The 72,089-nt window shown below is 46.0% G+C and overlaps 1 protein-coding gene, 1 long non-coding RNA gene and 2 other non-coding genes across 6 annotated transcripts; all 4 read left to right on the top strand.

Moving 5' to 3' along the window:
• The first annotated feature begins 32,564 nt into the window (after positions 1-32,564).
• LOC123165795 (E3 ubiquitin-protein ligase Iruka) lies at positions 32,565-34,804 on the top strand. Of its 2 annotated transcripts, none has more exons than XM_044583528.1 (3): positions 32,565-32,986; positions 33,084-33,196; positions 33,326-34,804. In XM_044583528.1, exons 1-3 carry the CDS (start codon positions 32,816-32,818, stop codon positions 33,687-33,689), a joined length of 648 nt encoding a protein of 215 aa, XP_044439463.1. In that variant the 5' UTR covers positions 32,565-32,815; the 3' UTR covers positions 33,690-34,804. The 2 variants fall into 2 exon arrangements, with proteins under 2 accessions (XP_044439463.1, XP_044439462.1); XM_044583527.1 differs by having other exon boundaries at positions 32,566-32,986; positions 33,081-33,196.
• A 6,172-nt stretch (positions 34,805-40,976) lies between these two features.
• Positions 40,977-41,137, top strand: LOC123171607 (U1 spliceosomal RNA). The gene has a single exon (XR_006485317.1). It is a non-coding gene; the product is annotated as a U1 spliceosomal RNA (small nuclear RNA).
• Positions 41,138-43,943: 2,806 nt separating this feature from the next.
• On the top strand, positions 43,944-44,112 carry LOC123171617 (U1 spliceosomal RNA). Its single transcript, XR_006485321.1, has one exon. It is a non-coding gene; the product is annotated as a U1 spliceosomal RNA (small nuclear RNA).
• Positions 44,113-44,528: 416 nt separating this feature from the next.
• On the top strand, positions 44,529-52,825 carry LOC123168050 (uncharacterized). 2 transcript variants are annotated; one of them, XR_006484194.1, is made up of 5 exons: positions 44,529-45,028; positions 45,135-45,246; positions 45,502-45,561; positions 45,718-45,768; positions 52,734-52,825. It is a non-coding gene; the product is annotated as an uncharacterized lncRNA (long non-coding RNA). The 2 variants fall into 2 exon arrangements; XR_006484193.1 differs by having other exon boundaries at positions 45,715-45,768; positions 52,734-52,820.
• The last annotated feature ends 19,264 nt before the right edge of the window (positions 52,826-72,089 follow it).

The raw sequence follows: 72,089 nt of genomic DNA, 5'->3' as shown, positions 1-72,089 counted from the left end.
TATGCTTCCCAAGAATTCTATATCATTTCCCATCAACAGTATGTCATCCACATATAATATGAGAAATGCTACAGAGCTCCCACTCACTTTCTTGTAAACACAGGCTTCTCCATAAGTCTGTGTAAACCCAAACGCTTTGATCATCTCATCAAATCGAATGTTCCAACTCCGAGATGCTTGCACCAGCCCATAGAAGGAGCGCTGGAGCTTGCATACCTTGTTAGTATTCTTAGGATCGACAAAACCTTCCGGCTGCATCATATACAATTCTTCCTTAAGAAAGCCGTTAAGGAATGCCGTTTTGACGTCCATTTGCCATATCTCATAATCATAGTATGCGGAAATTGCTAACATGATTCGGACGGACTTCAGCTTTGCTACGGGTGAGAAAGTCTCATCGTAGTCAACCCCTTGAACTTGTCGATAACCCTTAGCGACAAGTCGAGCTTTATAGATGGTAACATTACCATCCGCGTCCGTCTTCTTCTTAAAGATCCATTTGTTTTCTATCTCTCGCCGATTATCGGGCAAGTCTGTCAAAGTCCACACTTTGGTTTCATACATGCATCCTATCTCGGATTGCATGGCTTCAAGCCATTTGTTGAAATCTGGGCCCGCCATTGCTTCTTCATAGTTCGAAGGTTCACCGTTATCTAACAACATGATTTCCAGGACAGGGTTGCCATACCACTCTGGTGTGGAACATGTCCTCGTGGACCTACGAAGTTCAGTAGTAACTTGATCCGAAGTACCTTGATCATCATCATTAGCTTCCTCTCTAGTCAGTGCAGGCACCACAAGAACATCTTCCTGAGCTGCGCTACTTTCCAGTTCAAGAGGTAGTACTTCATCAAGTTCCACTTTCCTCCCACTTACTTCTTTCGAGAGCTCCAGAAAGGACCCGTTCTTGGCAACAAAGATCTTGCCTTCGGATCTGAGGTAGAAGGTATACCCAATGGTTTCCTTAGGGTATCCTATGAAGACGCATTTTTCCGACTTGGGTTCGAGCTTTTCAGGTTGAAGTTTCTTGACATAAGCATCGCATCCCCAAACTTTTAGAAACGACGGCTTAGGTTTCTTCCCAAACCATAATTCATACGGTGTCGTCTCAACGGATTTCGACGGAGCCCTATTTAAAATGAATGCGGCAGTCTCTAAAGCATAGCCCCAAAATGAGAGCGGTAGATCGGTAAGAGACATCATAGATCGCACCATATCCAATAGAGTGCGATTACGACGTTCGGACACACCATTCGCTGAGGTGTTCCAGGCGGCGTGAGTTGTGAAACTATTCCACATTTCCTTAAGTGTGTGCCAAATTCGTGACTCAAATATTCCCCTCCATGATCTGATCGTAAGAACTTTATTTTCCTGTCACGTTGATTCTCAACCTCACTCTGAAATTCCTTGAACTTTTCAAAGGTCTCAGACTTGTGTTTCATTAGGTAGACATACCCATATCTACTCAAGTCATCAGTGAGAGTGAGAACATAACGATAGCCACCGCGAGCCTCAACACTCATTGGACCGCACACATCAGTATGTATGATTTCCAATAAGTTGGTTGCTCGCTCCATTGTTCCGGAGAACGGAGTCTTGGTCATCTTACCCATGAGGCATGGTTCGCACGTGTCAAATGATTCGTAATCAAGAGACTCCAAAAGTCCATCTGCATGGAGCTTCTTCATGCGTTTGACACCAATGTGACCAAGATGGCAGTGCCACAAGTATGTGGGACTATCATTATCAACCTTACATCTTTTGGTATTCACACTATGAATATGTGTAACACTACGTTCGAGATTCATTAAGAATAAACCATTAACCAGCGGGGCATGACCATGAAACATATCTCTCATATAAATAGAACAACCATTATTCTCGGATTTAAATGAGTAGCCATCTCGAATTAAACGAGATCCTGATACAATGTTCATGCTCAAAGTTGGCACTAAATAACAATTATTGAGGTTTAAAACTAATCCCGTAGGTAAATGTAGAGGTAGCGTGCCGACGGCGATCACATCGACCTTGGAACCATTCCCAACGTGCATCGTCACCTCGTCCTTTGCCAGTCTCCGTTTATTCCGCAGCTCCTGCTTTGAGTTACAAATATGAGCAACCGCACCGGTATCAAATACCCAGGAGCTACTACGAGTGCTGGTAAGGTACACATCAATAACATGTATATCACATATACCTTTGGTGTTGCCGGCCTTCTTGTCCGCTAAGTACTTGGGGCAGTTCCGCTTCCAGTGACCACTTCCCTTGCAATAAAAGCACTCAGTCTCAGGCTTGGGTCCATTCTTTGGCTTCTTCCCGGCAACTGGCTTACCGGGCGCGGCAACTCCCTTGCCGTCCTTCTTGAAGTTCTTCTTACCCTTGCCTTTCTTGAACTTAGTGGTTTTATTCACCATCAACACTTGATGTTCCTTTTTGATCTCCACCTCCACTGATTTCAGCATTGAATATACCTCAGGAATGGTATTTTCCATCCCCTGCATATTGAAGTTCATCACAAAGCTCTTGTAGCTCGGTAGAAGCAACTGAAGGATTCTTTCAATGACCGCGTCATCCGGGAGATTAACTCCCAGCTGAGTCAAGCGGTTGTGTAACCCAGACATTTTGAGTATGTGCTCACTGACAGAACTATTTTCCTCCATCTTACAACTGAAGAACTTGTCAGAGACTTCATATCTCTCGACCCGGGCATGAGCTTGGAAAACCATTTTCAGCTCTTCGAACATCTCATATGCTCCGTGTTGCTCAAAACGCTTTTGGAGCCCCGGTTCTAAGTTGTAAAGCATGCCGCACTGAACGAGGGAGTAATCATCAGCACGCTGCTGCCAAGCGTTCATAACGTCTTGGTTCTCTGGGATGGGTGCGTCACCTAGCGGTGCTTCTAGGACATAATCTTTCTTGGCAGCTATGAGGATGATCCTCAGGTTCCGGACCCAGTCCGTATAGTTGCTGCCATCATCTTTCAGCTTGGTTTTCTCTAGGAACGCGTTGAAGTTGAGGGCAACATTAGCGTGGGCCATTTGATCTACAAGACATATTGTAAAGATTTTAGACTAAGTTCATGATAATTAAGTTCATCTAATCAAATTATTCAATGAACTCCCACTCAGATAGACATCCCTCTAGTCATCTAAGTGAAACATGATCCGAGTCAACTAGGCCATGTCCGATCATCACGTGAGACGGGCTAGTCAACATCGGTGAACATCTTCATGTTGATCGTATCTTCTATACGACTCATGCTCGACCTTTCGGTCTTCCGTGTTCCGAGGCCATGTCTGTACATGCTAGGCTCGTCAAGTCAACCTAAGTGTATTGCGTGTGTAAATCTGGCTTACACCCGTTGTATGCGAACGTTAGAACCTATCACACCCGATCATCACGTGGTGCTTCGGAACAACGAACCTTCGCAACGGTGCACAGTTAGGGGGAACACTTTCTTGAAATTTTAGCGAGGGATCATCTTATTTATGCTACCGTCGTTCTAAGAAAATAAGATGTAAAACATGATAAACATCACATGCAATCAAATAGTGACATGATATGGCCAATATCATTTTTCTCCTTTTGATATCCATCTTCGGGGCGCCATGATCATCTTCGTCACCGGCATGACACCATGATCTCCATCATCGTGTCTTCATGAAGTTGTCATGCCAATGATTACTTCTACTTCTATGGCTAACGTGTTTAGCAATAAAGTAAAGTAATTTACATGGCGTTATTCAATGACACGCAGGTCATACAAAAATAAAGACAACTCCTATGGCTCCTGCCGGTTGTCATACTCATCGACATGCAAGTCGTGATTCCTATTACAAGAACATGATCAATCTCATACATCACATATATTTCATTCATCACATCCTTTTGGCCATATCACATCACAAGGCATATGCTGCAAAAACAAGTTAGACGTCCTCTAATTGTTGTTGCATGTTTTTACGTGGCTTCTATAGGTTTCTAGCAAGAACGTTTCTTACCTACGTAAAACCACAATGTGATATGCCAACTTCTATTTACCCTTCATAAGGACCCTTTTCATCGAATCCGGTTCGACTAAAGTGGGAGAGACAGACACCAGCTAGCCACCTTATGCAACTAGTGCATGTCAGTCGGTGGAACCTGTCTCACGTAAGCGTACGTGTAAGGTCGGTCCGGGCCGCTTCATCCCACGATGCCGCCGAAACAAGATAAGACTAGTAGTGGCAAGAAAAATTGACAACATCTACGCCCAAACAAGTTTGTGTTCTACTCGTGCATAGAAACTACGCATAGACCTAGCTCATGATGCCACTGTTGGGGATCGTAGCAGAAATTTAAAATTTTCTACGTATCACCAAGATCAATCTATGGAGTCATCTAGCAACGAGAGAGAGGGGAGTGCATCTACATACCCTTGTAGATCGCGCGCGGAAGCGTTCAAGAGAACGGGGTTGATGGAGTCGTACTCGTCGTGATCCAAATCACCGATGATCCTAGCGCCGAACAAACGGCACCTCCGCGTTCAACACACGTACAGAGCGGGGACGTCTCCTCCTTCTTGATCCAGCAAGGGGGGAGGAGAAGTTGATGGAGATCCAGCAGCACGACGGCGTGGTGGTGGAAGTAGCGGGATCCCGGCAGAGCTTCGCCAAGCGCAAGCGGGGAGGAAGAGGTGTCACGAGAGGGAGGGAGGCGCCAGGGCTTGGGTGCTGCTCCCATGCGCCTCCCCACTATATATAGGGGTGGAGGGGGCTGGTTTCTTGCCCTCCAAGTCCATTGGGGCGTTGGCAAAGGTGGGGAAGAAATCCCATCATTTCCCTTCCCCACCGATTGTTATCCCCCTTTTTTAGGGATCTTGATCTTATCCCTTAGGGAATTCCTTCTAAGGTGGGATCTTGGTGCGCCTTGACCAGGGGTGTGGGGCCTTGCCCACACTACCCACGTTCATGTGGGTCCCCCCATGCAAGTGGGCCCCACTTCGGAACCTTCTAGAACCTTCCCGGTACAATATTGAAAAATCCCGAACATTTTCCGGTGGCCAAAATAGGACTTCCCATATATAAATCTTTACCTCCGGACCATTCCGGAACTCTTCGTGACGCCCGGGATCTCATCCGGGACTCCGAACAATTTTCGGTTAACCGCATACTAATATCTCTACAACTCTAGCGTCACCGAACCTTAAGTGTGTAGACCCTACGGGTTCGGGAGACATGCAGACATGACCGAGACGACTCTCCGGTCAATAACCAACAGTGGGATCTGGATACCCATGTTGGCTCCCACATGTTCCACGATGATCTCATCGGATGAGCCACGATGTCGAGGATTCAATCAATCCCGTATACAATTCCCTTTGTCAATCGGTACGTTACTTGCCCGAGATTCGATCGTCGGTATCCCAATACCTTGTTCAATCTCGTTACCGGCAAGTCACTTTACTCGTACCGTAATGCATGATCCCGTGACCAAACACTTGGTCACATTGAGCTCATTATGATGATCTATTACCGAGTGGTCCCAGAGATACCTCTCCGTCATACGGAGTGACAAATCCCAGTCTCGATTCGTGCCAACCCAACAGACACTTTCGGAGATACCCGTAGTGCACCTTTATAGCCACTCAGTTACGTTGTGACGTTTGGCACACCCAAAGCACTTCTATGGTATCCGGGAGTTGCACAATCTCATGGTCTAAGGAAATGATACTTGACATTTGGAAAAGCTCTAGCAAACGAACTACACGATCTTGTGCTATGCTTAGGATTGGGTCTTGTCCATCACATCATTCTCCTAATGATGTGATCCCGTTATCAATGACATCCAATGTCCATAGTCAGGAAACCATGACTATCTGTTGATCAACGAGCTAGTCAACTAGAGGCTCACTAGGGACATGTTGTGGTCTATGTATTCACACATGTATTACGATTTCCGGATAACACAATTATACCATGAACAATAGACAATTATCATGAACAAGGAAATATAATAATAACCATTTTATTATTGGCTCTAGGGCATATTTCCAACAGGACCATGTAGTGCCTGTTTAAACTGTCAATTCAAAGTACAGTTTGCATTATACTAATCACTTTTTTTGTATTTGTGCAAATAGGGGTGCTCAGCTTGATTTCAATGGAAACTGCACAAAATGTTCATGAATACATCAAACCATTCATTTCCACCACAAGAAAGGAGGTGCCGATATGTTCAAGGCGTCGCAACATATAAGGGCGAAATCATACAAGCTACGCGCGAATTTGGTTGATTTTGGTGGAACTGCACAAAAAGAACAGCTAGTTTATTTAGCACGAGGTGCCATGTCAATGTCCGAACTGATGGAAAACCCTGCCCATTCCACAATTGTAGGCATTTGATATTTTGGAATGGGAAAACCTTGTCAAAGTTTGCTCATTGATGTACGCAAAACAACAAGCATTTGACATTTTGGAATGGGACAACCTTGTCAAATTTTGCTCATTGATGTTAGCAAGAAGACATGCGTTTGATATTTTTGAATGGGACGCCCTTTGCTGTCAGCAGCATCGATCTATTTTTCTTTATTCTTTAGTTGTGAAGTAAATATTGGCTCTGACATGTGAATCGCTGGGATGCATAATCATCGATTGTTTTGAATGTTCTCTATGAATTGTCAGGCCTATGTGTTTGATTGCAATGTACAGGGAACGCTAAAAAGCTGCTCAAACTCTTTGTACTCCCTCTGTTCCTTTTTACTTCGCACATTGTGAATGTTCATACTTTTTTCTGTAAGATTTCTCAAAGTAGAGATATTTTGACTGCAGACAAAACTTGTATGCAGACTAAAAATGATCGGAGGGAGTACATGTGAAACTGCTGCAAACAAGGTGATCACCCTGGGAATAATGCTAGTACGTATTGTTTTGCATGTTCATCCAATGCCAGTGATACAAGAATTCGAACTAATTGAACTAAATTCATTCATACACGGCCGGATTTCATATAAACATGCCGGATTTCATTACATTTCATACATTCTTCAACTAAAAAGGGGTGCGCTGGACGTATAATTAATTAACCGAAGCTACCCACCTATATCCGGCTGAGCCGAATAGAAGCTTCTTCTCCAGCGGACTGAGCTTCAGTGACTTAACTGCAGGTGCAGTTGCGTAACTGACATGTGGCCCAGATGCCTGTTGGGCCCACGTGTTAGTGAGCCAACTGCACCAGCAGTTAAGTAGAAGCAGCGTCCTTCTCCAACATAGCTCTCCGACTCCACGTCACTACCAAGAAGCTAATCGGCCGTCAATGGTCAACCCGCCTAGCTTGGTTTCAACCGGAGGGTAGCAGCGGTGGCCTTACTTGGACCCGAGCGGCGGCGACCTACCGTGTTCTGCTCTTCCTCGTTTTCTGTGTGGCGCGGCCTCGTTGGCAGCGGGGCGGGGCCTCGACGGAGCCGGCGATGTCCCCTGTCTCGTTGCCGGCGAGGCGGCGCCTCGGCGGGGCGGGGGAAATCCTCCCCCTCATTGCCGACAGGGTGGGGCCTCGGCTGAGTCGGCGATGTCCTCTGCCTCATTGTTGGCGGGGCGGGGCCTCGGCCGAGTAGGGCCTCCGCCTCGGTGCCGGCAGGGCGGGGCCTCGGCGGAGCCGGCGGTGTCCTCTGCCTCGTTGTTGGCGCCGCGGGGCCTTGGCGGAGCAGGGCCTCGTCGACGCCAGCGGAGCGGGGACTCGTCAGAGCCAGCATTATACTCCGCCTCATCCTCGGTCTCGCCAAACAGCGCCTCGCCCGCTTCATCACCCTCTTTGTAGGCGTCCGCAGGCTCCGCCACCCGCATGCGGTACCGCCAGCGCTCGAGGCGGCCCTCGCGGGCGGAGCGGTACGAGTCGAGCAGCGTCTCCTGCTCCGCCCGCTCCGCGGCGATCCGCTCCTCCGCCTGCAGGTTGATAACCCACAAGTATAGGGGATCAATTGTAGCCTCTTTTGATAAGTAAGAGTGTCGAACCCAACGAGGAGCTAAAGGTAGAACAAATATTCCCTCAAGTTCTATCGACCACCGATACAACTCTACACACGCTTAACGTTCGCTTTACCTAAAACAAGTATGAAACTAGAAGTACTTTGTAGGTGTTGTTGGATAGGTTTGCAAGAATATAAAGTGCGTGTAAATAAAAACTAGGGGCTGTTTAGGTAAATAAGCAATAAAGTTAGTATAGCGAGTGTGGAAAAGTGGTGGTAGGAGTTGCGAAATTGTCCCTAAGCAATTGACTACTTTACTAGACCGATAGCAAGTTTTATGTGGGAGAGGCCACTCCTAGCATGTCATTCCTGACTTGGAATTCTATGCACTTATGATTGGAACTATTAGCAAGCGTCTGCAACTACTAACGTTCATTAAGGTAAAACCCAACCATAGCATTAAGTTATATTGGTCCCCCTTCAATCCCGTATGCATCAATTTCTATGCTAGGTTGAAGCTTCTGTCACTCTTGCCCTCCAATACATAGTCCTATCAACATACAACTAACCCTATGGTGTGATCCACGCGCGCGCTCATATGATGGGCACCAAAGGACAGCAACATAACCACAAGCAAATTAAATCAATCATAGCAATTCATCAACCACTGATAGGACAACGAAAATCTACTCAGACATCATAGGATGGCAACACATCATTGGATAATAATATGAAGCATAAAGCACCATGTTCAAGTAGAGGGTACAGCGGGTTGCGGGGAAGTGGACCGTTGTAGATAGAGGGGGGAAGGTGATGGATATGTTGGTGAAGATGGCGGAGGTGTTGGTGAAGATCGCGGTGATGATGATGGTGGCCACGGCAGCGTTCCGGCGCCACCGGAAGAGAGTGGGAGAGGGGCCCCCTTCTTCTTCCTCTTCCTTGACCTCCTCCCTAGATGGGAGAAGGGTTTCCCCTCTGGTCCTTGGCCTCCATGGCATGGGAGGGGCGAAAGCCCCTCCGAGATTGGATCTATCTTTCTGTCTCTCTCTGTTTCTGCGCTCTCGTATTCTGCCCTTTCACCGTTTCGTATATATATGGAGATCCGTAACAAAACATACCGATATTTGTTGAAGAAAGAGGGGATGCCTTCCGGGGCATCCCCAAGCTTAGACGCTTGAGTCTCCTTGAATATTTACTTGGGGTGCCTTGGGCATCCCCAAGCTTGAGCTCTTGCCTCTCCTCCTTTTCCTCATATCGAGACCTTCTCGATCATCGAACACTTCATCCACACAAAACTTCAACAGAAAACTCGGTAAGATCCGTTAGTATAATAAAGCAAATTACTACTCTAAGTACTGTTGTAAAACAATTCATATTTTGGTTTTGCATTGTAGCTACTGTAGTATAACTTTTTCATGGCTTAATCCACTGATATAAATTGATAGTTTCATCAAAACAGGCAAACTATGCATCAAAAACAGAATCTGTCTAAAACAGAACAGTCTGTAATAATCTGAACATTCACCATACTTCTGATACATGAAAAATTCTGCCAAAATTAGGCAAAATAAACAATTTGTATAGAAAGACAGTGCAAAAAGAATCAGAACCATTTGACGTTCCAGTAAAAAAATGTCAAATCGCGCACTACAGCCAAAGTTTCTGTCCTGCACCGTACAAACCAACAAGCATTGTAAACATCCTAAAGGCAAACCTTGGCACATTATTTTTATAATACAATGGAATTGTACAAGGGGATAATTATTTTTGTTGAAAAGTTTCTGTAATTAAGATTCACAAAGCTTCCATGGGCATGAACAAAGTTCAAGGACGTCCCCCACTTTCACAATGCTCGTCTATCTCACTTTCACTTTTCTTTTTGAAAAAGTTTTTGGGTTCCCCTCTTTACTTTTTTGTTTTTAAACTATATAAAAGCACACAACAGAAATAAATGACTCTCTAAAACTTCTGGGTTGTCTCCCTGGCAGCGCTTTCTTTAAAGCCATTAAGCTAGGCATATAGTGCTCAAGTAATGAATCCACCCGGATCCCAAGGTATATCAAAGCCAATTTTAATTAACAATGATTTGGCATTTAGTAGTGAGCACAACGCAACATATATCAAGCAAAGACGAAGCCTAACTCTCTTCCTATGCATCTGCATGTCATAAAAGAACAATTCATGCACACATAGTAAAGGCCAATGCATAGTATAAACAGTTTCTTGCAATTTTATCATGTGGGAAACATAGAGAGGTGGAGATATAGTTCCTCTCTCATAGTAATTGCAAGTAGGAGCAGCAAGCACATGCATATTAATGTTATATCTATCAAAATCATCATGTGTAATAGTAAAAGGCAACCCATCAATATAATCCTTAATAAGAGCAAACTTCTCCGATATAGTGTAGTTTGGAGAATTCAAAAAGATAATAGGACTATTATGCGTGGGTGCAATAACAACAATTTCATGTTTAACATAAGGAACTATAGCAAGTTCATCTCCATAAGCATAATTCATATTGGCATCTTGGCCACAAGCATAGCTAGCATCATCAAAAAGGGATATTTCAAAAGATTCAACGGGATCATAACAATCATCATAGCAATCATCCTTCGGTAAGCACGAATGGAAATTAAACAATGTATGAGTTGAAGAGTTACTCTCATTAGAAGGTGGGCACGGGTAGCTAATCCGCTCTTCCTCCTTTTGTTCTTCTCTCTTCTCCTCATCTTTTTCATCCAATGAGCTCACAATTTCGTCAATTTCTTCTTCCATAGGCTCCTGCAAAATATTAGTCTCTTCTTGGACAGCGGAGACTTTCTCAATAAATGCATCAATATCGGCATTGTATTCATAATTCTCATAGCAATATTTAAGGATAGCTAAAATTTCAGGTCTATAAACAGTATCATAAAGATTTTCAAACTCTTTGAACACAGATTCAATTTCATAAGCACCCATAAAAGCAACAAATTATTCTATTTTTTCCACATCATAGTAATCATATGTACCTCTAGCATAAGAAGCCAAGGTTTCATTATCATTAAATTTTCATGAAAAGGGAAGGTGTGGAGCCTTCATCCTAGAGCAACAAGTATAATCATATCTCAAGCATACTTGCCGAGCATACCACTTCAACATATAAATTTGATCTCATAATAGTTTCCCTTTTGAGTCAAGCGATAATCCCTAAAGTATTCACGTTGGTCCAACGTGTCTCCCATTACATAATTAAATGAGGTTTTCTCAGGATTATCAAAGTGGTACATAATATTTCCCACATAATGATCATCGAGGGTTTTAGGATGTTCCCCATCTCCATGAGTAGCAAGTACACCTATTTTTTTTGGTATTTCGTGTTCCATATCCATAACTAAAGATAAAGAACAACTAAGAACAGAAAATAAAAATTACTTAGTGATAAGCAAACAAGCACACACGAGAATATTCACCCCATGCTATGGCTCCCCGGCAACGGCGCCAGAAAAAGGTCTTGATAACCCACAAGTATAGGGGATCAATTGTAGCATCTTTCGATAAGTAAGAGTGTCAAACCCAACGAGGAGCTAAAGGTAGAACAAATATTCCCTCAAGTTCTATCGACCACCGATACGACTCTACGCACGCTTAACGTTCGCTTTACCTAAAACAAGTATGAAACTAGAAGTTTGTAGGTGTTGTTGGATAGGTTTGCAAGAATATAAAGAGCGCGTAAATAAAAACTAGGGGCTGTTTAGGTAAAGAAGCAATAAAGTTAGTATAGCGAGTGTGGAAAAGTGGTGGTAGGAGTTGCAAAATTGTCCCTAAGCAATTGACTACTTTACTAGACCGATAGCAAGTTTTATGTGGGAGAGGCCACTCCTAGCATGTCATTCCTGACTTGGAATTCTATGCACTTATGATTGGAACTATTAGCAAGCGTCCGCAACTACTAACGTTCATTAAGGTAAAACCCAACCATAGCATTAAGTTATATTGGTCCCCCTTCAATCCCGTATGCATTAATTTCTATGCTAGGTTGAAGCTTCTGTCACTCTTGCCCTCCAATACATAGTCCTATCAACATACAACTAACCCTATGGTGTGATCCACGCGCGCGCTCATATGATGGGCACCAAAGGACAGCAACATAACCACAAGCAAATTAAATCAATCATAGCAATTCATCAACCACCGATAGGACAACGAAAATCTACTCAGACATCATAGGATGGCAACACATCATTGGATAATAATATGAAGCATAAAGCACCATTTTCAAGTAGAGGGTACAGTGGGTTGCGGGAGAGTGGACCGTTGTAGATAAAGGGGGGAAGGTGATGGAGATGTTGGTGAAGATGGCGGAGGTGTTGGTGAAGATCGCGGTGATGATGATGGTGGCCACGGCAGCGTTCCGGCACCACCGGAAGAGAGGGGGAGAGGGGCATGAATATTAAGACACGAGTGATTCAATGCAATAGTCTATCATTTGACATAAAAGCAATAATACTTCAAGCCTACTAATAAAGCAATCATGTATTTTCAAAATAACATGGCCAAAGAAAGTTATCCCTATAAAATCATATAGTCTGGCTATGCTCCATCTTCACCACACAAAATATAGGCGGAGACGGATGACTGCGGCTATGACGGCGCAACAGTTTATATAGCAATTGTGGGCGGCGGAGGGCGGACGTGTGGCACCGGAGTAGCTGCCTCGGCAACCGCGTATCATTAATGTGGGCGGCAGACGGACGGTCGGACGGCACTTGTGTCGTTTGAAGGCGGAGCAACCGCCTGCACCGGGAAGCGGGGCGGGCGGCGCTGATCGTTTCGGGCGGAAAGCGCGCGCGGGCGAGGGAGGCGATCTGGGTGGGCCAGGGCAGTCAGACTCGTGCTTGGCAGCGGGTCAGTCCAGCAGCCGGACATGCTGGCTCGCCAGCGAGCTCGCCGAGCTGAGCGACGACAATCAGACGATGGACGTAGCTTTCGACCAGGAGCCGGCGCCACTGTCCAAGCCAGTTCATGCCGTGTTCACCATAGAGCAGGTGCGGCCGCACTTCGACTCCCTAATGGCGGAAGAGCTACCAGCGCAGGAGGACCTGTGCTGCAACCTTCGTCTCCTCAACGAGCACCGGTGAACAAGCGAACGACAATGCCGTCGCAGACATGTGGCCCTATGATCCTGGCTTCCCGAATGAGCAGCGGGCGCTGTATCAGACCATCCGTAGGGCCCGCGAGGCCCTCTCCATCGTCCTTCGAGTTGTTGCGGTCGCTGTGGCCCGCCGTCTCGCATTGTCAACATGGTCAACGGACATGAGGAATGAGGAGATGACTTTAGTTGGAGAGGATGACAGTGGGGACCCACCAGGGTCATAGCCGCACGTACGCAAGTGCCTCCTTATTATATACAACTGTAATTTTTTTTGCTTCCTCCTGGTTTCCTGACATCACGGTCCTACACCATTGTCAACCTATGTAGTCAATAAACGAGAGAATTGCACAAGGAGCGGCTGACAGCTGGGACCAAGCAGCTCGAGCAGTATTTATGTTTTTGAGGTGTGAGCACTGCAGAGTTTTTCTTGAGCGATGTTATTGTTTTTTTTAGACAAGAGCGATGTTTTTATTGTTGTTCAGAGGAGAGCAGGGTATTAACTGGGCGGGCTGTGGCCGTCTAGCCCAGGCCAGATATCCAACCCAGATATTAATTTTTTTAAGCTGAAAATGGCTAGCCCGGCTATACTTTTTTTTAGAAATACCTAGGCAAGGTCAAATTCTTATTCTCCGCCCCGTTGGGCTGCAAATCTTTACTAGGAGGGATGCATTAGGCTTAAAAAGAAAATGAGCTTTAAAAAATAAAAAATGGGATGTAATTATAAAAACTGGCTGTAACTACAAAAAAATGCACCAAACACGTAATTAGTTTATAAAATATTATTTTGGATTTTGAAAATTTTAATTTCATTAATTGTTGCGTGCGCAATGTTTTGTTGGATTTTTACGTAATACAAATTTATATTGAAATTATATTTAATCTGACTAGAAATTTCGGGATAAAAATATTTCGGATCCCATCAGAATGTGGGAAATTTTATTGAATTCTGTTTTGAGCGGTTGGTCGAAATTATTAATCATTGTCCTAGCTAGAAAATGGGTTGTACTTTTAACAAACTGTAAATGGGCTGTAGTAAATTCCATTAGAATTCAAAAATGGGCTGTACATTCTTACAAATCTCAAATGGGCTATAAGTTCTCTGCCACACACTTGTGGGCCTACAAAGTTGACGCGTTCCCTAAAAAAATAAGTTGACACGTATGCAAGGCTTTATCAACTTATAGTCAACATACGGTTCTAGCAACAGTGGTCGTTGGATGTCCATCGAACGGATGTTATGCTTCTTCTTCAATCTCGGATATTGTATGTTCACCCGCCCAAAAAATGATTCCTCTCACTGACATCTGGGGCGCACCGTTTCGGAGGCTGACCTGTGGGCCTACTAAGTTGACGCATACCAAGGGCTTTTGTCAACTTAGTCAATATAAACGATTCTAACTGCAGTGACCATACGATGTCCATCCAACGGCTGTCGTGCTTCTTCAACCTCTGGTCTTCTTACTCTAGCCGCCCAAAGCAGCGCCGGTCGTGTTGCCTGCTCCTGCGTCCCGTGGCCGGCTGTGCTGCCGCGGAGGCCTCACCGCCCCCTACTACTCCCACCGCTGGCCAGGCCCTGCGGCGACGGCAGCCTCACACCGCAGCCGAACCACTGAACCCTCGTACTCCTCTCTGCGTGGGCATCCACTGCCGCGTCTTCCTCGGCTCCGTGTCGTTCCCTTCCTAGGCCTCGCCCTCGTCCACCGCCTTGGTGCTCTCGGCGCGGCGTGGTCAATGTGGTCAACGAACGACTTCCATCGGAAGAGTACTGTACGTTGAGAGGCTGACAGCTGGGTCCACGGCCGCAGCAAGAAAGTGCCTCCTTATTACGCGGAAAATAATGATTCCTCCACCTGACAGCAGGGACCCACCGGACGGGCCACCGTATTTCACGAAAAAAACATTTCCCCCTGACTGCTGGGACCCACCAGCTACATCTTCGCACGCAAGGAAGTGCCTGACAGTCGGGACCCACCTGGTCGAAGCGTATGTAGCGTTGTCATTCTGGTCGCGAACGTGTATGTACATACGATCGGTCTGTCTGCAGGCTGCAGCGAAGAACCATGGCCGTGTAAGGGCACGTGTCGTAGTAGAGGCGCGCACGTAGCATGTACACGTACGTACAGCGGCCAGGATGCAAGAAAGTAAATACGACTATGTACGTACATACGGGCGGGGTCTCGAACGCCTACTCGCGCATATGTACGGCCAGAGCTCGTGTACATGGCTGGGACAGAATAGAGAAAGTGCGTCGTTGTCGTGTTCATGGGGAGGCAACGGAATGCGTCGTGTTCATCGGGAGGCAACGGAACGCGTGTTGTTCATCGGGAGCCAACCGGTTTGGACGGAACAACCGATGGAAATGAGGCCTGGCGTACCGCAGAACGGAGGAAACGACCTTGTGTCCGATCGGCCACGATCGAAACGGGATCCTATTCATCGGAAGGGGTCTGGCGTACCGCAAAACGGAGGAAACAGACCTCCTACGGTCGAAACAGGGTCCTGTTGATCGGGAGGGGTGTGGCGTACCGCAAAACGGAGGAAACGAGCTTGTGTTGGAGCGCTACGGTCGAAACGGGGGTCCTGTTCATCGGGAAGGGTGTGGCGTACCGCAAAACGGGACTCCACGAGATACTGTTCATCTCCACCGTTGACCTCCTCCAGGCTCCACGGGCTACTGTTCATCCACCGTCGACCTCCTCCAGCCTCCACCTGTGACTATTCATTCACGGGCTCCTGTTTATCCAGCCTCCACCGCGCGCTCCTCCATCGGCTACTGTTCAACCAGCCCTCTCCACGGGGTCCTGTTCAACCACCCCTCCACGGGCTACTGTTCATCAAGCCCTCCACCGGCTACTGTTCAACCAGCCCTCCACGGGGTCCTGTTCATCCAGCCCTCCACGGGGTCCTGTTCATCCACCGGCTCGATTGATCGGGGTACTGTTCATACAGCGGCAACGACCTCTACTACCATGGGGTCCTGTTCATCCAACCCTCACCAGGAACTGTTCATCCAACCCTCACCAGGAACTGTTCATCCAAACCCCCCCAACAACGCTCACTGTTCATCAAGGGAAGGAGGCAGCAGTGTTCGACCGGCTTCAGTTAGCAGCAGTAGCGAAGGAATCACTCGGGTTCATTTAACAGCAAGGGATCGATCGGGGTTTAGTAACGTAGCTAGTGCAATCGCTCGGGTTCAGTTAGAGCCCAACGCCTCGCTCGGGTTCAGTGAGCGCAACACCTCGCACACACGCGCGTACGTGTACGAGAGAAACGCGCATCGCTCGACCCCCAACCATCCATCGTAACCGGGAGCTCCCCGATATTTTCCTCGCCCTCGCTTCTACCACGGTTTTCTCTGTCATGGATGGCCCAAAGAATGTCATGCAGCTGCGTCTCCGGCCCGCCCAGGACGAAAAGCCAAATTTCTGTCATGATTTTTTGTCATAGAAGTAGGAGACCACCACATCTATGATGATACCGGATTTTATCACAATTATCGTCATAGAAGTGTCATAAGCATGACAGAATTTTTTTTCATTCGGCCCAAAATGTCACAAATGTGTCTTTTTTTGTAGTGTAATAAACTCAACTGGCCATCAGATCGGGTGAATTTGACGTCATCTGTCATCTTTATTCACCATCATGGGGTGTAAGGAGCGAGGGGAGAGGTTTCATGCTCACGCCATTCTGGTCTGGTGCTCAACAGGATGTGGAAGGTGGCTTGGCGGTTCTTTTGATCTTTCTGCATCCACTGGAAGTGAAGACCAACCAATCATAAGTTTCTGGCAAGCCTTCTTCAACCTCCATGGTGAAGCCCTCCACTCTTTGCCTGTTGCTAGCAAAACTTTAGTCAACGATGACGGTTAGAGCCTCCGACAAGGTCGACCAGTACCAAATTTCAACATAGATGGTATATTTTGGGCCCTATCTGCACAGAGGAAACGATCTGGTTGTCATTTTTATTTTTATGGGGGATTCTTTTGGCATTGTTATAATAATTTTGCTACAATATGCTAGCTTATGGAACCTTCATGTCCCTTCATTAGTTACGCCATGCCTCTATCCATCACGTGCTAAAATAATTTTGCTACAATATGCTAGCTTATGGTCGGAGGGCTGGCCCCCCTTCATCACTTTTTCCATGCCTCTCTCCATCTTCAAAGTCGTGTTGGCTTGTAATTTGTTCTTAAACTCTATATGCTCCATCACCATGTTTGAGTAATATAATTAGTTCTTGGAGGAATAGGATGAACTCTAGTTTGCACTAGTACCGATTGTCTTGTACGATATGATATCCTTCTCTTACATGTTTATGCTAGTAGTCTTCTTAATGTTGGGTAAATTCGACCATCCGACATATGCCAAATTTGGACGAAAGGTTACTACTATTGGCGAACTGGCTGGTTGCGGAGGTAGGCGGGTGAAAGGGCCTATCTCCCTTTGTCCCGGATCGCTGCAAGAGGGGATAAACAGAGCCACTTTTAGGCTACGTCCACGGAACCGTTTCCGCTTAATCACCATTTGATATCTGGAGTGGAGAAAAATAGTGGTGGTGTATGTGATACGGGGCTGCCGCGTGTATGCACATATCTGTACCTAGCTCCATCCATAAAGAGAAACATGTGAAGTGGCTTAGTATGCGTAGAATGTACGAGTAGTGATGATTTCGAACACCTTTACTACTCAAGCGCCCCCCCCTTTATTTTATCAACTGTTTTTACCTTCGTTTAGTTGTTCAGTCAAAATCACCCTTATTATGGTTTCCGCTAGCAATCGACGAATAAACTATTTCCAGATAACGTTCTAGGTATGAACATAGCCACGTAAGTGACAACGTAGTTGCAGGGTTTGTAGTTACCTGTGCAATCGCTCCCTATGGGATCGACATACTCTACTTACCGTGAATTGCAATAGCTCTGTGCCCTTGTAGTTCATCACCAAGTATCACATGTGCTGGCCGAACTTTGGCTTGTTGACGAGAGCGCACAGATTTGTCTGTCATCAACAAAGTGGCGGGTTGCTGAAACTCCAACATAACTCATATCGCCTCTCATGGACGATTGTGTATTTTCAAAGTTCAGTGCATTTTTTCAAAGTTCCTTTAAGAGCCAAATTTTGTTTTTTCTTGCCACGACCTCCTTGAATGTCCAAACACAATGAATTTTTGCACGCACCTGAGCATCTTGGATGTAAAAAAAGTAATTTTTTGGCTATTTTTAATTATTTTACTATTTATGGCGAGGAGCATCTGAGCCCGGGCTCCGAATCGCCCTGTTCAAAGAGGAAGAACCACATATGACGTGTCTAAACCTCTCTGCCAGAAAGAAAGAACGCAAGGGAGGTTGAGGAAAAATATAATGCCTTGTGAGATTTAATGATGTTGAAACCGATGAATTCTCCCTCACTAGAGAATTGAGACAGGGATACCCACTCACCCCAATCTATTATTGATCTGCGCACTGGGTTTATCAAGCTTACTGGCTCATGAAGAAGAGACTCGAGGAATTGATGGAGTCTGGGTATGTAGGAATGCACCCTCAATATCCCACTTGTTATTTGCTGATGATTCATATATTCTTATGAAGGCAATTTCTATGAATGCAAATACTCCCACAAAAGTGCTAGATGCTTACCGTCAAGTTCTGGACAACTTGTTGGTGTCGCAAAGTCTAGTATTTACTTTAGACCAAACACAAGAGTTGATGTAAGAGCTGAAGTATGTTAGATCCTAGATATAATGGATAATCATTAACTAATAGATATCTAGGACTACAAACTATGGTTGTAGCGAATTGATCTGATTGTTTCCAGCATCTTGTTGATCACGCGTGCCAGTGGTTAAAGGGATGGAAGGAGAAAGTGTTCACTTTGCGTGGAAAGGAGATATTACTTAAGGTAGTAGCTGCGAGTGTGACTGGTGAGATTGTTGGGTTTTGGTGGGGAGATGCTGATAAGGGGGAGAAAATGCACCGGTTTGCGTAGTGAAAATGTGTACTCCAAAGGCGAAGGGTGGTATGGGTTTCATACCTTCACAACTTTAATCTTGCCATGTTAGCAAAACAATGTGCGCAACTAGTCTAGAATCCTGGGTCATTGTGCCAAAATATTGTCCAGATGGAAATGTCCCAAAGGCAAGAAATAAGTGTCTCATCCTATACTTGACAAAGTATTGTTCTTGGTATTATGACATTCCAGAGAGGTTGTATTTGGCATGTAGGGATGGGATCACAAATTGATATCTGGAGAGATCCTTGGATTCCTAAGAGTGCGACCAAAAAAGTTATCACGCCGAGAGGTGTAATTATGTTGTCTAAAGTCAATCCCCATAGCGGAGAGTGGGACAAGATTCTAATCCGAGGTGTATTCTCTTCGGTTGACGCTCACCTGATATTACAGATTCCCCTCAATGCTAATTTTCTTGATGATTTTGTTGCTTGGCACTATACCAAGTTCATGAAATGATTTTCTAGCGTAATCGGTTTCTACCGGATAGGTTGCTGCCGTCCATCATTGTTGTGGGATGTATGCACATATTACTCTATCAATTGTTATACCATGCATTGTCTCACACATATACATCATACTACTTTCTCTCTCCTTCAATCCATCTAACTTTCTTACCCAACTCTAGGACGTACGGGACAACTAGTTAGGAGACCCCATAGTAGAGTGACTAGTGGGTATGTTTCGAGTAAAAAGGTATCATTACATCCCATCCACCCATGCTTTTCCATTTGATTATATAGTTAGTATCAATTATATCTTTTGAACAAAATATCGTATTGACAAACCATTTGGATTAGTATTCATGATATTTAAATATTTAAAACAAGATCAATTTTGAACACGTTTGAAAAAAAATCAAATTCAAATTACGAAACTATATTGAAATTTATATGAACCGTTTCACGTGATTTCATCGTATTTTATATGTTCATTTTGGATTTCAGTACTATTTCATTCAGGTTTCATTTCTATTTTCAGAGTTGTCAAATAAGTTTTCATATCATTTTGTTACATTGTCTTGCATGGTTGGGATGGGCTCTAAAACTGTTCTTTCACATTTTTTTATATGATTTCATTTCTGTGTCAATGCACTTTGATAAGTTTTCATTATTTTTTCATACATTCCCTTTTGCATGTTTTCGTTGTTGTTTCATTCCACAAATCTTTAATGTTCCATCCCAGATTTTATACAAGTTTCACTACGATTTATTACAATCCCTTTTTGCATGTTTTCATTATTGGTTCATTTCGGTTTCATTATCGTATCATCTCATATTTCATACAACTATCACTATGATTTATTACAATCCATTTTGCATGTTTTCATTATTGGTTCATTTCGGTTTCATTATTGTATCATCTAATATTTCATAGTTCCAGTGGCGGATCTACAGGGTGGCCAGGGTTGGCCGCGGCCCACCCTGGAATTGTGAAACTGCTTATATAAATATATATCTAATTGGGCCAGAGAGGAAAAAAGGCCCACTGTCTTGTCCAGGGACGACGCAGCCACGATCCACATCGAGCAAAACCCTCGCCCCCCTTGCGCAGCAACTCAACCCCGACAACCATCACCCAGCCAACCAGCCGCCTCGCCATCACGGCGTCGCCGGTCGCCCGCCGGAGCCCAGCACACCCAGTCCGGCAACGCCCCTGTCCGGCCGCCCGCCGAGTCACAGTCAGCCGCGCCCCTGCGCTGCGCGCGGCTGCGCACCTGCGCGCCTGCGGTCCCGGCATCCCGCCTCCACTTCCCGTCTTCTCGCCGGCTCGGCCGCCCGCAACAAAGCCCCACCACGGTGACAAACAAGTTACATGTACTTTTTGCCCCAATTTTAGACTTAGGATTTGCCTTTTTGCCCCAATTTCAGACTTAGAGTTTGCCTATTTACCTCAATTTCCTTCACATGAACACATACATAAAATCGGTCTGTATGCTTGAATTGGAATATATGCAGAATTGATGTAAAATTTTAGTTGGCTTGAAAGAAGCCACAAAGGCTTGAATTCTGCCTCAATTAGTTTCATTATAGTTAGCTTGAACGAAGCCAACTATCATTTCTGCCTCAATTACTTTCATTTTGCACATAATGAATCAACTTACTTGTGTATTGATAGGAAGTAAATTTTTATTACAAAATCGTTGAAGCATAAGCTTATTTGTGCAAAACTTAGTCTCAATTGAGAATTCTAGTGTGTATGTAAGACCATATTGATCTATTTCTATGTGATACTGAGAACTAGTTAGAACATTCACATGTCATATTTATTGTCAAAATTTTTTTGAGGCGGACCATCCTGATGGCAAATGCTACCTCCACCACTGCATACTTCCTCTATTCCCAAATATTTGTCTTTCTAGAGATTTCAACAAGTGACTACATACGAAGCAAAATGAATGAATCTACACTCTAAAATATGTCTACATACGGATGTATGTTGTAGTCCATTTGAAATGTATAAAAAGACCTACATTTAGGAACGGAGGGAGTACAAGTTTATGATATCAAGATTTGAATTTAAACTTGTTTAACGCATGTCCAAATTTGATGTTGCTTTAAAGATTTAAATGTCATGAATAAAAATCTGCAAACGGATTGTATTTACAGATGAGGAAGCGGACTATATGCCAGTTGCTTTAAAGATAGTTACTCGAATTGTCCACAGCTACTCATATTTACAGGACTCTCGATAAAAAAGAATGCACAGTTCGTAGTGCCATGTGAACGAGAAATAAGCTAGGCCATGCACAGTTCTAAAAAAAGCATTCATGCTCATACCAGTGGTAAATCTCGGTGACAACGAAAGCTGCACGGAAAGAAGAGCGGGAGCTGCTGCACCATCTGGAAGAGGAGATGGTATCTTGGGGTGCGTGATGTGTGCTGAGCACCGGGAGACACGGCCGGCCGGATGCGCCAAAGCGGGGCCGACACGACCATGCCCACCGCCAAATCGCCCCAAGCGGCACCCTGCCCTCCCCGAGTCTCCACAATCAAAGATTACGTCCATATCATTTTCAGAAAAAAGAAGAAGATTACGCCCATCCGAGTCGCTCCCGTCCCCTCCTGTTTCTTCTCTGAAGATTTAACGGAACTCCGCGTTGCACCACAGATCGCTAGAAGTTACGTAGATCCAAAACCCCGAGCCAAAGGGATAGCGCTTCTGGACTTGGACTCCGGCCAGAAGAAAAGGCAGCGTGGGAACGGCGTTTTCAGATAAGCGACGACCGTGACGAGGGCACTGGCCCGGCTTGGTCGTGGTCGTCCACGTTAAGCTACCCCGTGGCCGGACCTGCTGCCGCGTGGCAGCGCGGAAACCCCGAGGTTTGGACGGTGGGCGGCGGAGCGGGAGCCTTGGCCGCGGCGTGGGGGCGGTGGTGCGCCGTGGGCGGCTGACGGGGACGGAGGCGGGCGGTGGATCGTGGGGAGGTGGTCGCGGTCGCGCAGAGTTTTTCTGGTGCGCGCGTGCGAACGCGGCTGCGGCAGCGGCAGCAGGCAAGGGCGGACGGTAGAGAGTTTGTGGCCGCTGGCCCATGCTGGCTCGTTCTTGCTGTACTGGGCTAAAGCCCGCACTAAATTTACTGTGGGCTAAGCCCGGAGGCAAACTGAAAGCAAGTTTGGGATTTCGTCGGATCTTTCGTAACATCACCTTGTCAATGGCAGCCCAGAGCTTTCGGACAGAGACTCTTTTAACGATGTTTTCTGTCAGAGTTCGGCTTGCCAGTATCTGAATTGGTTGTGTACGTATTCGCAAAAAAGAGAGTGAAACATGTGTTTTTTTACGGAACACTCGTTGTAGCTCGTTGGATTACCTCGCACAACTACAACTTTGGATGTCACCTGCTCTGAATTCAGGACGAACCAGTGAAGCGCTTTCCAAAGTGTGTGTGTACAGATCAAATGTCCAGGGGGAGTGATGGCAACCTTCGGCGTTCAAGAATCAACGCACGCGATCCTTCCCCGAAAATAAAATAGAATAAAAGACTGACCGTAAGACACATAATCCTGAGCAGCTCGCGCCATCTCGTGATGTTGTTCACATTTGTTTATCCAGTACTTCATCCGTCCTATAATATAAGATGTTTTTACAAGCTAGCATATAGCTTGTAAAAATGTCTTATATTGTGGGACGGAGGGAGCACTTAGTAAGCCATTGAGATTGAGAGGACACTTCATTTTCCAAACCTTCGGCCACACAGGAGCTATATAAAGAGAGAGCCAGATGGGCCAGCCCATTGGGGGTGGGGGGGATTTCATGGGAAGCTTCTAGGACCTATTTTAGTGTTCCCACAAAAAAAGCTTTTTCGTGTGTGTTTTCTATGTTGGGTTTCATTGGTTTGCGATATTCAGTTTTCTATGATTCTGGATTTTATTTTCATTTTTCTATGTTTTTTGTCGGTTTCCTTCAGTTTTCACGTTTTTACTTTTTTTTTCTTTTCCGAATACATGTCGATTTTATTAATACATGTCATACATTTTGCATCTACACGCAACACCTTTTTGGTACACATCGGCCATTTTTCAAATACACGATTAGCATTTCTTTAAATAAATATTTGAAACAGTTACTTTGAATAAATGATAATTCATTTTAAATGCACATTTAACATTTTTTGTGCTATATTAGGCAACTTTTTTACTATGTGATGAAATTTTCTAAAATGTGATTAACATTTTTTTCAAATGTAGTCTTGGAACGCCATGAACATATTTATTATAATGTGCGGACATTTTCTAAATGTCATGTACATTTTTTGGGATGGTACAGTTTTTTGTAAACTTCTGCGAACATTTCTAAAATTATATTAAGTTTTCTAAAAAATGTAAAGAACATTTCTTTAAATTCATGAAAAAAAATTTAATCGTACAAAATAATTTTGGAAATTACACAAATAATTTTTTACATTGTGGAAGTACCTTTTTTTAAATGTCACATATTTTTATTAAACACGTGCACATTTTATAAATGTCATATCTTTTTTAATGCTATCAACATTTTCAAAAAAATTATGCTAACATTATTTCTACATTATATGACCATTTTTAAATGTGCGATGACCACTTTTAAAAACTACTCCCTCCGTCCCATAATATAAGAGCATTTTTTACACCGGTGTATTGTCAAAAGTGCTCTTATATTATGGGACAGATGGAGCATAATTTTACAATATCCATATTTCTCGAAAATACAAACAAAATAAAAAAATGAATGAACCGACTAACTTTCGTAGGACCAAAAGGCCGGCCCATTAGCACGTCACACAGAGACGAGGGGACGCTTGCCCACGCTGCAAGCGCTATGGACGCGGCCCGTCTGCCAAGTTGAAAATGCACGACCCTGTTTGAGATTCTTTGGCCGGGCTAATTTTTTGGTGTAATTACCGTTCAACCAAAATTAAGTTTAATTGCCGATGCTTCCGGGAGCGCTTACAGTATGCTCGTTGCGTCAAAAAACTATATTTATGCACAGGGCATCGTCGAGTGGGCTGGTCCATCAGCGAGCCACTATCGCACACCCCTCTACTATAGTGAGCAGTGTTGTTCATGCCGTAACCTTTCTTTCTTTATCTTTCATTTTTCCAGTTGATTTCTATATTAAAAAGCAAACATTTTTTGAGAAAACATCAACACTATTTCAACTAAGAACATCTTGAAATTATGAAAAATTTAAATCCAAACATTTTCGTATAACACAAATGACTTTAACAACAGTGATCATTTTTTGGAGAACAAAAATAAAATAAAAACACATTTTGTAAAGAAAATGTGTCTTTTGACCATTTTTTTGGAAATTTAAATTTCGTATTTTAAATTGTTAAAGTGAGCCATTTTAAAAAATGTGATTATTTTCGATTTTTTATTCTTCCTAATTATGATCATTTTCTAAATAACTTGCAAATTTTGAAAATATCTCCCTTTTATGAATTGTCATATTTTTTCAGTTTTTTCCCAAATTTTGAAAAAAATTAAATGATATATTATCCTTGAGCCCATCGCGCCATGTCCTGGAAATTTATACAATAATTTATCCAGTACTTCGGCCTTAATTACGCTTCATTTTCCTGCCCTTCAACGCGGGCGCTATATAATACAGTAAAATGGGATGGTTTTGCGTGTAGCTTCTGTTACCGGGTATTGTGTGTTTTTTTTTCATTTTATCTATATTCTTTGGTGGTTTTCATCTGTTGTCATTTTTAGTTTTCCATATTTTTTTATTGATCTTATCATTTTTTTGGCTTCCCTTTTTGACAGTTTTCTCCAATTTTGGGGTTTATCTATTTCCTATTCTTTTCCACTTCTTCACTTATCGACTTTTTAATAAACGCTGTACATTTTTCATCAACACTTGTACAAGTTTTAATACACGTTGAACATGTTTTAAATAAATGATTAACTTTTTTCGAAAACATTTTTGGGGAACTTTTTTTGAACAATTTTAAACATTTTCAAATACACTTTGAAATTTTTTTGAAATGTATAAAACATTTTCTTAATATTAACGAACATTTTTATGGCATATAGTAATTGTTTTGGAAAAATTTAATGAACATATTTATTATAATGCATGAACAATTTGATTAAATGTCACGAACATTTTTACGAATTGTATGATTTTTTATACATTACATGATATTATTTTACACTGTATAGACATTTTTTACGAATGTCACAATTTTTTTGCTTAGAACATGTCAACATTTTGTAAATGTCACACCCATTTTTTAAATTGATAGTTTTTTGAAAATTTAAGCCAACATTTCATTAAGTTGTATAAATATTTTTGAAAAATGTGAAAAAAATTCCTTGAAATGTTTGAAAATTTTCGAATGGTTTGATTTTTTTAAAAATAAGCAAACATTTTTACATTGTCTCCAATTTTGTTAGAGATATCACAGAATTTATTTGAAAAACGTCACAAACATATTCTAAAAGCTATAGGAACATTATTTTTGCACTACATTTGAAAATTAAAGTAAATAAAATTATAAATGCGTATAATTTTTTTTACACAAACAAAATTTAAAAGGAAGAAATGAAAATAAAAGAATAACAAAACTGAAAGAATATACTAACGTTCGTAGCAAGTAATGGGTCGGCTCAGTTGTGCGTTGTGTAGAGGCGAGGGGACGGTTGCTCTTGCTATGGGCGAGCTATAAGGCCTGTTCTGAATCTCTCCAGCTTCTGACTCCACAAAATTGGAATGTGAAGCTGGCCCGAACGCCTGAGCTCCGAGAAGCTACACGAAGCTTAGCCCAAACACATTGTAAAAACGCGAGCTCCCAAAGCCCAGCACCGCGAAAACCAGAATCAAGAGTTGTGCGATATTACAACTACACTGCCACCGCTAAGGAAACCGTTTGAAGCCACACGTGAAGAAACCCCGAACCGGTACGCTACCCCTCCCCCATCGACATCTCTCCATCTCGCTCGAGTGCTCGACCTAACCCTCCTGCTGCCCCCGATGCCACGACTGGTTCCACCCAGCCAGCGGCTGACGCCCCCCTACATCTCCAAATCCATCCATTCGAAGACCATTCTCGGTGACTCCCGTCCAGAATGACACCTCAATGCAGCATCCCCATCGGCGCCCGAGCATCATCCCCACCGGCACCCAACGCAACTGCAATAGACATCTCCCCGATGGCATTGACACCAGCGCTCATCTCGACACCGTTGGTAGCCATGGTGCTGCTTCTGTAGATGCCCATGGCAGACTGAACTGGGTTGCCTCCAGCCGGCCCAGAGTGGCGCCCAACAGGCTACCGGCCTCCTAGCTGGGCTGCAGCATTGCAAGAAGCTAAGACTGCTTCCGATCATTTTGCAATCGCCAGGTGAAGCCAGAAGCTGGCTAGAAAAGTTGAATCTATGCAATTGATGGAGTTGGGAGAGGTTCAGAACAGTCCCATAGATACGCCGCTTCGTCCATGTTCCGGATGCACGACCCATTTTGAGATCCTTGATCGGCCAATTGTTTGGGGTAGTTTCAATTCAACGCAAATTACGCTAAATTGCGGCTACTTCGGGGGATGCACCCTGCGTCAAAACACGGGAGTTTTGAACAGGATCATCGTCGAATGTTTCCGTCCATCAGCGAGCTAGTGTACAGAGCGGTGTTGTACACACTTTAGCCTTTTTTACTTAGTTTGTACTCAGCCAATTTTATATTAAAAACACAATCATTTTTTGAAGGCATGCTAATCTTTGAAATTGGGAACATTTTTAAAATTCCGAGCACATGTTAAAATCCAGTATTTTTTAGAAACAATACTAACACCATCATTTTTTGAAAAAATGTACATTTTTTTGAAAATGTGTTTTTATGGATTTTTGAACTTTCTTGAATTTTTGAACAATTTTTTAAATGTGAATACCTTTTGAAATTGTGACATTTTATTAAAAGCATTGACATTTTTTGAATTTTCTGGGATTTTTAAAATTTCAAAGTTTTGAAAATAAAATAAAATGAAATAGAAAAACCATGAAGAAGAGAACAAAAGATAACTTTTTTTGAGAAACAGAGCAGAAAAGAACTGAAAAGAACAGAGCGGGACCTTCCGAAATGGGTCGGCCCAGGTTCATTAGCTCGCCCAGATCCAAGTTTTAAAATGTTCAAAAAATTCTAGAATTTCTAACATATGTTCATGTTTGTAGAAAATGTTAACGAGAGTTTTAAAAAAATGTTCGTGTATTTTCAAAAATATTGAGAAACTTAAAAAACATTCATGTTTTTGAAAAAAAATCAAAAAATATTCCTTAAAAAAATCCCAAATACGCTGAAAACACTCAATACATTGTTCCTCAAAACGCCTTGTGTGAAACTTGGGCACCTTGAGGATTTTTGGGCTTGGAACATGGAGAACTATGCCGGTTTCTCGGCAATTCAGCTTGTCGGATGTTGATTCATACCAAGAAACATAGAGAAGCACGTCTTGAGGGACAATATGGAAACTCTGATCCAAAGATTGGAGAAAGGGCATGGAGTATAATGTGGCGCCATAAAATAGAATCTAATGTGAAGATTTTTGCGTTGAGATTAGCAAGGCAAAGCCACCCACTGAGGATGTTAGACATCATAGAAACATGGCAGTCACGAGTGTGTGCTCCATATGCTAATGCATGGAGGATTCTTGGAGAGATTCCTTGCTAGAGCGCGGATGGTATGATGCATATGGGTATTAGTGGATGAAGAGCTTCATCAACAAGTGTTCATTTGCTTGAACCAAGAGCTAAGAACCGGCTTGTTGAGATGGAGGAAGCTCTAATCAAACATTAGTATATCAAGTTGATAGTTAACGTTGTGGGCGATTTGGAAGCGTAAGTGCGAGTTTATCCACGAATCAATTTTCCAGAGCCCATTTTGCCACATGCGACATCACTACAAAGTGCAAGAAGTTAAAGAACTTGAAGAAAATAGAGAAGAAGGGCAGCGGAAACAACCGAAGGGGGCTCATGCCAAATGGATTGTGCCACCCCTGGTGATGTCAAATGCAACATTGAAGGTGCTCTGTCTACATAGACTAAATGAAGTGCATCATTTCGACAGCTAATCAGTTCACAACTTGCTCCTTCATCTTCGAGGAACGTGATTCTAATATCGAGGCACATAGGACTTTCTTTAGGACTTTATTTTGGACTTTCTTTTGGATGCCATGTGTGGCTCCTTGACACTGCAGTCCTAAATTATACCATTGTATTTGGACTATGACCAAGAAATAAAGTGTGTTTAGGCTAAAAAAAGTGCTACAAGAAATCTCAGTTTGGGAAGGTTCCTGTCTAATTTTTCTTTCCTTTTTTTTTTTTCAAAAAGTGTTTAGAACTTAAAAAATTCATGTTTAAAAGAATAAGAAAAAATTAAATGATTGGACTTTAAAAAATAATATCCATCTTAAGAAATTTCCATTTTTTTGGAATTACTAAAGTATGTTCATGTTTTTAGAAAATGTCAATGAGATTTCAAATGTCTTTTTGTATATTTTCAAAATCTATTGATTTTTTTAAAATGCTCATGTTTTAAAAAAAACCCAAAAAAGATTCGTTAATAATAAATCCAAAAAACGCTCAAAACCACTCAATACATTGTTCCTCAAAACACCTTGTGTGAAACTTGGGAACCTTGAGGATTTTTGGGCTCGGAATATGGAGAAGTCTGCTGTTTTCCCAGCAATTCGGCTTGTTGGATGTTGATTCGTACCAAGAAATGCAGAGAAGCATGGCTTGAGGGACAATATGGAAACTCGGATCCGAAGATTGAGGAAAAGGCATGGACTATAATGTAGCACCATAAAATACAATCCAAGGTCAAGGTTTTTGCATTGAGATTAGCAAGGCAAAGTCTGTCCACTGAGGATGTTGGACATCATAGAAACATGGCAGTCACGAGTGTGTGCTCCATATGCTAATGCATGGAGGATTCTTGGAGAGATTCCTTGCTTGAGTGCAGATGGTATGATGCATATGGGTATTAGTGGATGAAGAGCTTCACCAACAAGTGTTCATTTTTGCTTGAACCAAGAGCTAAGAACTGGCTTGTTGAGATGGAGGAAGCTCTAATCGAACACTAGTATATCAAGTTGATTGTAACGTTGTGGGCGATCTGGAAGCCTAAGCGTGATTTTATCCACGAATCAATTTTCCACAACTCATTTGCCACATGCGACATCACTACAAAGTGCAAGAAGTTAAAGAGCTTGAAGAAAATAGAGAAGTAGGGCTGCGTAAACAACTGAGGGGGGCTCAGGCCAAATGGATTGTGCCACCCCAGGTGATGTCGAAGGCAACATTGAAGATCTAAAAAAAGGCAACATTGAAGGTGCTCTGTCTACATGGACTAAACGAAGTGCATCTGTTGCCATTTTCAGAGCGGGCGACAGGAGCTTCCTGGGAGCATCAATCCTTGTCGTTAAGGCGGTAGTTGAACCATCATGTGTCGAGGCGGTAGTTGAACCATCATGTGTCGAGGCTATTGCGTGCAGAGATGCTATGTGCTTAAGGGATGGACTTGCATGTAGGGTCGGCGGTGATTGCCTCAGACTGCTTAGCTGTGTTGCATGCAATCGAAGATGGTTCAATGGAAGAACATGTTGTGATTGTAAATGAAGTTAGAAAGATGAAGAATGAAGCTCGTAACACTGTTTTTCGTCATGAGTGCAGAGAGTCCAATATGGATGCTCATAGTATTAGCTAGAAATTTCTAAACTCTGTGATTAATTATTAATATAACTCGGGCGTTTCCCTAAAAAAGGGTGTGGTTAGAACTCAGTCGATTGAGACTTAACCAAGTCTCAGTCAAGAGACACAACATATAAGCAGGAAGAAAGAAAAAATTAAAGAAAATTTTACACGCATCTCCACAGAAGATCTCACGAATATAACATCGACAGAGAACTTTGTTAAAACTCAGCCGAGTCGGCTGAGATTTAGCAATGGGCGTTGTATATGAGCTCCCGTTGTTTGGGACACCATGTTGATATATTAGGATGGGTCTAAGACCCATCTAACAATTTCTGAAAATCTATAAGGGCCCATGTGGGTTTAATTGGCACTAGGAGTGAAAAGTTTAGTCCCATTTCGAAAGTTGGAGAGGAGTTGGACCTCCTTATAAGAGTTTCTCTTCCTCATGCTATGGAGTTTGAGAATAGAAGAGGCCCCGCGCACTCCTCCTCCTATTTTTGCCAGTCAGTAACGGAGAGTTTCTGACAGCTGGGCCGTGATCTGAGACGTCGGATCATCGGCTGTCATGGACTCGGACGTGGGTCGAGCCCACGTTTCTTCACGCGGCTGCGCCTATATAAGTGTGCGGTGCCTCCTAACCCTAGCCGCCACAAACAGATCACATCTGCTCCACGCGCACTGCCCACCGTCATTCCTTTGCTGCTTCTGCGCCGGTGACTCCATCCCGTCTGTCGCGTACACGGTCGACGGGAGAGCAGGTCTCCGAAACCCCACCTCTTCGGCTCCTGTACGGGAGAGTGACGATTAGGTTTTTGGAAAGCGACTACGCGACTGCTCGCCTGTGTTCGTCTACTTTCTCTACGTCAGCGTCATCTTCATCATACCATGTCTCAGTCCGACGCCGACCGTCTCGCCGCCGAGAAGCTCAAGGCCGACAAGAAGGCCGCCGAGGTGCCTGACCTACTAAAGGGTATAACTCGTTTGTCCCGCTCCTATTGTTTTCTGTTTTAGCCATGCTAGCGTTATACGTAGATCTATCTGCAATTAGCGTAGTATGTGCTTATATGATTAAATATCCGTATGTGGTTATTTCTGTCAATGCCATGCTAGTGATTTATTCTTGGATTAAAGAACTTGCCTATTTACTCAACACACTACTACTGACCATAATACTCTGTTTCTGGGACTGGAACACAAATTTTTTCTTTTATTTGAGAAAGCTTGAACACAAGTAGCGTATCAGAGAGAGGGCTCGCGCCAAGAGCGCATCAGAGATGCCATGCGTGTGCTCTAAACAATAGGATTACGATCCCGTAATCCGTTTCGATAGAGTATTACTAAAACATAATAATGTGATATCACGAGCAGCAAGCATTTGGGGATATGCATGCATGTGTAAGGAGATCGTCACGATCACTGTCTAGGTGGCGACACGAGCACGCACAGCACGAGAGCCGCGAGGCACAGAGGCTGCCAGCAGTGGCCTCCTTCAGCCCTTCACGTGGCAGGCCTCAACCCACTGCCGAATGCACCAAACAACGTCTCTGTTCTGCTCCAACCCACTCCCCGGCGCTCGACGACGCAGGAGCAAGCGAAACCGGCCAATCGATCGATCCCGTGTCGTGTCCAGCACCTGCACGGCGCGATCGCGACGATCATGTCGATGGACGTCTGTGGAAGCCAGCGGAAGACGGAGAAGGCAAAACGGTGCCGGGTCTGGACTTTGGACAGCGGCGATGGCAACAAGGCGAGCGCGAGCGGCGGGTGGTGGGACAACTGATGAGAGCGAGGTCCCGCCGCTGCTACCCGGAAGCTTCCCGGAAAGAGGCCTCGTCCTTGTCGTTGGACTCGACTCGACAGGGGTGGAGGAGCTTGTCCCCGACGCATTCACTCCCTGCCCGATCATCGCTTGCATGGGAAGGAAAGCTCCATGATTGTACTACCCATAGCCCGGCCGAGCCACTGTCGCTCCGATCACGGCACTGTTCTCCCGATCGATCAACCGGGCCGATTTTCCATGTGACTGAACCGCGCGCGCCAGCGACGGTTTTGGCACCTCCAGGGTAGACGGATGGTTCAGTGCGGATCGGGATTGACCGGCCGGGCGGCGTGCGATCCGACATGACCCCCACAATAATTCGCCTCGCGCGCCGGTGGATTTCCCTCCCGTCCCGTCCCCGGCCCCGCCCGCATCCCATAATGCGATCCCGGCCATCCCCGTCACCATCCATCCATCACTAATTAAGCTGGCTGTGGACTCTGGTGCGCGCCGCGCGGACACGACGGTTATAAAGGCGCGCGCGAGGTGAGAGAGCCTTGCAAATAAAGCCACCCCCCACCACACACCACGCACCACCGCTCTGCCCCCCGCGCCGATCGATCGATCACCATACGAGACGAGGAGAGGCCCATGGAGGCGCACGCGGCTGTCCCGCTTCCTCAAATGGCCGGCGCCGCCGCGGCTAGGTCCTGCGCCCGTATGAGCAGTGCCCGCGGTTAGGTGCGCGCGTGCTCACGTACGTGCACAGTGGTCGGCGTCTTTACCAACGTTGGTCCATCATGGCCGGGATGCTCCCCGGAGTGGAGTGCGCGCGGCGGCGGCGGATGTGGCAGGGCGGGGGCGCGGGGGCCGACCAGGCGGCCGCGGGCACGAGGCGGCTCTCCTTCTGCCTCTACGCGGCCGGGCACGGCGCCGCGCACGCCGTCGGCACCGGCAGTTCCGGCAGCAAGGTATGCAGGCGGCGAGCTTGATCGGTCGGTCGATCGTCTCGTAGGTTGTTTTGTGTGTGTAATTCAGAGTTTGAGACGGGGTGAACGTTCGCAGCAGAGGAGCGGCGCCATGGACGGGTGGGCGCTGGACAGCAATGCCCGGGAGGCCAAGGAGCGGCTGGACCAGAAGCTCAAGAGCAATGGCACCGGGCCCGACACCGTCATCAAGAGGTGGTTACTCAAGTTGATCGATGCCGATGCGAGATTCGGTTTCTTTTTGTTCTGCTTCACTCGCCAGTGTGATCGACGTGCGAAGCAAAGGGATTAGTTAGACGTCTGATCGGTCGAACACTTCCGCAGGCATCACAGCACGGGGAGCATCAAGGTTAGCAGAGGAAACGGAAGCGGCGGCGGCGGTGGCGGAGGGGGCTCGTCGGCGACGGTGGCGACGGGCGTGCAGCGGGAGGTGTACTCGAAGAAGGGCGTGATGAGGCGGCTGATGAGGTGGAGCCGGCTGCGGTGGGAGGCCGCGGAGCAGGCGGAGTGCGCGGTGTGCCTGGACGAGTTCGCCGCGGGCGACGTCCTGGCGCACCTGCCGTGCGGCCACCGCTTCCACTGGGGCTGCGCGCTGCCCTGGCTCGAGGGCGCCGCCGCCGCCTCGCACTCCTGCCCGTTCTGCCGCGCCGCGGTGGACGCCGGCGCCGGCTCGCACGCCGCCTCCTAGCGACGCCCCGCTGGCCGGGCCATCGGTTCGACGCCCGCGCGCGCGCCACGGCGTCCCACGATGCCGTGACCGGCCGGCCCGCCGCCAGCATATGATGCATGACCTGCCACGGCGAAGAACCACTTGTATTGTAGGATGCGTCGCCGGATCGATGGCAGACACTTGGGAACGCGTACGGAGAGAAGACGGCCGTGAAAGAAATCCTGGCCGGCGCCGAGTTGCATGGTTTTGGGCGCGTCCGTGCACGGTCCGGTTCTGCCATTTCAGTTCTTTTCCGGCGAGCGGTGGCCGATGAGGTTGTTTTGGCGGGCATGTACATGCAACGGTTGTCGGTTGGCAATGTCAGTCCGATGTGTCACACCATCCTTTGGTCAAGAGTAAAAACTGTAGATTAAGAGCTTAGTTATAGCAAGGGTGGGACTTTGTAAGAGGCGCGATCATGCTTTCGCCAAGCGTGCATCAGCATCAGCTGTTGAAGCTGAAGAAGGCGTGGCTGCCGCTGAAGCTGACGAAACTGAAGAAGTCGTGGCTACTACTGAACCTGACGAAACCGAAGAAGGCGTGGTTGCTGCTGAACCGGACGAAACTGAAGAAGAGGAAGGGTGCTCTACTCCGAATGGCGAGAGCCAAACGGAAGGAGGGCAAGCTGCTGGGCCCCGGAGGTCAGACAGACCCCTTGCGTCGTCGCACAAGTATGCTGGGAAAGAACGGGTCACGTCATAAGGAGGGACCTACATGCAAGCGAGAGTATAATTGGTCCCTGCTATATACAGAGCTCCCCGTTGAGTGTTTTTGGGCATTGGGTGGATCGTCGAACTGTAGAACTCTTGAAACGGGCTCACGCCTCGCTTTATATGTAAAGCAAACATCACAGTGCACGGCCCCGCTTTATCTGTAAAGCAAACATCACAGTACACGGCCAAACGATCGTGGAACTGTAGAGGCCTGAAAGGGGCAAACCACTCTCTTCCCTCTCTTTAATTCCTCCTTTCTTGTAATTCCGAATCTGAGATGTTGAGATGAACCGAGCAAGTAGATCCCTTGATTCCCGTGATGGTGTAGCACGTTTGTAACAAGGATCCACTCCGAAATACAAAACTTTGTGGACTTCGTCACTCTTGGGGGCAGTTCTTTTTCGTAATCTTCCATCAGCAAACTTCTCACCGTAGGCTTAGGATTTTCGTTCCCCAAAATGACTTAAACTCTTCCGCCCACACAAACAACAGTGTAAGGAGCCACAAGAGCTAAACGACAGAGAAAAAAGTTTTAAATGGCAAGAGGTATTGAATGTTTTATTTTGCTTATTCATGTAGTTTCTTCAATCTACATAATCAAGGCACGTAACAGTCTGACCCACACTTTCCTCGAGTATTTTAAAAGCAAATATATTTTTGAACAGAGGAAGAGTAGCAATTCCTTCTCAAAACATGGGCATGAGATTTGTCATACTTTGATGAGGTGGCCATTTAAAACTTTCTAAGGTACCTCCTACTCATTTAGTACTCCCTATGTCCCATAATATAAGACGCCTTTGCAAGCTAAACCATATCTTACAAATTGTCTTATACTGTGGAACAGAGGGAGTATCTCCCTATTTTTTTTTTTTGCGTGGTTTTTTTCTTCTGCGTGGAGTATCTCCCTATATAAAGTTGTCTTGTCATAACCACCACCATTCACCCATGTGTTAGCTTCCACCTATTTTGCTTTGTGTCCATCAACTATATTTATGTCATGCATCATCGTTTGTCATGGAGAAAACTCGAATAACCATCCCTTCCTCACCACCCACCGATCATCCATATGTCAGTCTTCACCTCTCTGCTTTATGCTCATCAATTGTATTTATGCCATGTGTTATTGTTTCTTAAAGGAAGAAGCCTCAAATAAGATAGAGACACTAAGGGCCCGTTCGGAAGCTCGCTGGCTTCCAAAGCTAGCCAGCTTTTGCAGGGAGCCAGCGTAGCCAGCTTCCCACGGGAGCCAGGTGCGTTCGGCGGCAGAGGAGAGGAGTTGTGCGAGACGCTGTGGTCGGGCTCACCAGGCTGGTCTTTCAGTGAAGAGGAAAACGTTTCGACCAGTACTTCGGGGTGGCGTTGGGATGTAATTTTGAGGAACTTCTACTTCTGCCTTTACTGAAGCTGGTCTTCCGTTGCTCCACAAAATTGCAATGCAGGATACTTTTCTCCACGGAGTTGGCTTCTTGGAGCAGGAGTGTTCGGCTGGCTTCTCGCAGGGATTTTAGGAAGCTGGCTCGTGGAGCACTTCCGAACGGGCCCTAAGGTGAGCCTCGAGAAAAAACCATTGTTTATAAAACTTTGAGCGAAAACTTTCTAGACGTATTGTATTGTCTCTTAATAGTTGTTCGATACTCCCTCTATAACTTAATGTGAGATGTTTTTAACAATATGATAGTGTCAAAAAAACGTCTTATATTATGTTACAGAGAGAGTAATACGCCCTTTGTTTCTTTTTAGTCTGCATATAAGATTTGGTCAAAGTCAAATTTTACAAAGTTTGACCAACTTTGTAGGAAAAAATATGAACATCTACAATACTAAAGCTATATGGTATGAAAATTAATTTCATGATGCATATAACAATATTGATTTCATACTGTGAATCTTGATTTCTTTTCTATAAACTTAGTCAAAGTTAATAAAGTTTGATTTTGATGAAATCTTATATGCAGACTAAAAAGAAACGGAGGGAGTATATAGACCATTGCGTTCTTGGTCTTGGACCTATTATTTTTCACTAATTGGCCTCAACTATATTTCATACCACCCCCGTCTTCAATGTTTTTTTCTCACTTGTTGTCGACACACTCTTCACCACCTCTCCGACCTGTGTGAAATCTTCTTAAAAAATAACAAAATACCCTTGCAAATATTTACTAGTGTGACAACACCTAGAAGCGTGACACCAACGGGCAATGGTATTTACATCTGAAAAAAAAGGCAATGGTATTTCTTTTCTGGCTTTGCCATGCCTCTCCCGTCAAACATTGACGATTTGTCGGAGTCAACTCTCCCGCCAGGTGAACCAGGAACACTTACTCGAACTGAGGGCATCTTCAAAGCTGGCCTGCAAATGGCTCTGGTATATGTCCGTTTTTATGTCCGGGCATGGCCCACAGACATGATGCGGGAGAGAGACATCCAACGCTTTTCACAAATTAATCCTTATTTGTTCGGTTGGGAGGAGAGAGAGAGGAGAGGTGACCATGCATGTGTGAAGACAGAAAATAAAGGAGGACCACGTGGTGGCTTTTTGTTGGTCAAGTGGATGTTCAGACAAGGTATAGCTCCCCACGTTTGTCTCCGATTTGCAGGAAAACGAACGTTCAAACTACTTCACGGACTGATGGGGTCCTCATTGAATAACAAAAATTGACACAAACGGTCCAAACATCCAAACATATACCCGAACTTTGAGGGTTTTGTTTGAAAATGGCCCGAAACCCTAAACCCGACTTGACAACGACATACATGCGAGGCGAGGAAACTATATTGAGCTCAGACCATTTCGTCTTGTTCCACAGCACAAATCACCTGGAAGGACAAGTCACCTCTTAGTTAAAAAAATTCCACACATGAATGACTTCATTTGGCGAGAAACCTGGCAGGAGCACCGCCAGTTCTTACATAGTACTTCCCTTTTAGTGATCTAAATGTTTTTATATTCCTTTACTAAGGGAGCACCAAGAATTCATTTTTATCATTCTTCCACGCTTTGGTGCTAGGTTTATCTCATACTGGCGAGACGACGGAAGTTTTTGTTTTACAAAAATATCATATCTATTATAAAGATTTACTAAAGTACAAAACACCCAAATATAATAAAAAATACATCGAGATCCATGAAAAACTGAACGACCGTTGCGGCCGCCAGAAGTGTCAGATAAAAAGAACTCCGGTAAGAGCATCTACAACCGGGCAACCCAAACCGGCCTCAGACGTCTGGGCAGACGACCCGATCACTGACCGGTCACGAAAATTCGACCCAGACGGGCGCCTCAAATGATCGGACTGGTCGACACCCCTCATATCCAGCCTAAATATGGGATGGATATGAGGGCACCGGACGCGTCTGCCATGTCGAACTGATGATTGGGTCCCCACGGAGTCGTCCGAAAATCCGGCGGTCCGACGAACGTCTCCTCCAATGATGGGGGCAAGAGGGGAGGAGGTTGAGACCTATGTGAAGACCGGCGCGCTCTTCGTCAAAATGGTGATGGATGCGAAGACCGACACGGAAGAGCCACAAGAGCCGGAGCTGCGACTGCAGTCCATGTACGGGCACCGGGATCGTGGAATGCCCGGGCCTGGATTTGCCTAGTCTGTATTTATCTGTCTATCTCGTCAATTCCAATGACCCACGCTCCCACGTAAAAATGATTTTGTCCGGTTGCGCTTGCGTCCACGCCGATCGACCACGTCGCCGCCTAGCTAGCCACTCGTGCAACTTTCTCACCGTCGGCTCGGTGAATTTAAATGGCGCGCGCGAGGTCGACGACAAACTAAGCCTCCTTTACGAACGAGCGAGGAGTGCCAAACACGCAAGCAAAACTAGACAAGATTGAGAAGCACGTACGGCCGGCCACATAGAGGGAAAGCTTACCACAGTTCTGGCTGACAACGAGGTTATAAACCTTCAACTAATGTAAAGCGACCGCACTACGGTCCAATAATGGCGGGAGAAGAGGCTGCCATTGGCTGATGATCCATGTGGCCATGTCACACCCTGACAAAAATGTTGGCACCTTCTCCAAAATGTTCGCATCAATTTCGTTTTTTTGCCATGATTTCACATGGTCATGAAATTTTGCAAGCTAACAAATATTTTGTCAACGTTTCACACAAAAATAATTCAGAATTTTTTAAATTGGAATTTCGTTTTTTACAATTTTACTGTTCACATGAGCTTGGGGTGTAGAATAGCCGCGTTCGCACCTTCTTCCCTTCTTGTCTGAGATTTCTTTAACAAAAGTGAACAGCTGACAGCTGTCGTGTCCCTTGAAAGAGAAGAATAGCTTTTCTTGAGAAATTTTCTACTATAGGACAAAAGGTGAGGTTAGGTGCTCACTAGCAATGGTTCTAGGAACCACTGGGCCTTACTAAATCGGATCTCAGGAGTCGCAAGACCAAAGGCGCCCCATCGGATTATGCTAAAATCCACGTTGATGCAGCGGTGAGCCAGGGATTTCCTTGAAGAGAAGAGGATGATGCATTATAGTAGAGATAAATATTTTCCTCAATTAAGAACCAAGGTTATTAATTCAGTAGGAGAACCAAGCAACAGCTCGTTAGCAACACCTGCACACAAACAACAAATCCTTGCAACCTAACGCGAACAAGCGGTTGTCAATCCATTGATGGTTACGAGCAAGATTAAATTATATAGTTTTTGATAGATAGATTGAAAAAAACAAAATAAAATAAATAAAAGAAAAACGCGACAAGGTATTTTTGGTTTTAATATATGATAAAAGATAGACCCGGGGTCCATAGTTTTCACTAGAGGCTTCTCTCTTGAAAATAGCATACAGTGGGTAAACAAATTACTGTTGGACAATTGATAGAAAAGCAAATAATTATGACAATATCCAAGGCAATGGTTATATATAGGCATCGAGTTCGAGACAAATAGACCGAAACGATTCTGCATCTACTACTATTACTCCATACATCGACTGCTATCCAGAATGCATCTAGTGTCTTAACTTCATGGAAAAACGGAGTAATGCCTTAAGAATGATGACATGATGTAGACAAGATAAACTCATGTATGAATAAACTCCATCTTTTTACCCTTAATAGCAACAATACATACGTGTCATGTCCCCTTCTGCCACTGGGATTGAGCACCGTAAGATCGAACCGATTACAAAGCACCTCTCCCATTACAAGAAAAATTAATCTAGTTGACCAAACCAAATCAATAGATCGTAGAGAAATACGAAGCTATATTAATCATGCATAAAAGAGTTTAAAACTCAAATAATATCAATGGATAGATCTGATCATAAACTCATAATTCATCGGATCCCAACAAATACACCGCAAAAAGTCATTACATTAAATAGATCTCCAAGATCATCAAGGAGAACATTGTATTGAAGATCAAAGAGAGAGAAGAAGCCATCTAGCTACTAAATATGGACCTGTAGGTCTGTGGTAAACTACGCACGCATCATCGAAAGGACAACAAAGGTTGATGTAGAGCCCCTCCGTGATTGATTCCCCCTCCTGTAGAGTACCGGAGAAGGCCTCCAGATGGGATCTCGTAGTTCTGGAACTTTGCGGGGGCGGAAAAAGTATTTTGGGCGTCTCTCTAATGTCAGGAGAATATTTTATTATTTATAGAGGTGGAATTAGGGTTTGAAGTTCCACGAGGGGCCCACAAGCCTGGGGGGCGCGCCCCTAGGGCTTGTCGCTCCCTCGTGGCTCTTCTGGCCTCCTCCTAAACCTTCTAAGGTCTATTCTGGTCCAGAAAAAAATTAATCCAAAGTTTTTTCTCCGTCTGGACTTTGTTTGATATTGATTTTCTGAAAAACCCAAAACATGCAAAAAAACAGCAACTGACAGTGGGCACTAAGTTAATAGATTAGTGCAAAAAATGATATATAATTGCATATAATGAGATATAAAACATCCAAGATTGAACTTATAATAGCATGAAACAATTAAAAATTATAAATACGTTGGAGATGTATCGGGGGGGGGGGGGGGGGGGGGTTCGGCGTCAGCAGTGTGTAGATATCATAATGGTAATTATCTTGTTAGTTCGTCTCTAGTCATTGTCTGCGTTAGCGATCCAGTGGCGTTGGAGGGCAATGGCATGCCGAGAGGCTCTATCACTAGCAGCAGATCTTCACCTTCATAACTTTGTTATTGCATGTGATTCAAAACAAGTTGTGGGAGACATCAAACAATGTAGCCAAGGCGGGATAGGAGCACTCATCAGTGAGATCAATACCAGAGCAACTTCTTTTAATTATATCTTTACTTGAGGTTCATGGAGTCAATGTTGAGGCACACAACTTAGCTAGATTTTCTCTTACTTGCTCCGAGTAGTCATGTTTGGTTTGACCAACCACATGACACAAATTCTATCCCACTAGTTGTGGTTCTTGATCAATAACGTTGGCTTTACCCCTCAAAAACAGTTGTGGCTGTAGGAAGCGAAAATATAACAAATATTTGGTTTTTGTCAGGCATGGAGAGTTTAGCAAGATAAACGAGGAGGAGGCTGGTATATAATAGGAGGGTAGAGCAACCAAAAAACATACTTACCTAGACGGGGTCAATGAATGATCAATAATGCTCATGGCCTAGATTGATGTCTCACATTGCACATAGTGAGCATGTCGGTCTATCATCTCCTTTTCGTGGGAGAGTGAACGTCATGATTTGTGATAGAGGGGCAACTGCCCGCTCGACCCCTACAAACTATTTGATTTTTATTGCAATTTTGATGCCATGTGTAGTATCTTTTTTTGCTTTTTTGAAACAGAGGCATATATTTGACTCATCCATCAATTAAGAAGGGAATAGAGTTTGGTTTACACATGCATATGACGACATATGCCCCCCCCCCCAACATTATATTATGTTGTTTCTCGGCTTCCTCGGTTATCCAAAGTTTCACTTCAAGTTTGATATTGTTGAGAACGATTGAAGGAGGGGCTCTCTCGTGACTAAAGACACGGGCGTTCCATTCATTCCAAATGGTCCAAGAAATAAGCATTGTGAGGGAGGCCACGTTCTTCCTATTGGGGATGCACTTGGCGGATAGATTGACCCACCACTCGACAAGGGAATGCTCCAAGTGCCAAGATGTGGTATGAGTGGCCCCAAGGTGAAGCCACTCATTTGTCAAAATTCCATAGCCTAATAGTGAAGCGGCACTCAAAGAAAAGGTGCATTCCGGATTCTTGTTCTCTCTTATAGAGGGCAAAGACCAGCGTTAGGCAACCCACGCTTGGTCAATCTATCAGCGGTCCAAATTCTATCTTGAATGGCTAGCGAAGCAAAAAAAGACAACAAAGCCTTCCAATCATGTGCTCCAGAAGAGTCGATGGTCCGCAAAAATTGCACCGTGTGAGCCGAGGCCATTGAGTATTGTCCATTGGCCGTGTGCTTCCACACAATGTCACATGCTCCTCAATGTGGAAATGTCGAAGAAGCTTCCATAGGGTGCTGAATTCCCGAATGTGAGCCATGGAGAGGTTGTTTGTTATCTTGACTCTAAAGACGCAAACATGCAATGTCCCTGGGCTTCCCCTCGTGCACCCATGGTGCATCCCATAGATGAGTCTTCGTGTCATTCGCGCCGAAGCAATTGCCCAACTAGTACTAACTTGACTTCTTCCGAAGCAATTGCCAAACCTTATATACGAATGACGGATGGGCATAGGATGCAAAGCTTGAGGTGACGGTTCTCCACATTATGTATAAGCTCTATGTCGTCCATTCCAACATCTCCACGCCCGACCGTGTCGCCACCTACCTAGCCACCCGTGTAACTTTCCCACCGTCGCCTAGGTGAATTAAGTTGTCAAAAAAGCTCACGCACAAATGAGTCAGTGACCTCTCACGATTAGGCTGTGTGTAAGTCATCTTACGAAAACCAAATAATCCCAAAACACTTAGGCGCGGTGCATTAACTTCTACCTCTTTTTTGTTTCTTGACATATCAACCAATAAGAGATGAGGGGTGTGCATGCTTTTAATGACTTGAGACTACCAAACACGACATGCAGTGATTAGTTCATTGCATGCAATGTTATTAATTATCAAATAAACATTAAGGTCTCTCGTTTTCCCCTCCTCCTTGGTCACGGTGCACAACCTAAGATGACTTACTCACCTAGACGGAGGGAGGAGGCTGCCATTGGTTGATGATCCACGCACGTGCCCTGTCAACCGCATGGGCTCCTTCTTCATTTTTCTCTCTGAGATTAACTAAAGTGGAGAACTGATCTAGTACTTTGGAGTCCTTTCAAAAAGAAGATCAGGATAGTTTTTCTAGGAAAAAGTGAGATTAGGTGCTAACGAGCTATGGGCACGTGCCCTGTCGACCCGTGCGCTGGCAAAGAAGCCGCGCGCTGGCAAAGAAGCCGCGCGCTGGCAAAGAAGGCAGTGCGCAGCCCCTCGCTCCCCAGGCGCTACCTTGGGCCGACCCAGGTGTGGGACACCCCTACCTTTTTTGTTTCTTTTTTGCTTTCCATTTTCTTTTCTGTTTTTGTTTTATTTTTTGCTTCTTTAAAAAAGTTTGGGATTTAAAAACTTTAGAATTTCAAGCACTAAATGCACAAAAAGGTTCATCAATTTTAAAAAATGTTTAAGAATTCAAAAAATGGTCACACTTTATTCAAATGAGCCTTTTAAATTTTGATGAACAAACTTTGAAGTTTTGATGATTTTTTGAATTTCAATTGAATTTTTTTGTATTTGATGAACAAATTTAAATTTGGTGAACATTTTTTCTGAATATGATGAACAAATTTTGTATTCGAGAAAATATTCAAATTCGATGAACAGTTTTGAATATGATGAACATTTTTTATTTCGATGATTTTGTTTTGAATTTGATGAACATTTTTTGAATTCGAGAGCATTTATTAAATTCGATGCTTTTTTAGAATTTCAGGAAAAATCTATGATTTTGATGAAGAAATTTTGAATTTTAAAAATATTCAAATTTAAAATGTTCACCGATTTGAAAAAATGGTCCGAGATTTATAAAATACTTGTGTATTTGGAAAAACGAAAAAGAAAACACGAAAAGAAAAGGGAAAATTAATAAAGAAAGAAAAAAGAAAATTAAAAGACAACGGAAAAAAGATAAACGAAAGAAGGAAAAAGTCCGAAAGAAAAAACACGAAAAGCCCCCGAAAACGAGCAAGATGGGCCGGCCAAATGTTTGCAGTGGGAAGCGCAGGGTTGCGCGCGCGGTCGCTACCCAGTGACGTGCGCACCAAATAGGATCCCTGCTATGGGCTAGCAATGGGCATATGCAAATTTGCCGATGTAGCCCCTGGCAGTTCTAATGGGCCATGGTCCAGCAGTGGCATACACAAATAGGCCGATGTATCCACTGGGCCTTTCTAAAACGGACAAAGTAGGAAATACATAAGCGGTCATTTGAGTTTGAGGATGCTAATAGGGCGTTTAGTCCCACAATGAGAATTTGGGAAGATTAATGTGGAGGAGGCGGGTATATAATAGGAGGGTAGGGCAACTCTGGATCTTACTTACCTGGACAGGGTCTGCGGGTGATCAATAAGACTCATGGCCTAGACCGATGGCTCACATCGCATGTAGTGAGCATCTCGGTCTACCATCTCTTCTTTGTTGAAAAATGGACGTCATAATTAGTGTTAGAGTCATAGAGGGGTACGCGCTCGCGTGAGCACTATCAAATTTTGATTCTAAATTTTGTATTTTATACTTCTAAAACCTTTTGATTTTATGCTTCTATAAAAACTTTATCCTCTTATCTTCTATATCTAAATAGGAGCCCCCCACTAACTGATTTTTCTGGCTTCTTACGCAGCCACGTCACCTCTATTATTATTAGCCATTGGATCAACAACGAACGCAATCAACTACGAACGCTAACTCTCGATGCGTTCCCGTGTCGACTTCCAGCGCCTGGGCTGTACGTAGCCATCTGTTGAGTGCACGTGGGCTGCGCAAGCCAAGTACATGGGCTTTCAATCCCGCAAGTGTTTGCCCAAGCCCAAGCCAGATCTGTCTAAAAAAAGTGCTTTGCCCGAGTCAATATTTCGTACGTTTGCTGTATGGCGCATGGGTGTCAACCGGCACCGCTCATCTTCTTTAGCTCAAAATAAAAAAAGAGTCGCTCATCTTCTCCGCGTGACTCTAATCGCCGCCGCTATCTCTTCCGCTGCAGCGACCGAATCTCTCCCGACGCATTCATCGCCCCTCATTATCTTGCCCTCCGTTACAGGAAAAAAAGTTAGATTAAACTGCGCGGCCACCGCCTTCGCGTCTACTAACCTGTCTATGCTACCATCCTCCCCACCATCGCCGGTCTGCCTCTGTTCGGATTCAATTCTGGGTGCGGGTAGGACGCGGTTCCGTTGTCGAGCACCCACATCGTCGAGGAAGACACGCCGTTGCTCTGCTTCGGACCACCTCCCGTACGCCCGCCTATCCGCGTCGCCTCGCTCCAATGTGTCTCTGATCGTGGGAACACAGAACGGGCCGACGGCCGCCGTCGGCGGGAGGAGAGGTGGGGAATCCGACTCAATCTCTGAACAGGACTTCCAAAGGGACTCCACCTTTGGGGCTAACACATCAGCTTATCAGGTGAGCATCTCCACGCTTACATTTGAATAACATCCTTGACATGCTTCTATGTGATTGGTCATTCCGGTTCTGCCTTTCCAATCGCTTCCCAATCCATACTCTGCAGTCCAACATCTGTTCATCCGCTCCACACGCGTTTGACACTCCCAAGGCTAGGCTATCAGCTCGATGTGCTTCCACATGGACTTCATGGAGATTCTGTTTCACTTGGACATAAGGTAGCATATATCATTTTAGACAATACATGAGATTTTGATTTAATTTTCCCATTTCTCTCACACAAGTGTTTGATTGCTAATATATGTCTCTCAATTTCTCATGCCTTTTCAACAATGAAGATGCTCTTTCACTTGGACATAAGGCAACATATATCATTTTAGATTATGCAGTGTGATTTTGATTCACTTTTTCATTTGTCTTGCACAAGTGTTTGATTGCTAATATATGTCTCTGAATTTCTCACACCTTTTCAGCAATATTATTGATGTGCAATGGCATCATTCCTACCAAGGGGTTGGCAAAATTGCAAGCAGGTTGTGTTATATATGTATCAGTAATGCCTCTTTTATATATTCCAGTTTCTCTAACATTCTTATATTCTATTTATTCAGCATCTAGATCCATCCAATTCATTGACTGTTGTTGTTTTGGATAACCCGATGCACCTGCATCTCTTGATTTATCAGCAGGCCGCACGCCACCAGCAATTCGGCAATTTTTACTTCATCTACCAACCGGAGGTAAGCACTCATGCATCAACGTTAGTTCCTTCCCCTTTCCTTAGTGTTTTTTTTGAGAATCACCGGGTCAAAGAACTGCCGAGGCAGTAAGTACAACATTACATAGGCACGGTGCACCGTGCAGAAAGGTAGGAGCGCCACGAGAAGACGTCCTCCTTGTCCTGTGGAAGCACAAGACGATGAGACCAAAGATCCAGAGCGGAAATAAGGTTTCTAAGGGTTATTATAGAACTTTGATCAATCGTCCTAAATACCATGTCGTTGCGAGCAGACCAGATCATCCATAACAGGGCCAAGAGGACTGAAGGCCATGCGGAGGTGGGGAGGTGAGTAGGGATAGCGACATCCCAGAGGTCTGTGATATCGTCAGACTGGGGCAGAAGGCCAAGACGTTGCCAGATCCTATTGGCGAGGGGGCATGAGATGAACAGATGGCTGGAGTCTTCTGGCAGCCTCGCACACCGAGGGCATATATCTGAGACGATTATATGTTTGTGTGCAAGGTTGCACTTGGTGTTGAGGCAATCTTTGAAGAGCAACCAAGCGAAGACTTTGAGCTTCCGAGGAATCTTTGCGGACCAGATGAGCGGAGCATGAGGATCGTGATCTGGCTGCTCCATGAGGGCGGCGTATGCATGTGTGGTGGAGAAGACAATACCGTGTCGAAGGAACCGTTGGTCTTCCCAGCCGAAGGCATGAAATCCTGCAAAACAGCCACAAGCGAGACAAGATCTTGTTCTACCGTAAGAGAGAGACGGTTACGGAGGTTAGCTTGAATACCGAAATGCAAAATGTTAGCCACTTTAACCAGCTGTAGAGTGGAGTGGGAGAATAAGTGGGGGAAGGTAGTGGCCAAGGGTTGTGGAGTCAACCAGGTATCTAGCCAAAAGTAGGTGTGTGAACCGCTGTTTGTCAACACAAAGGTTATATTTTGGAGAGAGGCGAGCTGTTGTGAAATTGTGCGGCAGAGGAAAGAGGTTTGCGGGGGTGGGGAGACTAGAGCATTAGGGTGTTGGAGATCTAGCCATTCTAGCCAAGGGGTTTGTGTAGAGGAGAGGGCTTTGGCAGTGAATTTCATGAGAAGGCAGTTGTTTTGCACATTTAGGTTTTTGAGCCCTAAACCACCATATTTTTTTGGTAAGCAAACATTTTTTCATGCAATAAGACATTGAGCACCTGAGCAAGCGTCCTCCCCTGCCCAAAAGAATGCTCTCCTCAGCGAGTCCAGAGTTTTGATTGTTTTCTTTGGGATACGGAACACAGACATGAAATAAACAAGGATTGAGTCCAGGACAAAAGAGATGAGGATGAGCCGATCACCTTTATCGAGAAGCTTGGCACGCCAGCCATAAGTAGTTTCCTAGCTCGTTCTAGCAGAGGATTGAAGATATTAGTGAGGTGTCTGGTGGGGGCGAGGGGGAGTCCTAGATAGGCTTGCGGGAAGGAGGCGCAAGAGCATCCCATGGCCAGGGCGATGTTAGTAGACGTGGTTTCGTCGGTGTGTAGGGTGGCTAGGGTAGTCTTAGCAAAGTTGATGGTGAGACCGGTGGCAAGTGCAAAGGTGTTTAGGATGTTTTTGAGGGTTGAGGCGGCTGTAGAGGAGGCAGCTGCAACGATGAGCGTGTCATCGGCGTATTGGAGGACAGTGGGAGGCAGGTGGGAGAAGATGGGATGGTGGAGTGTAGAGTCTGAGTTTTGGAGGATGAGCTGTTGAAGGAGATCAGCGACGATAAGAAAGAGATAGGGAGAGACTGGGTCGCCCTGCCTCAAACCATTTTTGCATTGGATCCATTTGCCCGGAACCCCGTTCAGGAGAATGGCCGTTTTGCCGGTGAGGAGGATGTTTTGGATCCACCGGCAGAAGGTGGAGGAGAAACCCCGCACAGCCAGAATTTTTTGTAGCGCAGGCCATGCGACAGAGTCGAAAGCTTTTCGGAAGTCCAACTTGAATACCATGGTAGGTTTTTTGCGAGAGTGGCAAGAGCTAATGAGATCGGCTGCGAAGACAAAGTTTTCAGCGATGTTTCTACCAGAAATGAAGCCGGTTTGATTGCCATGAACGAGCATAGGGATGAATGGTTTAAGACGAGATGTGATAACTTTTGCAACATCTTTGATTGGGCAATTTTGCAGCGAGATGGGCCTAAAAGCGTCAGGGGAGGTCGGCGCGTCCTTCTTAGGGAGGAGGACAATGTGGGCACGGTTTAGACGTTCTGTGTCTGCGATACCTTGGTGGAAATGTGAGAAGAAAGGTAGAACAAGGTTTTTGACTAATGGCCAGAACAATCTATAAAAAGTAGGTCCAAAGCCATCCAGTCCCGGGCTGGCTTGGGGGTTCATAGTGAGAAACGCATGCTTGATTTCATCTTCGGAGAAGGGTGCATCGAGGGCGTGGAGTCCAGACACCGTGTGAGGGTATATAGATTTTAGGTCAAAGGTCCAGGTTGTCGAGCCTGGGGTGCCAATTAGAGAGACAAAGAATTCTCTGAGAATTTCCGCTTTCTGGGGATGCGCAGAATATTCGGATCCATCACGTGTGAGGGTGAATATTTTGTTCTTACGCAGTCGTTGAGAGGCTGATATGTGAAAGAACTTGGTATTTTCCCCTCCGTGGATAGCGCGAGAGACTTTAGCACGCCAGCGCCAGTATGTCATTTTCTCGTGGATGGCACTCTTGAGCAAGGAGATGATGATTTTGCGAGTGAACGACTCTGGCTGAGTTAGGGTTCTAGTTTCTTCAATGAGGTCTAGGGCTGTGATTCCAGCTTGGCAGCGAGCCTCGCGAAGGTGGGTGGGGATACGAAAACGTGCCCAAGTCTTGAGGCGGGCACGAGATTTTTTGAGCGCGGAGACGAGGGAGGCAGTAGCATTGTTTGGCGATGAGGGCTGTGCAGCCCAAATTTGAGCAACAATGTCCTTGCAGGGCCGGGAGTTGGCCCAGGCTGCTTCGAATTTGAAAAAGCTGGATCGAGGGATGGAGGTGGTGACGTGGATGAGGAGTGGAACGTGATCGGACATAAAGCGGGATCGAGAGGAAAGGGAACTGTTGGGGAAAGTATCTGCCCATGCAAGGTTAAAAAAGACTCGATCTAGCCGTTCTAGGGTGGGGGAGGCACGGTTATTGGACCAAGTGAACCTGCGGTCCAGTAAAGGCAATTCGATAAGTGCTAGGTTATCTAAGGTTTGGTTGAACGCGTTGGCTTCGGCGGGGTGGAAGGCGGTGTTATTTTTTCGGAGGGGAAACAGATAAGGTTGAAGTCTCCGGCGATGAGCCATGGGGTGTCATCTGGTTGTGTGATAGAGGCGAGTTCGTCTAAGAACGCTAACTTGAGAGAGCGCGATGAGGGGGCGTAGATGTTAGTAATGGCAATGTGGTGTGCGCAGGCAGTTGATTGGAGGATTAGTGTGGAGGAGAAGGTTAAGTGGGAAAAGGACACAACTTGGAAGGACGCAGAGTTAACGGCCGAGATGGTGCCACCCGCGGTTCCGACGGCTGGCAAGGAGAAAACTTGGTCGGCCTGACGTGGTAGGAAGGATTTGTTTTTACTGTCACAGAGAGAGTCGATTTTTGATTCTTGTAAGAGCGTAATGTGCGGTTTTGTTGTGATTAGTTCGGAGAGCACGTCAGAGCACTTACCGTTATCACCAAGTTGTAACACCCTGAGGATCATGCTACAGTAACTCTCTGTGATTAAGCTAATCATGTTGCTAAACAGGGCTTGATCACATTTGAAACACATTTCTTTTCAAACTCCTAGTTCAAACTCCAATTAAAATTAAAGTGAAAAATAAAAGTTTTCAAAAATTTGAACAAAAATGTTCGGTGGGTGCCAAATAATACACTGGTAATTATGGTGGAGAAAACACATTTTTATAAAATACCTAAATACTTTTAAATGAAATAAAACAGAAAAGAAAATAAACAAATAAAAAGAAAAAGCAAAAGAACACAGAACAGACAAAGAAAAAGAAAAAGGAGAAGGCCCCCCCCACAGCACCCCTGGCCCAACTGGGCCGACCCCCGGCCCAGCCCACCTCTCCCCCTCGCCCCCTTCCCTGTTCCCCCGACCGGGGTCGGAACAGGGGCAGTCCCCGCCGCACCACCTCGCCGGCGACGGGGAGGATAAGGGCGCCAGCACCCCCCCCGCCGCCTCGGGCCTCTCTCCCACTCACCCCGCTCACCTCTCGGCCCCTGCGCCTCCCTCTCCCCCCAGATCCGCGCCGCTCTTCCCTTCCCCACGCCCGACGCGGTCGCCGCCGTTCACCGTCGTTCCCGTGGCCACCGTGCCCCAATCGCCACCTCGCCGTGTCGTACGCCGTCGCCGCCCTCGACTACAACACCTCCGCCTCTCCGTTGAAGCTCGGAGCCACTGCAACGGCCTCCCCGAGCTCGTCTTCAACTTCGGACACCGGCGACCCCCTTCTTCCCCGGCGCCGACCTGCTGGTCGTAAGCTCTCACCGGCCTCCGTGTGCCGCGCGGTGAGCCTCTCCCCCCTCCTCCCCTGTCCTTTCTCTCTCGCGCGCCCCCTAGCTGCTTCCCCACGCGCGCCCGAACGCCGCGCCGCGGAGCTCGCCGCCGGCAAGGCTCCGGTGACCTTTTGGTCACGGCCTCAAGCCCGCAGCACTCCCCTCCGCACGTAGATGCTCCCCAGCTCCTTCGCTTCCCCGATCTCGCGCCGAACCAACGTTGCCGTTGCTCGCCCGAAGCACCTCGCCGCCGGCGAGCTCGTAGCGCTCACCCCCGCCCGTTCCAGCCACTCCGGCCACCACCGTTGGACGCGCGGCGCCGAGCCGCGTCGAACGCGCCCAGCCACAACCCCGCAGACCCCCTGTGCGCGAAACCCGCGCCCCTCCCGAGCCGCGCCGCCGCGTTTGGCTCGTCGGAGTCGCTCCGGCGCCGGCCGCCGACGTGGCCGGCCTGGGGCCACCCCAGGGCCACTGCCAGTGGGCCCCGTGGGTCCCAGTTGACTGGGTTGACCCAGTCAACTGCTGACTGGGCAGGCCCAGTCACTGACATGCGGGCCCCGCCGCAGAAAATAACAAAAAAAAGGAAGAAAAGAAAAAAGTTTTTATAATTAAAACTAATTAATTAATCTAATCACTCACTGACAGGTGGGCCCAATAGTTAATTAACTAAAAATTAATTAGTTTAATCTTCTGTTAACCCACTGTCTATGACAGGTGGGTCCCCCGTGTCAGTTTTGACCAGTCAACCCGGACTGTTGACCGCTGACATCGCTCATACGTCATGCTGACATCATACCCCTTTTTCTGTTAATTAAATAATTCCAGAAATTCAAATAAACTTTGAAAATTCATATCTTTTAAACCGTAACTCGGATGAAAATGTTTTCTATATGAAAGTTACTCAGAACGACGAGACGAATCCGAATACGCAGTCCGTTCGTCCACCACACCTCCCTAACATATCGAACTAGCAACTTTCCCCCTCCGGTCCGTCTGTCCGAAAACGCGAAACATCGGGAATACCTCCCGGATGTTCCCCCCCTTCACCGGTACCACCTACTGTCGCGTTAGGACACACCTAGCACCGCTCATTGTCATGTCACGCATTGTCATGCTTATGTTTGCATTGTATTTACTGTTTCTTCCCCCCTCTTCTCTCCGGTAGACTACGAGACCGACACTGCTGCTGCCCAGTTCGACTACGGAGTCGACGACCCCTCCTACTTGCCAGAGCAACCAGGCAAGCCCCCCCCTTGATCACCAGATATCGCCTACTCTTCTCTATACTGCTTGCATTAGAGTAGTGTAGCATGTTACTGCTTTTCGATATCCTATCCTGATGCATAGCCTATCCTTGCTACTACTGTTGATACCTTTACCTGCAATCCTACATGCTTAGTATAGGATGCTAGATTTCCATCAGTGGCCCTACATTCTTGTCCGTCTGCTGTGCTATACTATCGGGCCGTGATCACCTGGGCGGTAATCACGGGTATATACTTATATACTATATACATGACACATGAGATGACTAAAGTCGGGTCGGCTCGTAGGAGTACCCGCGAGTGGATCTTTGTGGCGGAGCGACAGGGCAGGTTGAGACTGCCTAGGTGAGAGGTGGGCCTGGCCCTGGTCGGCGTTCGCGGTTACTTAACACGCTTAACGAGATCTTGGTATTTGATCTGAGTCTGGCCATTTGGTCTATACGCACTAACCATCTACGTGGGAGTAGTTATGGGTATCCCGACGTCGTGGTATCAGCCGAAGCTCTTTTGACGTCAGCAACTGAGTGGCGCGCGCCGCATTGGACCGTAAGCTCGCGCTTGTATTAAGGGGGCTAGGTCTGCTTCCGGCCGCGTACGCAACGTGCAGGTGTGCATAGGGCGATGGGCCCAGACCCCTGCGCGCATAGGTTTAGACCGGCGTGCTGACCTCTCTGTTGAGCCTAGGTGGGGCTGCGACGTGTTGATCTTACGAGGCCGGGCATGACCCAGAAAAGTGTGTCCGGCCAAATGGGATCGAGCGTGTTGGGTTATGTGGTGCACCCCTGCAGGGAAGTTTATCTATTCGAATAGGCGTGTCCCTCGGTAAAAGGACGACCCGGAGTTGTGCCTTGACCTTATGACAACTAGAACCGGATACTGAATAAAATACACCCTTCCAAGTGCCAGATACAAACCGGTGATCGCTCTCTAACAGGGCGACGAGGAGGGGATCGCCGGGTAGGATTATGCTATGCGATGCTACTTGGAGGACTTCAATCTACTCTCTTCTACCTGCTGCAAGTTGGAGATGACCAGAAGCGTAGTCTTCGACAGGACTAGCTATCCCCCTTTTATTCTGGCATTCTGCAGTTCAGTCCACTGATATGCCCCTTTACACCTATACCCATGCATATGTAGTGTAGCTCCTTGCTTGCGAGTACTTTGGATGAGTACTCACGGTTGCCTTTCCCCCTCTTTTCCCCCTTTCCTTCCTATCTGGTTGTCGCAACCAGATGTTGGAGTCCAGGAGCCAGACGCCACCGTCGACGACGACACCTACGACACTGGAGGTGCCTACTACTACGTGCAGGCCGCTGACGACGACCAGGAGTAGTTAGGAGGATCCCAGGCAGGAGGCCTGCGCCTCGTTCGATTTGTATCCCAGTTTGTGCTAGCCTTCTTAAGGCAAACTTGTTTAACTTATGTCTGTACTCAGATATTGTTGCTTCCGCTGACTCGTCTGTGATCGAGCACTTGTATTCGAGCCCTCGAGGCCCCTGGCTTGTATTATAATGCTTGTATGACTTATTTTTGTTGTAGAGTTGTGTTGTGATATCTTCCCGTGAGTCCCTGATCTTGATCGTACACATTTGCGTGCATGATTAGTGTACGGTCAAATCGGGGGCGTCACACCAAGTCCTCGTACATTCCAAGAGCAGATTAGAAAGGCGTCCTTACTCATTGAGACCGATCAAGCACCAACAGACAGAAACGGAGTACATCTGGCATACAGTCACAAGTGAAGGAAATATGCCCTAGAGGCAATAATAAAGTTATTATTTATTTCCTTATATCATGATAAATGCTTATTATTCATGCTAGAATTGTATTAACCGGAAACATAATACATGTGTGAATACATAGACAAACAGAGTGTCACTAGTATGCCTCAACTTGACTATCTCGTTAATCAAAGATGGTTATGTTTCCTAGCCATAGACATGAGTTGTCATTTGATTAACGAGATCACCTCATTAGGAGAATGACGTGATTGACTTGACCCATTCCGTTAGCTTAGCACCCGATCGTTTAGTATGTTGCTATTGCTTTCTTCATGACTTATACATGTTCCTATGACTATGAGATTATGCAACTCCCGTTTACCGGAGGAACACTTTGTGTGCTACCAAACGTCACAACGTAACTGGGTGATTATAAAGGTGCTCTACAGGTGTCTCCAAAGGTACTTGTTGGGTTGGCGTATTTCGAGATTAGGATTTGTCACTCCGATTGTCGGAGAGGTATCTCTGGGCCCACTCAGTAATGCACATCACTATAAGCCTTGCAAGCATTGTGACTAATGAGTTAGTTGCGAGATGATGTGTTACGGAATGAGTAAAGAGACTTGCCGGTAACGAGATTGAACTAGGTATCGAGATACCGACGATCGAATCTCGGGCAAGTAACATACCAATGACAAAGGGAACAACGTATGTTGTTATGCGGTCTGACCGATAAAGATCTTCGTAGAATATGTGGGAGCCAATATGGGCATCCAGGTCCCGCTATTGGTTATTGACCGGAGACGTGTCTCGGTCATGTCTACATAGTTCTCGAACCCGTAGGGTCCGCACGCTTAACGTTACGATGACAGTTTTATTGAGTTTTGATGTACCGAAGGAGTTCGGAGTCCCGGATGAGATCGGGGACATGACGAGGAGTCTCGAAATGGCCTAGACGTAAAGATCGATATATTGGACGACTATATTCGGACTTCGGAAAGGTTCCGAGTGATTCGGGTATTTTTTGGAGTACCGGAGAGTTACGGGAATACGTATTGGGCCTTATTGGGCCATACGGGAAAGAAGGAAAAGGGCCTCAAGGGTGGCCGCACCCCTCCCCTTGGTCTGGTCCGAATTGGACTAGGGAAGGGGGGCGCCCCCTTCCTTCCTTCTCTTTTTCCCTTCCTCTTTTCCTATTCCATATGGGAGGTGGAATCCTACTAGGACTAGGGAGTCCTAGTAGGACTCCACACTTGGTGCGCCCCCTCCTAGGGCCGGCCTCCTCCTCCCTTGCTCCTTTATATACGGGGGCAGGGGGGCACCCCAGAGAGACAACAATTGATCCTTGAGATCTCTTAGCCGTGTGCGGTGCCCCCCTCCACTATATTACACCTCGATAATACCGTTGCGGAGCTTAGGCGAAGCCCTGCGTCGGTGGAACATCATCATCGTCACCACGCCGTCGTGCTGACGAAACTCTCCCTCAACACTCGGCTGGATCGGAGTTCGAGGGACGTCATCGAGCTGAACGTGTGTAGAACTCGGAGGTGCCGTACGTTCGGTACTTGATCGGTCGGATCGTGAAGACGTATGACTACATCAACCGCGTTGTGATAACGCTTCCACTGTCGGTCTACGAGGGTACGTGGACAACACTCTCCCCTCTCGTTGCTATGCATCACCATGATCTTGCGTGTGCGTAGGATTTTTTTTGAAATTACTACGTTCCCCAACAACAAGGGCTGCAGGTGAGGCCAAAAGTAGCATAGGAACATACGACATAGGAAGCGAAAAACAAAAAGAACAGTGATCTAACGGCGCCATGTAGAAAAGCTAGGTGAGACAGAGGTCGCGCCGTAACTCCAAGGTGGCGAGGACGGCTGATCATGGAGCGGCGTCATCACCAGAGGCAGCATCCTCGGAGCCAAGGATGGCATCCAGCTGCTCGTCGTCAGCGCCGCAGAGCAGAGCAATGGCAGCAAGGTCTTCGGAGGAGGCAGGAGGGGCGTCGGGCTCATGGAGGCGTGCCTCCTGGATAGCACGGCCAATGGCCGTGTCGACATCCGCCTCGGAGAGGCGAGCAGCCTTGGCCTTGACGGCTTTAGCAAGCATGGGGGAGTAGGTGGCTTGCTTGCCAGCCAGCCGCGCACTCCGCCGCAGCTTGTCCTTGGAGACGGACTGATCGCGCTCTGACTTGCGGCACGCCTTGCGAATGATGCACTCGTGGGTGTCCAGGTCCTGCAGGGGGAGGGCTGCGTCCAAGGGTACATCAGTCAGTGGCAAATAAGCAGAGGGTGAGGGATTAGATTGATTGAGCATGCGGGGGGGGGGGGGTAGATTGGTTACTAGCATCACGGGAGGACTCGCCCGCGGTGAAAGTGAATGAAGGAGGCGCAGCAGGTGCGTCTGCAGTGGTGGGGACCGCAGAGAACGCAGAGGCGCTGGACTGAACCAGCGGGCCGGCGGCCAGAGGAGCGACAGACAGGTTAGTGCACGGGGTAGGTGGCACCATGGCACCCACCTGGGCAACCGGGCGTATGACAGGTGGGGCATGAGAGTTGGAAGGGAGTGCATGCACCACGTCCAGTGAGTCTGAAGCGGCATGCAGGAGCGGTGCATGCATGTCATCCGAGGCGGCCGAATCGTCGTCGGAGATGATGAGAGGCTGGCGCCGGGAACCATGGAGGGTGAGAGGTGAGGCCAGTGCTGACTGGGTTGTGTCGGTTTCATGAGGCTCAGAAGGGGCATGGGGGGCGACCGGCCTAGTGCCACCGTAGGTGGGGTCGGCACGCCACCCCGCACGTATCACGGAGACGACAGGAGCAATGTGAGCAGGGGAGAGCGGCCGCGGGGAGGCGCACTGAGAGGGAGGAGCAGAGTCACCGTCAGAGGAGCCATCATTGAACGGGTTGGCACCATCACCGTGGTGCCAGCGGGAGACCTCTACAAATTTGGCGATCTTAATCTCGTTTATGGGTGGGATCTGAATGACAATGCCTGGAGGGGCTGGCTTGCCAGATTGGAGAAGGACGAGGGCACGGACCTACGTGTAGTCGATACCGTGGAGGTAGAAATCGTCAATGGCGCACACGTCACCAAGGAAAGTGAGGGCGAAGCGTATGCCATCCTCATGCCATAGCTCATGTGGAAACTCTGAGACTTCGACCTCAGCAAGGTCGGTGTATATGGCAATGGAGCGGTCGACGTGCTCGACCGGCTCAATAGTGATAGAGTTTCCCTCGTACTCGATGGGGCTGTGGCTGAGCACGTCATTGCGTGCAGCTGGTGTGTGCAAGGTGAGGCAGGCGATCCCCCTCCAGGAGCCGCCCATGATAAAGGCCGGGTTGCCGCAAGTGTGCTGGATGACTCGACGGATGAGGGGGAGTGGGGTTGGGGACTGGTGTGCGAAGGTGGACGAAAGCAAAGCGACGCGGGCAGTGGACGATCCATCTACCTGCCACTTTTGATTTCTCTTCAACCTTCTGATCACTAGCAATCCTAAATCATAGAGGTAGGAATTGATATTGATATAGCAATGATTCGGCTTCTAATACATTATCAGTTCCATCGAAGTGATATATATGCAAATTGGCGTCGTGTGAAAAGGAAAGTGAGGACTTGCGTGATTGTGCCAGTTCTATAAACAGAATATCAAATGTCGATTTCGTATGAACAGAAAAGGGTTGATAGCCGCAACGAAGTCTAACAGGAATAAAATTCACATGATAAATATTAATGCCATCGGAATATACCATATCGGAGGAACACAACATAAAATTAATTAGAGATAACTCAATGATTATATAACACTGAAGTAGAGGCCTAGAATTACATTTATTATCCCTATACTACGATATGATGTTCTGGCAATAACATGGTTTATTCGTCTATGCTTGCAGGTATCAATGTATGTAGTCTATGCACTATTTTCTATCATCCTCAAATCAATATGACCTCACACAACAATGATAACTGGCAACCTTCGTTGACCTTAATCAGGAGCCCACATATGTCCGACATATGGACATTATTATTTATTCTTGAATCCATCTAATGTTTACCATTGCAACACTTGAACTATTTTCAGGCAGACATTTAACCACCAGAGTTAATCAAATGTACATGCGTCGTGACATACTACAGACCATTTTGTATCCAAAAATAAAATGTACACATAACATGCATATTTTACTCCCATCTATGTAATTCTACACATGTTTTGTATCTCCCAACACATGGTATGGAGGGAGTACTAATACCTCACTGCAGGCTGGGATATGTATTTCTGAACTTATTTTCCTTTTCTTTCAGAATATTGTTTGCCAATGCTATGTGATAAGATTTCTCATCTGGAATTCCCTAGATTCTATATTTTCATTCCTAGCCATTAACTCCATGGGCAATGCTACCTCCCAATACAAATCTTCAAGGAAAAGTAGTGTGAGCAAAACTAAGTGCGATCTTACTATACAAAACAACACAGATGCGAGGTAGTCTCTCAATTTCACTGTCACTGTCAACTATGCTAAGAGAACTATTTGATTTGAATTTCCTAGAAGGGGCAAGAGGCCCACCAGTCACAACGTGTCACCATGGATTTTGTTATGCTAATTATATGTAGTACATATTACGTTTTAGTTCTCATATTATTAATTCAATATTCATGTTTCATATAAAAAAAATTCACTAAGATATTTCGCAACCAATTCCAGCAGCAACGCGCAGGGCATCATCTAGTTATTATATATCCTCTAGTGATCTAAAACATCTTATATTTGTGTAGAGGGAGTACTTTCAGTTTCCATGTTGTTCTGTTTAGAAACTCTTTTATGAGAGTTATAAGTGCCGGCTGATGGTTGTACCACTCTAACGCAACCGAGTTCAAGTTCCGAAGCAGGAAGACGAGCAAATAGTTAACAAATGCCCAAGTCAAACATCACTTGGATTATACTGGCCCAATTGCGATTAGAGAAACCCCGCACAGCTGCAATGCGTGCTGTTTTAATCCAATTGAGCGGCAAGTAGATGGATTCCAGTTTGTCTTCAATGGTTCGGCGACCCTTAATTATCATGCAGGTCAATGTTTGTGCCCCAGACCCGGTATGTGGCTCAGCTGGGGCTTTCGGCTTTTGATGATAGGTTTAGGTGAGTGGTCTGGATATTTGGCCCAGCTAGCATCCCTTCATCATATGGATAGGACATACCTCAGGATGGCTCCTCCTCCCCCTTCCCCCTTCGGCCTCTCAGCCCCTCCCACCACCACCAAACCCACTACTCCGGCCGCCGTGTCCGCCGCCCCCTCTCCTCAACCACCACCCAAACTCCCAGCTCCGGCCTCCTTCACGACCCCATCTCATGGCACGACTCACCCACCTCCAGGGCCTTGCGTGTGGCCCTTGGAGTTGGCGACGCCATGGGTGACGACTTCCAGGTGCAGGTGTGGCGCCGCCTCTCCAAACACATCAACCCGCGCCGCCATGAGCCGCCATGCTTCCTCTCGGTGCAAGTCCGCCACTCCTCGCTCGACCTCGACGAGGAGCTGGTTGCCGTCCTCATGCAAGCTTGCCTGGGTGGCAACGCTCCAGCGTTCCAGGTGACTCGCCTCTACGATGATCTCTTTCGAATCTCTATCTCGGACACACGTATCGTCCGCGCTCTCCTCGCCGAGCCCGTGCTCGTTGCCAGAACCCACTCTATCCAGTTTCTTCCATTTCCTCCGCCTCAACACCCTCATCAACCATCCATCGACCACAAAACATCCCTGGACATCGGTGACCGCTTTGGCCATGCGGACGCCTTCTTGCGCTCTCAACTTGGGTTCCTCCTCACGCCCGGCGTCGACTTTTCACGTAACATTCTTGAGCCGTTCTCCTCTAAAGTTTTCAGCTCTCCCCAAGCCTCTGGCTCGCCGGTCAAAATCATATTCTTCGTCCATAAGGCCAACTTCATGGTCGACGAACATCTTGTCACCGTCCTGCTCTCTTTCTGTTTTGGTGGATTTCCGCGCTACATTTCCATCGAGCGACTATCAAATGCGGCATTCGCGGTGACGGTCTCTTCTTATCAAGTCGCCACTCTCATGGCCACCTGCTCTCCGATAGTTGCTCCTCGTATATTCGCCACCATCACTGTCGCGCCGCTTGCGATGCCGGTCTCGCCTCCAAGCTTTGGCCACGCCACTCTTGGTCACTGCGCCGCCTCCGCTCCTCGCCGTCGAGCCGTCCTCAAGCTCCCCCTCATGCATGTCCTCCATGCACGCGGGGCCCACCGCCGCCAACGGTCGTCTGCCACTTGAGCCTCCTGCGACTGCCCCAATGCTCAACCACTCGCGATCGCATGCTAAGGTACGACTGTTCCGTCCTGTGATCTCGTTTAATAAGCTGATTTTCTCTAAGTACCACTGCCTTGTCACCACACCCACTACATGCCTCTCACATAAACCAACCACACCTATATGGGTTGTCTTTTGCTCTGAGTCGGTTTGCGCTAATGAAACACTGATTAATAATGCCTTAGACCACCAGTTCTCTTTTCAACGTGTTTTCCACACGGTCACGCTTGCACCGAACTTGTTCCTGGTGCATGTGTTCTCGGTTAAGGTTAGAAGTGAAGTTCTCTGTTGCGCGCCACTAGAGTTTTCAAATTTCAAACTCTTGCTCTTTGACTTGTTTGACCAAGCATCACAAACAGTGCGATCTGTACCCCTACCAATTGTCTTCGAACCGGATTCCATTGACCCGTCCTCCCCCGTCCTGCCTACCCACTCCACATCCTTGCTTGGACTGCATCCGTCAACTAAAATAATCCCACAAGATCTCTCTCAACTGAACCCAGGGATTCATCACACTGTTCTAGGCGGGGATTCCCCTGCATCGGCATCGGTTGACCATAATCCACTCGATGGCCTGGGACACGTGGACCTCTCGACCAGCTTGCCCTCTCCTGTCACGTCTCCCCGCAACCTTTCAAAGGAAAGAAAACAAGACCTAGTACACGGCTGTGCCGCCCCTCCCCCCGGCCTACCCAATTCTTTAAACCCTGCGACGCTAGACCGCCCGCTCCCACGCTCTCCATCTGCCGCTGTGCTTGGGCCCGCTCGCGTCGCCAAAGCCGCCCGCCGGTCGGCTCTTGGGACCGCTCGATCTTGCCAATGCTCATGATGACCTGAAATCCTATCCTGGTGCCGCTGACTTGCGGGACCCATCAGCCCCCCCGCTCTATCTCACCGCACGAAAAATCTAACGCATGCATGCACACGCATGCGCCCATCATCACGTCTACTCTATCACCTGCCTCCCCTACCTCAGTCTGCCTACACAACGCCCCGTCTCCTTAGCTCCATCCCGAGATCGCCATAGACCATTGCCACGCTCCTGCCAACACTGCCAACCCTGCGTGCTCTTCGGTCTCCACGCCGCTGCAGAACCCGCGCTCCTACCGGGAGGTTTCGCTGAGCTCTCCGCCTCAGGCCTCTGCAATCCCCCTCCCATCCATCGGCCTTCCCGGCCTATAAATCAGCCCCTCCCCAGATGGCCAGCCCCAAGCACATCCACCACACATACAGTCACAAACAAAAACCTAGATGCTTTCGGTGTCTTGCTAGTGACCACATCATCTCCAACCGCCGCGACCCTGTCCGCTGATCACGCTACGGCCATCGGAGTTTCAGGTGCAAGGACATTCGATTCCTTCCTCTCTTCCCTACTATGCCTCCCACCCCGCGTATTAACCCGGCTTTTGTGCGTCCATCCTGCAGCACCATGGCGCACACGACGGGCACCCACACCGCCTCCGGCTCGTCCGCCGGATCCAGGCGTTCGGATGGAGCTCCCATCTGGTTCGGCTCCCACTGTGTCCTCACCAACGACCTCCCCCCTTCCGCCTCCCCCTCATCTTCGGACCTCGCATCTCTGCCTCCTCTCCACCGGCGCCGTCCTTCGCTCCGCCATCACCTCCGTAGTATAAAGTTTTTTCTAGTAGTATAGCTGTGCCGCTCGTAGCAAAACAAATACCCTGACATCACTCGACTGAGACTCGACGAAGTCTCAGTCGAGCGTACCTGCGGTTTGTACAGTCGCTACCTTCTCATTTAGTGATTAATGGAGACCCATGTTGTAAAGAAGAGGACTACTAGCCGGCCTAATATTTGATGTGCGCCTGGGTTGTTGCATGGCCAAATCTTTACTGTTTGTTCACCTTTTGATAATTTTTTTTTTGTATTTCCTGTATGACACTCACTCGTCTAATGGTCGATCAAAAACATACATGCACTGGGCCAGCCCATTTTGCAACCATTTTTTATGGGTTTTCTTCCTTCCGTTTTCAGGTTGCTTGCGGTTTCCTTTTTATTTTATTTTATTTTATTTTCATTTCTATTATTTCCCCATTTTCCTTTACAAATTCAAACTTTTTTTGAGATTTTTTTTATAAATTCAAACTTACCTGTTGCTCGAAACTACCCTTGTTGCCATTGTTGACGGCGGGCTTGCAATCACGGAATCTGGCGTCACTCCCTCGGGGCATGGCAGCGTTCCTCCAAGTGAAGGTGATCTGCGGGTGGTAGGAGGTCGGGCAAATCCATTATGAGAATATACATTATGAAATGATTACAAAGATGTCTAACCCAGTAGTCGATGATATTTGCCAGTTTGCCAAAAAGAAAGTTGATAACCTTTGCTAGTTCGCCACACTTTATATTGCTGTTATTTTCGGGCTTGTGTAGAAATTGCCGTATTCTGGCTACTAGCAAGATGTAACAGAAATATACACTCCGATTTACTAAAGAAAAGCTGTTCAATCATGCAACTTGATGATGGTTGCCAGTTCGCCACACTTCATCAATTAATTCTCCTCGTCCGAAACAAAGTTGAAGTTAGGCACGGATATCTAGCGACGTGGACATGTGGTGCCTATCGAACCTCCCAATGTCTGTTTGTCAAGATGCCGTATGCCAACCATTCTGGTTGCAAAATGTCGGTCAAGATCCCAAATCCAACAAAAGTTTGTCAAGATGTGTTTTGAGCTGCAATTATAATCCCATAGAATTGTTCAATTGTAGGTCGCAACGTGAAGGCACGGGATGCCGGCGTTGCGGCAGCGGCGGCCGGCCAGTGGGCCCCGGCCAGGAGGTCTTTGGGGTCAAGGGCGCCGCCCCCCAAGTCGCCGCTGCCGAACACGCCGAACTCCTGTGTAGTGCCGAGTCCCCTCCACTGCTGGTGTAACGTGGATAGTCGTTCGATCCCCCTCCAGTAGTACTGATCTGCTAGGGTACATACTCTGCTCTGCTCTATGTAATATCTTTTTTTTTGCGGGGAATTATAGGGTTTTATTCCAAGATGATAGAGTTACAATCTTCTGCGACTAATTCACTGACACACGGTGGAGGTTGCTCAAGCCAACATGCTGTGCTATCTCCACACCGACCAAAGTTCGCTAAACGATCTGCAACACCATTCTATTCACGAGTAATCTTTACAGAAATAAAAGCCCTATCACTCAAGTAAAACTTAATGTCCTGAACCATATCGCCATAAGCTGATTTATTCAGAGATGCATCAGAGAGAGCATTGAGAGCCGCCACACAATCTGATGCACCATGATCGTGCTGTGTGAATGCTCAATCGCCAATTTAAGACCTTCCTGCATCGCATGTAATTCAGCCTCTAGGGCATCATTGCAGTGGAACAACTTGCGAAAGGCTGCGAAGATCACACCACCTTTATCACCTCTTAAGATCATACCCGAGCCCGCTAAACCGTCTGTGGCATTAAAGGATCCATCCACCGATAGCGCTACCAATCCGACGCTCGGGTTTGGCCACGGTTTGCGGGGGGCGACAACCTGTCCTTCTTGTATCTCCCCAGGTGTCCCAAGACACACCGGAGATTTGCCTTTGATAATTTCATCCATCCCCAAAGAGATCTGGTTGAAGGTGTTATAATAACTGATAAGGAAGGAACATGACACATCTAGTGGCGGAATAGGCTTACCATGCACCTGTTCATTTCGTAGATACCAAGTCCTCCATAAAACCATAATAATTCCGCTTCTAACTTGTTCATGTGAAACAACAAGGAGGTGGAGTAACCATTCTTTGCTCGTAAACTTAACTTCCAGTCTATTTGGAAGTGGCCAATGGCCTTGCATTGCATCCCAAAGGGTAGCCGCATTAGGGCATGCAATCAAGGCATGAAATAAAGATTCCTGTTCCCGATCACACAATCTGCAGTAGCCATTTGAATCAAGATGCCTTCTTCGTTTTTTCTGTCTCAGTAGGTAGATTCCCCAAAGACACCTACCATGCGAAGGTCTTCATCTTTGGCGGTACAGATGCATTCCATACTAGTTTCCAAAGTGATCTATCACCAGATGGACGCGAGCTCGATGCTCCTGGGCAGAAGTGTTCATAGTGGTTAGTCATAGCAACATAATAGGCACTTTTAACAGTGAGGTTACCCGATTTCTCCCAGGGCCATGATATGAAGTGTTCCTGCTGCCGCAAGGAAGTTCTGATCTTCAAGATCGTTTCCACGTCCGGTTGACAGAAAACACAACAGCAGCCCCAACTTCCAATTACCACGATCATCCAGAAAATCACTAACACGATTGAGACGGCAGTTCCTCTTCGGCAGAATGGAGGTGTAGGGTGGACCACGTGGAATCCAGGGGTCCCTCCAAACACGAATATTTGCACCATTGCCGACTCGCCATAGCATTCCTTTCTTGACTAGCTCTAGTCCATACTCAATTCCTTTCCAAACTGCCGAAGAATTGCTTGGGAAAACCGTGTCCACCAGAGTGCCATTGGGAAAGAATTTGGCACGAAGGAGTCTTGCACACAAGGACTCAGGTGTCATCAAGAGACGCAAAGCTTGCTTGGCAAGCAACGCCTGATTATGGGCTCTCATATCACGGAAACCCAGCCCACCTTTAGGCTTAGGCAGAATTAATTTATCCCAAGCAACCCAAGCCATTTTCCTTTTACCATTTTCCACACCCCACCAATATTGTCTCATCATCTTTGTCAGGTCGTCACATACTGAGAAAGGGAGTTTAAAAATACTCATAACATAAACTGGAATGGCTTGTGCAACCGACTTGATTAACACCTCTTTACTTGCTTGTGACGAGTACCTTTCACTCCAATCTAGTAACCTCTTACTCAATATGGACTGCAAGGATTCGAAGCGTCCTTTGTGCATTCGTCCTTCTAGGATCGGAAGACCCAGATATTTGGGTTCAAATTCTTGCTGCGTGACTCCTAAAATGAGTTCCACTTCATCAACAACTGGATTAGGACAACTGTCAGCAAACAGGATGGAGCACTTTGAGGGATTAATAAGTTGACCCGTAGCTGAAGCATAAGTGTTCAGAACATCCTTAACAATTGCCGCTTGATCCGTAGAAGACCGGAAAAAGAGGAGGGAATCATCCACAAAGAACAAGTGTGAAATAGCCGGGGCGTTTTGACATATTTTAATAGCTTCCAGGCCCCTTTCTTGTATGGCATCATGTAACAGAGCGGACAAAGCGTCAGCAACAAAAAGGAATAGGAAAGGTGATAACGGGTCACCTTGACGCAGACCGCGAGATGGTGAGAATTGTTCCAACAATTTACCATTAAACTTCACAGAGAACCTTACTGAGCGAACACATTCCATAAGATGAGTAACCCATTGGGAAGCAAAACCCCATTTCAACAAAGCACGTTCCAAAAAGATCTAGTCCACACGATCGTATGCCTTTGAGAGGTCCAACTTGTATGTACAGAAATCTTTATCTCCAGGGGGTTTGAATATGGTGAATGCATTCGAAGGCGATAATGGAATTATCCGAAATGAGCCAACCCGGAATGAAAGCACTTTGATTGTCAGAAATAAGATTTGCAAGTAGTGGGCGAAGGCGATTTACCATGTGTTTTGAAACTATCTTGTATATCACATTGCATAAGGAAATGAGACAGAAATCCTTTAAAGAAGAAGGGTGCTGAATTTTGGGGTTTAGCACAATGGAGGTATCATTTACCCCATTTGGCATACGCCCCGTCACAAAAAATTGTCTCACCGCCTCTATAATTTCACCTTTTAAAACTCCCCAATTCCGTTGGTAGAACCGGGAAAGAAAACCATCTGAACCGGGTGCCTTCAACGATCCAATTTGAAACAAAGCATCTGAAATCTCATCATCTGAGAAGGGAGCCAACAGACTCTCATTCATTGCATCAGTAACCTTCGGCGTAATATGATCTAAAAGCAGATCAGGGGACATAGTAGGGTCTTTAGTGTAGACCTCCTGGAAGTATGAAGCAGCCATACATTCCATCTCTGTTGGTACCGAACACCAGGATCCATCAGCCTTCTGTAATCTTCTTATATTATTTCTCTTTGCTCTACATACTGCCTGACGGTGGAAATATCGGGTATTATGGTCACCTTCCTTTAGCCAGGCGATACGACTTCGCTGGAGCCACATCATCTCCTCACGATATAATAATTCGTCTAATTCCTTCATCTTCTGACGAATTAGTAGACGATCAATACTATTGATTTGCATGGTTTCCAACTCCTATCTAAGGGCTGCAATCTGCTTGTCAATATGCCCAAAGTTCTCCTTACTCCACTTCCTAAGATCAGCCATAACCGATTTCAGAGAAACGGTGACATTGCCAGGGTCACCACTAGGCCTGACCTGGGGCCAGGACTTCATGATAACCTCCAGCAGCTTGCAATCCCGTCCCCACATGATTTCATACTTTGGTGAGCCTCTTGTACGGCGGTCCTCCGCCTCATCTACAAGTAAGGCAATGGGGCAATGGTCCGACCGCGGTGAAACAAGATGTTGTACTCTCGCAAACGGAAACAAGTCCCTCCATTCATCATTTGCACACGCTCTGTCCAAATGAACTCGTGTGTTCCCGTGGCCCAACTGGCCATTATCATATGTGAAGGGTGTTGGGGAACGTAGTATTTCAAAATTTTCCTACGATCACGCAAGATCTATATAGGAGAAGCATAGCAACGAGCGGGGAGAGTGTGTCCACGTACCCTCGTAGATCGAAAGCGGAAGCGTTTAGTAACGCGGTTGATGTAGTCGAACGTCTTCGCGATCCAACCGATCCAAGTAACAACGTACGGCACCTCCACGTTCAGCACACGTTCAGCTCGATGACGTCCCTCGAGCTCTTGATCCAGTTGAGGACAAGGGAGAGTTCCATCAGCACGACGGCGTGGCGATGGTGATGATGAAGTTACATGCGCAGGGCTTCGCTTAAGCACTACGACGATATGACCGAGCTGTGTAACTGTGGAGGGGGGCACCGCACACGGCTAAGAGAAGACTTAGTGTGTCTTTGGGGTGCCCCCTCCCACATATATAAAGGAGGCGGGAAGAGGAGGCCGGCCCTAGAGGGGCGCACCAAGGGGGGAGTCCTACTTGGACTCCCGGTCCAAGTAGGATTCGGCCCCCCCTTTCCTATTCCAACTAGGAGAAGGAGGGAAGGAGGAAGAGGGGAGATGGAAAGAGGGGCGCGCCGCCCCCTCCTAGTACAATTCGGACCAGCCCAGGGGGGGCACCCCTTAAGGCCCTTCTCTCCTTTCCCCTAAAGCCCATTAAGGCCCACTAACTCCCCGGGGGGTTCCGGTAACCTCCCGGTACTCCGGAAAATACCTGAAACACTTCGGAACCATTCCGGTGTCCTAATATAACCTTCCAATATATCGATCTTTACCTCTCGACCATTTCGAGACTCCTCGTCATGTACGTGATCACATCCGGGACTCCGAACAAACTTTGGTCATCAAATCACATAACTCATAATACAAATCGTCATCGAACGTTAAGCGTGCGGACCCTACGGGTTCGAGAACTATGTAGACATGACCGAGACACATCTCCGGTCAATAAACAATAGCGGAACCTGGATGCTCATATTGGCTCCTACATATGCTATGAAGATCTTTATCGGTCAAACCGCATAACAACATACGTTATTCCCTTTGTCATCGGTATGTTACTTGCCCGAGATTCGATCGTCGGTATCATCATACCTAGTTCAATCTCGTTACCGGCAAGTCTCTTTACTCGTTCCGTAATGCATCATCCCGCAACTAACTCATTAGTCACATTGCTTGCATGGCTTATAATGATGAGCATTACCGAGAGGGCCCAGAGATACCTCTCCGATGCACGGAGTGACAAATCCTAATCTCGAGCTATGCCAACCCAACAAACACCTTTGGAGACACCTGTAGAGCATCTTTATAATCACCCAGTTACATTGTGACGTTTGATAGCACACAAGGTGTTCCTCCGGTATTCGGGAGTTGCATAATCTCATAGTAGAGGAGTATGTATAAGTCATGAAGAAAGCAATAGCAATAAAACTTAACGATCATTATGCTAAGCTAACGGATGGGTCTTGTCCATCACATCATTCTCTAATGATGTGATCCCGTTCATCAAATGACAACACATGTCTATGGTCAGTAAACTTAACCATCTTTGATTAACGAGCTAGTAAAGTAGAGGCATACTAGGGACACTCTGTTTTGTCTATGTATTCACACATGTACTAAGTTTCCGGTTAATACAATTCTAGCATGAATAATAAACATTTATCATGATATAAGGAAATAAAATAATAACTTTTTTATTGCCTCTAGGGCATATTTCCTTCAGTCTCCCACTTGTACTAGAGTCAATAATCTACTTCACATCGCCATGTGATTTAACATCAATAGTTCACATCACCATGTGATTAACACCCATAGTTCGCATCGCCATGTGACCAACACTCAAAGGGTTACTAGAGTCAATAATCTAGTTCACATCTCTATGTGATTAACACCCAAGAGTAATAAGGTGTGATCATGTTTTGCTTGTGAGAGAAATTTAGTCAACGGGTCTGCCACATTCAGAGCCGTATGTATTTTGCAAATTTTCTATGTCTACAATGCTCTGCACGGTAGCTACTCTAGCTAATCGCTCCCACTTTCAATATGTATCCAGATTGAGACTTAGAGTCATCCAGATCAGTGTCAAAGCTTGCATCGACGTAACCCTTTATGACGAACTTTTTGTCACCTCCATAACCGAGAAACATGTCCTTATTCCACTAAGGATAATTTTGACCGCTGTCCAGTGATCCACTCCTGGATCACTATTGTACCCTCTTGCCAAACTCATGGTGAGGTACACAATAGGTCTGGTACACAACATAGCATACTTTATAGAACCTATGACTGAGGCATAGGGAATGACGTTTCATTCTCTTTCTATTTCCTGCCATGGTCGGGTTTTGTGTCTTTACTCAACTTCACACCTTACAACTCAGGCAAGAACTCCTTCTTTGACTGTTCCATTTTGAACTCCTTCAAAATCTTATCAAGGTATGTACTCATCGAAAGTCTTATCAAGCATCTTGATCTATCTTTATAGATCTTGATGCCCAATATGTAAGTAGCTTTACTGAGGTCTTTCATTGAAAAATTCTTATTCAAGTATCCTTTTATGCTATCCAGAAAATTCTACATCATTTCCGATCAACAATATGTCATTCACATATAATTATCAAAAAGGCTGTAGTGCTCCCACTCACTTTCTTGTAAATACAGGCTTCACCACAAGTATGTATAAAACTATATGCTTTAATCAACTCATCAAAGCATATATTCCAACTCCGAGACGCTTGCACCAGTCCATAGATGGATCGCTGGAGCTTGCACATTTTGTTAGCACCTTTTGGATCGACAAAACCTTTTGGTTGCATCATATACAACTCTTCTTTAAGATATCCATTAAGGAATCCAGTTTTGACATCCATTTGCCAAATTTCATAATCATAAAATGCGGCAATTGCTAACATGATTCAGACAGACTTCAGCATCGCTACGGGTGAGAAGGTCTCATCGTAGCCAACTCCTTGAACTTGCCGAAAACCTTTCGCAACAAGTCGAGCTTTGTAGACAGTAACATTACTGTCAGCGTCAGTCTTCTTCTTGAAGATCCATTATTCTCTATGGCTTGCCGATCATCGGGCAAGTCAACCAAAGTCCATACTTTGTTCTCATACATGGATCCCATCTCAGATTTCATGGCCTCAAGCCATTTCGCGGAATCTGGGCTCATCATTGCTTCCTCATAGTTCATAGGTTCATCATGGTCTAGTAACATGACTTCCAGAACAGGATTACCGTACCACTCTACTACGGATCATGCTCTGGTTGACATACGACGTTCGGTACTAACTTGATCTGAAGTTTCATGATCATCATCATTAGCTTCCTCACTAATTGGTGTATGAATCACTGGAACTGATTTCTGTGATGAACAACTTTTCAATTCGGGAGAAGGTACAATTACCTCATCAAGTTCTACTTTCCTCCCACTCACTTCTTTCAAGAGAAACTCCTTCTCTAGAAAGGATCCATTCTTAGCAACGGACATCTTGCCTGCGGATCTGTGATAGAAGGTGTACCCAATAGTCTCCTTTGGGTATCCTATGAAGACATATTTATCTGATTTGGGTTCGAGCTTATCAGGTTAAAGCTTTTTCACATAAGCATCGCAGCCCCAAACTTTAGGAAACGACAACTTTGGTTTCTTGCCAAACCACAGTTCATATGGTGTCGTCTCAACGGATTTAGATGGTCCCCTATTTAACGTGAATGCATCCGTCTCTAAAGCTTAACCCCAAAATGATAGCGGTGAATCAGTAAGAGACATCATAGATCGCATCATATCTAATAAAGTGCAGTTATGACGTTCGGACACACCATTACACCATGGTGTTCCAGGTGGCGTGAGTTGTGAAACTATTCCATATTGTTTTAAATGAAGGCCAAACTCGTAACTCAAATATTCGCCTCTGCGATCAGATCGTAGAAACTTTATTTTCTTGTTACGATGATTTTCCACTTCACTCTGAAATTCTTTGAACTTTTCAAATGTTTCAGACTTATGTTTCATTAAGTAGATATACCCATATCTGCTCAAATCATCTGTGAAGATTAGAAAATAACGATACCCGCCGCGAGCCTCAACACTCATCGGACCGCATACATCAGTATGTATTATTTCCAATAAGTTAGTTCCTCGATCTATTGTTCCGGAGAACGGAGTCTTAGCCATCTTACCCATGAGGCATGGTTCGTAAGCATCAAGTGATTCATAACCAAGTGATTCTAAAAGCCCATCAATATGGAGTTTCTTCATGCGCTTTACACCAATATGACCTAAACGACAGTGCCACAAATAAGTTGCACTATCATTATTAACTTTGCATCTTTTGGCTTCAATATTATGAATATGTGTATCACTACGATCGAGATTCAATAAACCATTCACCTTGGGTGTATGACCACATAAGTTTTATTCATGTAAACAGAATAACAATTATTCTTTGACTTAAATGAATAACCGTATTGCAATAAACATGATCCAATCATATTATGCTCAACGCAAACACCAACTAACATTTATTTTAGGTTCAACACTAATCCCGAAGGTAAAGGAGTGTGCGATGGTGATCGTATCAACCTTGGAATTACTTCCAACACACATCGTCACCTCGTCCTTAACTAGTCTCTGTTTATCTTGCAACTCCTATTTCAAGTTACTACTCATAGCAACTGAACCAGTATCAAATACCGAGGGGTTGCTGTAAACACTAGTAAAGTACACATCAATAATATGTATATCAAATATACCTTTGTTCACTTTGCCATCCTTCTTATCCGCCAAGTTTCTAGGGTAGTTCCACTTCCAGTGCCCATTTATTTTGCAGTAGAAGCACTCAGTTTCAGGCTTGGGTCTAGCTTTGGGCTTCTTCATGGGAGTGGCAACTTGCTTGCCATTCTTCTTGAAGTTCCCTTTCTTTCCCTTGCCCTTTTACTAGAAACTAGTGGTCTTGTCAACCATCAACACTTGATGCTTTTCTTGATTTCTACCTTCACCGATTTCAGCATCGCGAAGAGCTCGGGAATCATTTTCGTTTCCCTTGCATATTATAGTTCATCACGAAGTTCCAGTAACTTGGTGATAGTGACTAGAGAACTCTGTCAATCACTATCTTATCTAGAAGATTAACTCCCACTTGATTCAAGCGATTGTAGTACTCAGACATTCTGAGCACATGCTCACTGGTTGAGCTATTCTCCTCCATCTTGTAGGAAAAATACTTGTCAGAGGTCTCATACCTCTTAACACGGGCATGAGTCTGAAATACCAATTTCAACTCTCGGAACTTCTTATATGCTCCATGGCATTCAAAACATTTTTGAAGTCCCGATTCTAAGCCGTAAAGCATGGTGCACTAAACTATCAAGTAGTCATCATACGAGCTTGTCAAACATTCATAACGTCTGCATCTGCTCCTGCAATAGGTCTATCACCTAGCGGTGCATCAAGGACATAATTCTTTTGTGCAGCAATGAGAATAATCCTTAGATCACGGACCCAGTCTGCATCATTTCTACTAACACCTTTCAACTTATTTTTCTCTAGGAACATATCAAAAATAAACGAGGAGCTACATCACAAACTATTGATCTACAACATAGATATGCAAAAACTATCAGGACTAAGTTCATGATAAATTAAGTTCAATTAATCATATTACTTAAGAATTCCCACTTAGATAGACATCCCTCTAGTCATCTAAATGATCACGTGATCCATATCAACTAAACCTTGTGCGATCATAACGTGAGATGGAGTAGTTTTCAATGGTGAACATCTCTATGTTGATCATATCTACTATATGATTCACGTTCGACCTTTCGGTCTCAGTGTTCCGAGGCCATATCTGCATATGCTAGGCTCGTCAAGTTTAACCCGAGTATTCTGCACGTGCAAAACTGGCTTGCACCC

The sequence above is a fragment of the Triticum aestivum genome, chromosome 7D (assembly GCF_018294505.1).
Source record: "Triticum aestivum cultivar Chinese Spring chromosome 7D, IWGSC CS RefSeq v2.1, whole genome shotgun sequence".
Lineage (NCBI taxonomy): Eukaryota > Viridiplantae > Streptophyta > Magnoliopsida > Poales > Poaceae > Triticum > Triticum aestivum.
Note: the sequence above shows the minus strand (reverse complement) of the source record. Positions and strands in the feature narration are given on the sequence as shown.

Coding starts and splice junctions, on each gene's coding strand:
- LOC123165795 (XM_044583527.1), top strand. CDS start 32,816: ATGGCCGGGATGCTCCCCGGAGTGGAGTGCGCGCGGCGGCGGCGGATG. Junction 32,987..33,080: donor CCGGCAGTTCCGGCAGCAAG/GTATGCAGGCGG, acceptor GAACGTTCGCAG/CAGAGGAGCGGCGCCATGGA. Junction 33,197..33,325: donor CCCGACACCGTCATCAAGAG/GTGGTTACTCAA, acceptor ACACTTCCGCAG/GCATCACAGCACGGGGAGCA.